The sequence below is a fragment of the Miscanthus floridulus genome, chromosome 11, assembly GCF_019320115.1.
Source record: "Miscanthus floridulus cultivar M001 chromosome 11, ASM1932011v1, whole genome shotgun sequence".
Taxonomy (NCBI): domain Eukaryota; kingdom Viridiplantae; phylum Streptophyta; class Magnoliopsida; order Poales; family Poaceae; genus Miscanthus; species Miscanthus floridulus.
Genome location: NC_089590.1, coordinates 61226814 through 61298452, shown reverse-complemented (window position 1 = coordinate 61298452; position 71639 = coordinate 61226814). Strand labels below are relative to the sequence as shown.

Genomic DNA, 71639 nt, shown 5'->3' with positions numbered 1-71639 from the left:
ATGGTCGACGCGCTCGTGGTCGGAGCTCGGCGGAGCTGCTCGGGACGTGATCGACGTGGTTGTGGTCGGAGATCGGCGGAGCTGCTCGGGATGTGGTCGGCGAGGGGGGAAATCCCCTTTTCTTTCCCGACGGTACTAGCGTCCGATTAGGGTAGGTGATAGCTTCCCCAAGCCTCGGCGAGTGCGACGGTGGGGTTGGGGCGACGGCTAGGGCTTCCTAGGGCTCTAGCCACAGTGAACGGCGGCGTGGGTTCGTCGGCGTGCATGGACAGGGCTGCGGTGGTAGCGAGAGCCTAGTTGGAGGAGTGTGTGAGCTCCACGGTGCTTCTACGGCCATGGTGGGCGTGTTGAAGGAGCTCCTAGTGCTCCTAGTGGCTCCGGCCACGTTGGTGGGGGTAAAACAGAGGCGGTGGCACTTTGACGAGGTGCGGCAACACAGGGCTCTGGTGGGCTTCTTCCTCAGCTAAGGTGAGCGCAGTGTGTCTCTCATCATGGCGGAACCAGTCGAGTGTCAACGTCGCCTTTACCGCGACGTAGAAGACGCGGTGGTCTCACCATGGTTGTGCTCTCATCCATGGTGAGCGTGCTCGTGCATGTGCGCTCCTGCTCCGATGTACAACATCATGGCTGGGGTCCTCCTTTTGGCTGATGGTAGCGCACACGGCGTGTCCTAGGTCTCGGCAAGCGTGGCCATGGCGGTCTCCCTAGCCAACCAGTTGGGCTAGGCCAGAGCTCGAAGTTTCAGCAAGGTTTCGATCATGGCGGTGCACGTTCCATTTGGCTAGGGAGGTGGTCTCAGCAAGATGGCTCACCGCGGGGTTTGTGGTGTTAGGATGGCGGTGCGGTGGCGAGGCGAGGCCGTGATGAGGCGGTGCAGTGCCGTGCCGAGCAGCTATGTCGCTGTAGCTGATCGGGGCGGCGCTCCTGGCTCCGGCGAGGTCCTCCCCGCAATGGCTTCCTTCTCCACCTTGCTTCTCCTTCCTCCCTCTCTCTCGGCTTGACGCTGTGTGGTGCTGTGCCACCAGCGGCGGCAATGAATGGGCTGATGGTTAGGGCTCACGGACGTTGGCTTTTATAGCCGAGCTCCAAGGGCTCCAATGGTGGACGACGATCGGGCGGTGGTGATGCGTGCGGCGCATCCGACGGCTCGCGTGCGGTAGCGTAAGCGCGGCGCAAGGGGGAACAAGGTCATGCGATTTGCGTGACCCTAGGCCCGCGTGAAAGGTCCTAATATGGCTAGAGAGGGGGTGAATAGCCTATTTAAAATTCTACAAATCAACTAGAGCAATTTGATTAGTATGACAAATAGCGTAATGCAAACTTGCTCTAGCTCTATAAGGGTTGCAAGCCACCTATCCAACAATCCTAGTTGCAATGATTAATTAGGCACACAACTTCCAAAGTAATTACTCACCAAGAGCTCTCAATCTTGCTACTCTAAAGAGCTCAACTAGATGAATGTAAATAATAAAGCAAGCTCTCAATTCTAATTACACTAAAGAGCTTGTATCAACTAGTTTGCAAGAATATAAATAAGTGAGTAAGGTGATTATACTGACGTGTAGGGGATGAACCAATCACAAGAAGAATATATAACCAATCACCGGGAGAATGCCAAAGACAAGAGACAATTGATTTTCTCCCGAGGTTCACGTGCTTGCCAACACGCTACGTCCCCGTTGTGTCGACCAACACTTGGTGGTTCAGCGGCTAAGAGGTGTTTCACAAACCTCGTCCACATGATAGGACACCGCAAGAACCGACCCACAAGTGAGGTAACTCAATGACACGAGCAATTTACTAGAGTTACCTTTCGGCACTCCGCCGAGGAAGGTACAACTCCCCTCACAATCACCGAAGGCGGCCACGAACAATCACCAACTCGTGTCGATCCTTCACCGCTGCTCCAACCGTCTAGGTGGTGGCAACCACCAAGAGAAACAAGCGAAATCCGCAGCGTAACACGAATACCAAGTGCCTCTAGATGCAATCACTCAAGCAATGCACTTGGATTCTCTCCCAATCTCACAAAGATGATGAATCAATGATGGAGATGAGTGGGAGGACTTTGGCTAAGCTCACAAGGTTGCTATGTCAGTGAAAATGTGCAAGAGTGATCCATTGAGCCGGCCATGGGGCTATAAATAGAGCCCCCATCAAATAGAGCCGTTATACCCCTTCACTGGGCAAAACGCGCTCTGACCGGACGCTCTGGTCATACTGACCGGACGCTGGCCCTCAGCGTCCGGTCGCCCGATGGACGCCACGCGTCACCAGCTTCAAACGTTGTTCGTCAGATTTCAACGGCTATGAAGCTGACCGGACGCTCCGGTAAAACTGACCGGACGCTGAAGCCCCATCGTCCGGTCGTTTCCAGTAAGCTCCCCGAGGCATATTTTTTCGACCGGACGCGTCTGGTCCACCTTGATCAGACACAGACCAGCGTCCGGTGCAATACCCTCGGTACTGTGCAGACCCATCAGTTTGACCGGACGCAGAAACCAGCGTCCGGTCAGTTGACCGACGCCAGCGTCTTCGCGATCAACTCGTTTTCACTTCTAACTTCTTCACCCTTGATCCAATGTGCCAACCACAAGAATTTGCATCCGGCGCAATAGAAAATAGGCATTTCATTTTCCCGAAAGCGCCGAATCCCGCCGAGCTTGCGAGGCGGGATTGAGAGAGGGACCCCAAACTCATCTCAACCCTACAAACACCACCTCCTTTGTAGATGTGCCAACACCACCAAGTGTATCACCTTGTGCACAAGTGTTAGCATATTTTCACAAATATTTTCAAGGGTGTTAGCACTCCACTAGATCCTAAATGCATATGCAATGAGTTAGAGCATCTAGTGGCACTTTGATAACCACATTCCGATATGAGTTTCACTCCTCTTAATAGTACGGCTATCTATCCTAAATGTGATCACACTCACTAAGTGTCTTGATCACTAAAACAAAATGACTCCTACATTTTATACCTTTGCCTTGAGCCTTTTGTTTTTCTCTTTCTTCTTTTCCAAGTTTAAGCATTTGACCATCACCATTGTCATGATCTTCGCCATTGCTTCATCACTTGGAGTAGTGCTACCTATCTCATAATCATCTTGATAAACTAGGTTAGCACTTAGGGTTTCATCAATTAACCAAAACCAAACTAGAGCTTTCACCGCGCCTGCCACGCTGGTCGGCCTCTGGTCACGTGGGGAGAATGCGTGGGCGTGGGGAAGAAGACGCTACTGTGCTGACAAGCGGGGTCGGGTCGTCAAGCGCTTGGCGCGATGTGGCTGCGTGCGGCACGTGATAGCTGACAAGCGGGCCCGGCTTGTCAGCGGCTGTGCGCGTGGGGCAGCGATGCTGGGCCGGCTCGCAAGGCCGAGCAGGCCTGGGCTGCTGTTGCTCCCTCTTCTTTCCTTTTCCTTTTATTTGTTGCCAATTTGGTTAGGGTTTATCTTAAATATTAAGTAAGTTAGTTGAACATCACATAAGGCAAAAGAATCCGAATCACAAGTGGGTCTAAGGATGCATGCATGATTTATTTATTTAGGAATTTAATTACACATGTGGCATAAAATCAAACTATGCTTATGATTTTAACCTAGTTGGGTCACATCCAATCCAGATTTAGGGTTTGGCTTCTACATGTGTCACTCAACATCACATAGTGCTATCACAAAAAATTTGTAGTTGTGATTTTTTTGGTGTGTGGATTTTTAGGTTGTTACAAGAGTAAATTCCCTCGTTGCCACTATAAATTATAGGAGTTCTCTGAATGCCATTCAAATTTTCAACTTCCCTTCAGTGCCATTGTATGAAATTTGTGTTTCCCTTACTGCCATTTCTGTTAAATTCTGTTAAGTTATACCCAATGACAACGGGGCCCCACAACTTCTTTGTTATGCGATCGCTTCATTGGAAAAAATTGAAACATTGGGCGACCGGGCAAAGCTTGCGGCTGCTTAGGCAAGGCTTGCGGCGCCGGGCACGCGGCTGCCCCGGTGAGCTCGCGGCTTGCTGGGGATCTTGCAACCACCCGGGCGCGCGTGGCGGCTGAGGCCGGGGCGCCGGGCTCGTAGCCGCCGGTGAGGCAAGAAGTGCAGGTGCGCGGGGTCGTCCGAGCTCGCCGGCCTCCACGACGATATTGCTCGAGCGTGTGAAGGGGGAGGACGAGGGGAGGCGTCTTCGGCGGCATGCGCAAGCAGCTGGGCAAGATCAGGGAGCCACCGGGGCGCTCGCGACCGCTAGGGGCCAGGCTGCTCACGGCCGCCAGGGCAAGGCACTCGGCTGGCCGGTGCTGCAAGAAGCGCACATGTGCTGATGTTCACAGAAGCGCACCTGCTTCTTTCATACGGATCCGCAGGAGTTGGAGGCAAAGTCGATGGCAACGACAGTTGAGAAGAGATGGTCGCTGACCGAGCCCGTGCTCGCAGAGTCGTGAGTGGGCATGCCTTCTTCCTGATTCTGCTTAGCTATTTCCCTTTCTTTCCCATGTAAAAGCGTACAAGTTTTTGCAGAGAATACGCAATAATTTCATTAACCGGATAGCCCAGTATTCATAGAGTACAGCAAGGAAACTAACTAAAGATTGCATCCGGTGGCTTCTTTCCTTGAGAGCTAATCCATTTGCCATTCTGGTGCCATTGACGAACGAGTGCACCTGTCGGCAGACCGCAGACGCGAGTCGGCGATGCCAGGATGTGCGCGCGGCTGCACCGCACCTAGCAAGCGTGTGCGGACGACGCAGGGGAGACGCGCGCCGCCTGGGCCTCTGCCTGTTCAGTCGTCCTGCGCGCGTTCTCGACCTATTCGCCCTCCTGTGCGGGTGTGCGTCAGCCGCCCTGCCCCTCCCGCATGCATGCGCGTCTGATAACTAGGCCGCTGGTGAACGAGGACCATGAGGCCATGACGGTGTCGACGAATCTCGCAGCGCGATCCGTGTCGACGTGGTTGAGGCGTAGCCGCGGAGCTGAGGGCTGAGGCAGAACAACAGCTAACAAGGCCGGAGCCAGCGCTGCACGACGCGGATGAGAAAGGCGAGCGATGAAGCAGCACATTTGCCTCGGCGAGTGCCAACTTAACGGAAAAGTTAACAGATTTTAACGGCAATGGCAATCAAGGAAATGCAAACTTAGAATAGTGGCAGTCAAGGGAACTTAACAATTTCAATGGCATTAAGGGAATGCTTATAAATTTCAGTGGCAATGAAGGAATTGACTCTTGTTACAATATGAATATTATCACGATACATATTTCCATCCACTCAATAATGAGTTTGTTTTTGAAAATAGTTATTGCTCTTCATTTCATAGACATTTCAGTTGTAGCTAAATGTTTAGTATTTGTCACGACCTAGCTTAGGTAGTTAATTTCACTATGGTCAAATCTGTTGACCCATATTCAAGTACTCAAATTGGTAAAGGTAATCCTATTTTTTATATTTATTATTAGTATTTGAACAAGACACTTATAAAAGACCTGTAAGCTTAGTCTTTTGGAAGTAGAGGTTTTCATAGTTGTAGTATGTGGGATATGCAGCGTTAGTCTTTCGGATGTGAGTAGGGTATAAATTAATAATTTTGTTAGGAAAAAAAAGCTAAGGGTCCGTTCAGATCCCTTAATTTTGAAGGAATTGGAATTACTTTATAGACTAGGCTATTTAAAATTTGACATTCCATAAGTTTTCAAAGTTTAGATATAAGCTTGCCTTAAATTTAGGGGGTGAGAGTTAGAATTTGATTCCATAGATCCTCGTGATATGTTTTTACTCGGTAGCTTATAGCACACTCTTCGAAATTGCTCGCTGCAGCACAAGTGCAACACATAATTATCTCCCTCATGTGGTCAACAAAAATATACAAATATATTCCGCATACGGCCATATTAATTGAATTGATTTATGCCTAAATTATGATTATTAGAATAGATTTCAATTCCAAGGATCCAAACATAGCCTAAAGGGATTAAGCCCGTTTGAATTAACTATACTTTTTATAATCTGCAGTATAATAGCCGGATGGAACCAGTTAATAGCTTTTTATAAATTTTGGTGGTTAAATATTTTAAATAAACTATAAGCTAGGCTCTTTGGATTAACTATATTTTTTTAACAGTTAGCAACTTATACTGGTCCAAATATGGTCTTAGCTCCTCTGCCCTTGTTTAGAACCATATACACGCAGGTAGTATTCTGTAGAAAGGAACGATTGATTGATCATTGATGTGTCGAGTGCTTACAGACAAATACGCTTTGGATTACATTTGCCGACATTATATAATTTGCGCGGCATGGATCTCACCTTTTCGTTCAATTTGTGAGGGACATCGCCTTTGATTGTGACTGCCACTAGCCTTTACATGAATCTTGAGTGCGATCTGTCTCGTGTGTAGTTCTGCGTTTCTGCCGTGTACACGCAGATGGTTGCATATCAATCACAATCAGTTCCCGAAACCATTTCCCAGTGGGACAAACGTGTCAGCTGCGTGGTAATATTCCAATTCTCGACTAAATTATTTGGACCAAAATAGACACGTTTCCTTCAAGGAACATTGAAATTTTGTGTGAAAAAAATGTGCTCCATCTGTCCCTAAATGTTTGTCGCCACGATTTACGTGCCGATAACTTTGACTCGATTTATAGAAAATACATGCAACATTTCTATTTCTAAATAAATTTATTAAAAAACTAGATTCAAATATCTATTCAATGATACTAATTATGTATCACAAATATTAATATTTTTTAATATATATTTAATCAAAGTTGTTTCTCGAAAAACGAAAACGACAGACATTTAGAGACGGATAGAGTATGCTATAATTATGCAGCCTGTTCGGCAGGCCGTAAATGATCGTATACGATGGTGGATTATAAGCTGGAACAATATTTTTCTCTCACACCAAACCAGCCAAACCAGCCAGCAGTAAATAATCCACGATCCAGCCCAGCCAGCCGAACAGGCTGATGATATATGTATGTACATATGGATAATGGGGTAACGCGATCTCGAGAGAACATACATTCTATTAGATGTTATGTTAAATGTAAACCGGTAGTGCTAGCACCCGGATATCTAGACGGATGCCAGCGTCTAGACGCCCGCACCTGCACTCTGTCGCGCCTGTGTTTCGCGTGTCCATGTGGTGCCCACGCCGTTCGGACGTCGTCCGTGCCATCTATAGATGGCCAACGGGCCGGCCTGGCCCGACACAGTACGGAAGGGCCCATCGGGCCACCAGGCCGTGCCGCACCAGTCCATCGTGCCTGGCCGACGGCCCAGGCACGGCCTATCGGGCCAGTTCCCATGCCGGGCCGCCCCGATGAGCCCGGCCTTTTTAGCAGGTCGGGCCGGCCCGAGGCCCACAAATGCAACAAAGAGGAGGGGGAGGCGAGGAGTGGAGGTGGCGGCGGCCACCAACGAGCTTCCCCCGGGTCGTTTGATGCCAGATCCGGCGAAGTAGCTGGCGGAGGAGGCGAGTCCGGCGAAGTAGCAGCCAGATCGATGGCGTAGAAGGCCGAATCGAGGTCGCTCCGCTCGAAGCCGCTGTAGGGGGACGCGGAGGAGGTGGCCAGACGCGGGGGGGTGTCGTGTAGGAGGCGGCTGTTGCCGTGCTCGACGCCGGCGCTGTGGTCGAGGGACGGGGAGGAGCCGAGGAGGAGTGGGGTTCGCGCCGTGGAGGGTGTAACACCCCTAGTGTTATTCTTGCCTAATTGCACTTGCATTTCATATTCATGAGCATATATCACTTGAAACATGGGAAACATGACTTTGAAACAAGAGTACCATTTCAAGTGTTTTTCATCGTTTCAGTACCTTTAGTGCTTGATTATTGTATGACCAAGGTGTGGTATAGCTAAATATATTGTTAAACATCTTAGCTATGCTTAGAAAGTCATTAGGAACAATGTTCATGTTGATCATTTTGCCTGATTAAGATTTCAAATCATGGTTTGACTTGTTTTGACCCTAGGACTTTTTGGTTTGACTGTTCAAAAAGTGCCACTTAGAATATTTGCATGTCTGAGCAACCTAAAACAAAGTTGTAGCAAATTATATGAGGAACAAAAAGTATTTTGTGACCAAGTCATGAAAATGTGCACAACATGCTCTAAATGGTCCCACAAGTCAGAATTTGGGTTGATTTCAACACTTAAAAATTTCTAAGTATAAATTCCAAGTTTTCAGTTTCTTGAACACGACTTTGGCATGATTTTTCTCTCTATCCTTTGCGAATTAGACAGTGATCTTTAAATGAGTTTTGTAGCCGGCATGTAGGTGTACAACTTTCGTTTTGATTTCTTTCGCTAACACTCAACGGATTAAGAGATCGAGCCTCGTCTTTTGGCGCTGTCAGTCAGCCTTTCGTTCTCTGAATCGCTGCTACAGTGCCTGACCGGTTCAGAAGATCACCACCGCGTGGATGCCGCGCGTCGCCGGTCTTCTGCTCGCGCAGGCCACGCGCCGCGGTCGTTCTGGCACCGCTGGCCTCGCCTTAAGCCCTCGCGCGCCTGCCCGACCAGTTCACCTGCTCGTTTTTCATTTCCTTCGCCGCAGCGCCCTCTCGCAGCAACAGCGCGCCGGCTCCTCCATCGACGCCGAGCAAGCGCCGTCGCCCAGCGCGCTCACCGCCGCGAAATCGCCACCTCCAGTTAGCGCTCAGCTCCGTCTTCACCTCCCCTAGCTACTCCATCTCACCGTCGAGCCGGAGAACCCAAGGTAGTGGCCCAATTGAGTTTTCGCCGCCACCGCAGCTCGCCGGAGTTGGAGCTCATCGTGGCTAGCACGGCACAGCTCCTCTCTTCCTTCCCTACCTCCCATTTTGTCTTCTCCGTCGTGCACTGTTACTCGGGTAATGATGTCACCGTCCTCGCCGGCCCCGTCTGGATGGTCAAACTTGCTCCAAATTTGTTGAAACAAATTTTGCTAGGTTCCTTATCATCAGATCTACTTGGGAAAATTTTTGCATGTCATTTTTGGGATACTTTGCTGTAGGATTTTATTTAATCATGGATATTGCTGATAACTTGAAAAATATGTAGAAAAATCTATAGTCTGCAGAAAAATATGATTTTAAGTTTGCTAATCTTCTTAGGTCATGTACTTCCTAGGAAAAATATGTTTCATGCATGTGCTGTGGAAAACTTTGGAGGTGTAGTTCAAGTGCCTTTAATGGCTGATTTTTGTTATTTTTACTAGAGAGCAAACTTTGTGTAAAACATGCATGTGGTAACTTTTGTACAGTCATTATAGGTTATGAAGAACCTAGGAAAAATATTAATTCTGTTGTTTGACACTTTTCATAGTGCAAAGTAATTTCATGCTCATTTTTATGCTATAGCTTGTCATTTTTGTGTAGGATAGTTTACTTATCCAAATGCCATGAAATTTTTATGGTAGTCTGTTTAGGTTAGTATTATGCTACTGTAATTTTCTCAGATTTTTAGGAGCATCAGAAATATATGTTGCTATTCAAACCTATTATTAATTAGGGTTTAAGCAAGTGTCGCTTTAAGTGTGATTAAGAAATTAGTAAAGCTTTGGTGTATCTTTGAAGCATTTCATAAGATAGGTTAACTTAACATATTAGTAGTAGAAGAGAATACAGTAGATGACATGTGCTTGTAGTATAATTTCTTGGATGATGTTGACTACCTTGCATTTCAACATATCTATTGCATTCATCTCTTTCGATGCACCGTTTGCAAAATCACTTACGCGCATTGCATCATACAGGATCGCAAACCGAGAACCCAGTCGTCATATCCGAGGAGCCAGAGGAGCAGCTCGAGGTGCAGCAGCAGGAAGTGCCAGAAGCCGACGAGGAGGACGTTGAGGAACTTCTGGAGTGCCCCGATCACCGTCCGAGCTCCTTCGAGAGAGGCAAGCCCCGGAGCATTTTTCTCCCGGTTTGCAATAATTTAATTAAATCCTTTACTTTAAAGTAATGCATTACGTTCATGAGTTGTTTGCAACCGTTGCTGCATTATACCTTGCTTACCTTTGTTATACTATATCCTTGTTACCCTGGTATCCGCAGTCGAGTCAATGCTTAGCTGGCTTAGACCGGTAGAAGTCAGGTGATTTCCTGTCACCTGCGAGCTATAGGTAGTTACCTGGATCTGCTTGGATGACTATGAAGTCATGGTATAACTAAGTGTTAAATGAAGTTGAGATCGGACGGAGACTTGCAGAGTTTTGGACTGTAGTGTTTCCGTCTGTGTCGATTAAGGACCGACCGTTGTTGGGCCTCGAGTCATGTTGAACGCATGCCTTACATTTAGCTGGCCGGATAAAGTACCTTCCGACCGCGAAGCTAGGAGATTTTTCGGGCCGAGTGGATTGCCCGCAACGCACTGTGCCGGAGCAGGTGTGGTAGGACACGGGGGCGGGATGATAAGGCCAAAGTGCAGTCGGTTGGCCCCCGGGTACATGTGGTTCCTGGCAAACTCGAGATTCCTGGAAAGTTGACTCGGTGATCAATATCTCACTTTAGCGGGTGAGTGAGGTTTGTGTAAGGAATAAATCACCAGCTGGTTAGGAATCGATTCGAATCGCCATCGCTCCTGGATAGTGAGCACTTGACTTGAGTTACTTCATCGTAGTAAATGTTATGGAACACTTGGACAGTTATAATGAATATGACAGTATGGAAGTTGTTTAATGATCATGGGTTATCATTATCTGCTTAATCACATGGTTACTCTAGTATAGGTGCAAATCTAGTCGACAGGTTAATAATAATTAACTTGGCAATAATGCTTTTAGAAAGGTACTTGAAATGCTAAAAATACTTCTTTTTGCAAATGAGTCAGCTACCCTACTATAAAGCCCTTCATAATCCTTGGTGTCATTTATTTACGGTTATGTCGGGTAAGTCTGGCTGAGTACATTCTCGTACTCAGGGTTTTATTCCCACTTGTTGCAGATGGGCAGATGTATTACGGCTACTGTATCAACTGCCTTTATCCTGCGATGGGTGATGCTTAGGACCATGGGCATGGTCATTCCTTACGTCTCATCTTATGCTTTTGTTGGAGATGATCATCCGCTGGCACTATATTTAAACTCCACGTGAGTGTGTGTGTGGTTTGAACAAATGACTTTCGCTACTTTTATTTGAACTGGTTTTGTAATAACTATGTTGAAACTCTGATGTATCCGTGATGTAAACTTTTATGTAATATGTGATGGTGACCGCTAAACTTATTACGATCATGGCTAGGACACGAGTTGGTTTGAAATCCTTCGTGATTTCACGGACTACCGGGTTATACGGGCTTAAGTTTGCTCAATCGTCTGCTCTGGTGGATGATTTTCTTACTTAATTTCGTATAATTGGTCGGTTCTGTTACAGCTGGTATCAGAGCATGGTTTAGCGTGTTACTGTTCACAAGTGTATTTAAAACAAAAAGGCATTTGGAAAACATGATTTTAAAACTATAAAGTGTGCCAGTGATCATATCCTTTATGCCCAGTTAAGGACTTTAGGTGGCTTAATTAAGTACTGACTGGGGTTCTTGCATCATATTTCTCTTTCGTCGCTCATACGGCGTGCTATTGTATGAGTGCCACTTGTTTGAGTGGTAATGAATGGATCATTTGCCTCTACGCCTCGGTAAATGTGAGTTGTGAGAGCATGATCGGATACACCGCCGATCTAGGGTGAATGATTATATGATGCTGGAGTAATTACGTGTTCTACGCATGTTTTACAAAGGTATCTCATGTATGGGTCTTCCGTCTGTGGAGGCGATGCCGTCAATAGGACGATGGTTCGGGTAGTTACTACCGTTGTACACGTATCTGGGGATTCATGTAGAGCGTGTAGATAAAAATTTTACTGCTTTTATGCATTCATTGGGAATTGGGCTAAAATGAATCTTCTGCAGGTACATAACAACGCTATCGTGTAGAACGTATTAGCTACGTATTGAGAGATCGTTGTATGCCACCGAATTAGTCGTTAGAAATTATTTATTTCCTAAGTTTGTGAGGACGTACGACACGTACATACATCATGTTACTTGTGCATTTCATTCATCTCATGCATTCCTCCCCTTATAAATTGATTATCTCATTTTGATAAAAGTGTATCACCTAAAATATGTTTCCCCGAAGTAATAAGAGAACTTTTGCTACAGATGGCCCACACGAAGCAGACCGCCCGTAAGTCCACCGGAGGAAGAGCACCTCGACGTCCGTTGGCCCTGAGGGAGCACCGCACCACGGACACCTTCTTGAGCGAGTTTGGCATGCCAACTTTGCTTTGGAGAGTGCTCCATGATGTGGGGTACCCAGAGGGTCAAGAGCCAGTGTACTCTTAGAATGAGAGCCAGTTAGCAGATGATGGACTTGTAGTGGTGGAGATCACGGTTCCTGCTCTCGGTGATGCTCCAGATTGGGATGGTTGGCATTTGGAGTTTGAGGGTCGCACTCCAGCTGAGGGTGCAGAGGGAGCAGCCTTCCGTGTCATCAGGGACATTATGAGCAGATTTCCCAGTGAGCTTGCAGTAGCTCTAGCTGGTACTTTTCCTAGGGATGATCCTCGCGATGCCATTTGGGTTCAGCCTCAAGGAAGTGCATTGGTCCGAGGTCCAGCTGAGGGACAGGCTAGCGACAACCAGGCGATGAGTGCTATGTTCGCCGCCATCAGAGCGTATGAGGGTCTCGAGAGTACCTACTGGACTTTGACTGGCTTGCGTAGTGAGGATAAGCTCAAAGGGAAGAAGCAGAAGAAGAGACAGGCACGAGCTATAGCTAGCTTGCAGGAGCAGTTGGCTGATATGAACTTACAATGAGATCAGGCGGTTGAGAGAGGTGATAGAGCTATGCAGCGAGTGCATACGTTGACTCAAGCCAACAACAATGCAGACCGCATGATTGGACAGTTGGTTCAGGAAAGGAATGAAGCCTGGAACGCAAGAAACCTTCTGTTGCAGAGAGTCAATGAGCTAGAGGAATACAACGGCAACCTGCACGAGGAGTTTCACGCGCTCTACAATGGGGTTGGCCCATATGCTCCACCGAACGCCGCTGGCATGGACATCGACGACGACGACCAGGATGAGCCTGTAGTTTCACCTGGAGGCGATGGTGACGTCTCCGATCCCGACGATGGCCCCGAGGACTAGGCTAGTTGCTTTACGCTAGTATCTAGGTCTTGTCGCGATGACCTTTCTTTGGTTGGCATGTAATCTATCGTATGTTGCTTCGAACGTATGAGACTTAGCATGTGGTTGGAACTTGATTTTCGAATGCGATATCTGAACGCATAAAAAGTCCAGTGTATGTATGCTGGCAATGTGATTGTATGGACGCAATGTTTGCCGTTTAAGTAATTCGATTAAGTGCTGTTGTTTTAATTGGAATGCGATTGTTGTGCCTCTGTTTTATTGTATGAATTTATTATCTCCAGTAAATTCAGTACGGCATAAGTTTTCCTTCACTCGCAATTATTACAGCTTCACTCAATAGTTACTTATTGCTGAAATATGCAGATGACAAACACTCGCCGAACCACGTATGAAGCCGCTGAGCCCGGTGCTAACGGTACGGGGACCGGTGGTGGTGGTGGTGGAAACCATGGCAACAACAATGAGCCTCCCCATGAACCGCATTTGCCACCTCCTCCCCCGTTCACCCCCGAGATGTTTCTCGCATAGCTACTCGGGAGTCAGCGCAACACGGAACAATCTCAGAAGAACATGGAAGATTTCCTTCGGACCATCGCCAACAACGTGCAACGTGGTAACAATCAAGGCGGTGGCATGGGAGTAAACTAATATAGCAGCTTCAAAGATTTCATGGACACCAGGCCACCCATATTCAAGGAAGCAACAGAGCCACTCGATGCTGAGGAATGGATCAACACGATGGAAGATAAATTCCGTGTGTTGAGGATGACTGAGGTTCTGAAAACGGAATATGCCGCACTTCAATTGCAAGGACCGGCGGGAATGTGGTGGAAGCACCATCGCACCACCTTCCCTCCAAATGCTCAGATTTCTTGGAGAGAGTTTGCTGAGGCCTTCCGTGGAGTCTATATTCCACCCGGGCTGACTGAAATGAAGTTGGAAGAGTTTCTGGCATTGAACCAGGGTACCAAAACCGTGACGGAATACCTGCATGCCTTCAACAACTTATGTCGCTATGCTCCCGACATGGTTGACACAGATGCCAAAAGGATAGCCAGTTTTAAGAGGGGTCTCAATCCAAAAATGATGAAGCATGTTGGTACCAACAACCGCGTCAGATTCAACGACTTCATCAGCGACTGTCTGAAGCAGGAGAAGAATAACAACGCCAGCACCGCAGCCAAGACACGCAAGAGAGCCTTTGAAGGTGGGCCGTCTCAAGCTAGAGCACCTATGGGAGGTCGTCCTCCATATCGCCCATCGGCACCTGGCGCTAGATTCAGGCCACCTCAGCCAAGAAGTCAGAATTTCCGTGGACCTCAAAAGCCGTACAAGATGGCAGTACAGCCCAACAAAGCAGCCGCAACTGCGGTACAAGGCAGTTCCAAGGGAGCTGTGGGATCTGCCGGGACAGTAAGAGGACCCTGCTATAACTGTGATCAACCCGGTCATTTCTCGAAGTTTTGTCCGTACCCGCCCAAGAAGAAGCAGCAGACTTATAATGCTAGAGTGCACAGTACAACAGTGGATGAAATTCCAGAGGGAGAGCCCGTCACTGCTGGTAAGTTTACTGTCAATGAAAACCCTACAGTTGTTCTATTTGATTCTGGATCATCGCATTCTTTTATGAGTCAAGCATTTGCACAGAAACATGAACAACTATGCACAGAATTGGGATATGGTTACCGTATAAGTTCAGCAGGGGCTGATGTTTTGACCAACCGGATGGTTCGAGGGGCAACCCTTGAATTAGGTAGCAGGAAGTTCCGAGTGAACTTAATAGTTATGCCTGGATTAGTCTTGGATGTCATTATAGGGATGAATTGGATGAAGGATTGGGGAGCAGTCATAGATACGGGAAGTCGAGTACTTACCCTTAAGGATCCCCTAGGTGAGGGTACTTTCCAAGTACCATTGCCTCGAAGAACAGACCTTATAAGTGTTACATGCGCTACAGCAGTCATTCCTATTCATCAGATTCCGGTAGTGTGTGAATTCCCGGACGTATTCCCGGATGAGCTACCTGGTCTTCCGCCAGATAGGGAGATTGAGTTTGGAATTGAGCTAGTCCCCGGAACAGCTCCGATTTCAAGGAGACCCTATCGGATGCCTCCAGATGAGTTAGCTGAGCTAAAGAAGCAATTAGAAGATTTGTCGAAAAAGGGGTTTATTCAGCCAAGCAAGTCTGAATGGGGATGTCCCGCCTTATTTGTGAAAAAGAAGAAAGAGGGCACGTTGAGAATGTGCGTAGATTATAGGCCACTCAATGCTGTGACCATCAAGAATAAATATCCCTTGCCACATATTGATGTTCTGTTTGACCAATTATCCAAGGCCAAGGTGTTCTCAAAAATAGATTTGAGATCCGGTTATCATCAGATTAAGATTAGGCCACAGGATATACCGAAAACTGCATTTTCCACCAGATACGGGTTGTATGAGTATCTTGTCATGTCTTTTGGCTTGACAAATGCTCCTGCATACTTTATGTTTTTGATGAATACAGTTTTCATGCCAGAATTGGATAAGTTTGTGGTAGTGTTCATCGATGACATTCTGGTGTACTCCGAGAATGAGAAAGATCACGAAGAGCATCTGAGAACTGTCTTGACCAGACTTAGAGACCATCAATTGTATGCTAAGTTTAGCAAATGCGAATTCTGGTTGAAGGAAGTTGCTTTCCTTGGTCACATTCTGTCAGAGAATGGAGTTTCAGTCGATCCAAGTAAGGTGCAAGAAGTTATGAATTGGAAAGCACCGACCACAGTTCCTGAGATTAGAAGTTTCTTAGGACTAGCGGGTTATTACCGTCGCTTTATACCAGATTTCTCTCAAGATCGCCAAACTGATGACAAGCCTCCTTCAGAAGGATCATAAGTTTGTGTGGACAGAAGAGTGTGAAGCAGCTTTCCACACTTTGCGAAAACTGTTGACCACTGCTCCTGTTCTAGCACAACTAGATATCGAGAGACCATTTGATGTGTTTTGCGACGCATCAAAGACTAGATTAGGCTGTGTACTTATGCAAGAAAGGAGAGTCATAGCTTATGCATCACGTAAATTGAGAAAGCACGAGGTCAACTATCCAACACATGATCTTGAACTTGCTGCAGTTGTGCACGCACAAAAAATTTGGAGACATTACCTACTTGGTAATGTGTGCAATATTTTCACGGATCACAAGAGTCTTAAGTATATCTTTACCCAACCAGAGCTAAACATGAGACATCGTAGATGGTTGGAATTGATCAAGGATTACAACTTGAATGTGCAGTATCATCCTGGTAAAGCCAATGTAGTGGCAGATGCTTTGAGCAGAAAGTCACATTACTTGAATGTGCAGCCATTACTTGAAGATGGATTCGATCTAATGCATCCTGCTGTGTTACATAGTATTCAGATTAGTTGCTCGTTGGAGAGTAAGATAATAGAAGGCCAGAAAACGGACAAGGGGATATTCCACATCAAAGAGAAAATAAAAGAAAAGCCGTCTCAACACTTTAAAGTGGATGAACAGGGCGTATTGTGGTTTGACGACCGTCTTGTGGTTCCCAAGGATCGAGAGCTTAGAAGTAAACTCATGGATGAAGCTCACCTTTCTAAGCTATCTATCCATCCTGGAAGTAGTAAGATGTATCAAGAACTAAGGTCTCGCTATTGGTGGACCAAAATGAAGAAAGAAATTACAGCATATGTTGTCAGATGTGACACATGTTGTCGAGTGAAAGCAATTCACATGAAACCTGCCGGTATGTTGCAACCCTTATCAGTCCCTAGTTGGAAGTGGGACGATATCAGTATGGATTTTATCACGGGTTTACCCACTACTCAAAAAGGACATGATTCGATTTGGGTAATTGTGGACCGTCTTACCAAGACCGCTCATTTCTTGCCGGTCAAAACAGATTATCGACCACCTCAATATGCCGAGAAGTATATCGCAGAAATTGTGAGGTTGCATGGTATACCAATGACCATAGTATCTGATAGAGGCTCACAGTTCACGGCTCATTTTTGGGAACATTTACACAAAGGCTTAGGAACTAGTTTGATTCGCAGTACCGCTTATCATCCTCAGACAGATGGTCAGACTGAACGAGTAAATGCTGTTTTGGAGGATATGTTGAGAGCCTGTGTATTATCTTCTAAGGGATCATGGGAGTCATGATTACCATTAGCCGAGTTTTCTTATAATAATAGTTATCAAGAAAGCATCAAGATGGCCCCATTCGAAGCTTTATATGGCAGAAAATGTAGAACACCATTGAATTGGATCGAGCCTGGTGATAGAAGGTATTATGGCATTGACTTTGTAGAAGAAGCCGAGAAGAAAGTTCATATTATTCAGCAGAATATGAAAGCTGCCCAATCATGTCAGAAAAGCTATGCAGACAAAAGAAGGAGACCCCTTGTGTTTGAAGTTGGTGACTATGTTTATCTGAAAGTCACACCAATGAAGAAGAAAAGGTTTGGAATCTGAAGAAAGCTTGCCGCAAGATTCATAGGACCATACAAGATCTTGGAACAAAGAGGTCCAGTAGCCTACAAGTTGGAGTTACCTGAGACAATGAGTACAGTTTTCCCAGTTTTCCATGTATCACACCTCAAGAAATGTTTGCGTGTTCCGGAAGAAAGAATAGAACCTCGAGGTATCCAACTCAAATCAGATTTGGTGTATCGTGAACAACCCGTCCGGGTGTTAGACACGAAGGAACGTGCTACTCGGAATAGTGTGGTGAAAACATACAAGATACAGTGGGATCATCATGACGAGGGAGATGCAACTTGGGAAACAGGAGAGTATCTACAAAAAGCTTATGAAGAATTTTATAACAAATGGTTCGTAACCCAAATCTCGGGACGAGATTTTTATAAGGGGGGAAGGCTGTAACACCCCTGGTGTTATTCTTGCCTAATTGCACTTGCATTTCATATTCATGAGCATATATCACTTGAAACATGGGAAACATGACTTTGAAACAAGAGTACCATTTCAAGTGTTTTTCATCGTTTCAGTACCTTTAGTGCTTGATTATTGTATGACCAAGGTGTGGTATAGCTAAATATATTGTTAAACATCTTAGCTATGCTTAGAAAGTCATTAGGAACAATGTTCATGTTGATCATTTTGCCTGATTAAGATTTCAAATCATGGTTTGACTTGTTTTGACCCTAGGACTTTTTGGTTTGACTGTTCAAAAAGTGCCACTTAGAATGTTTGCATGTCTGAGCAACCTAAAACAAAGTTGTAGCAAATTATATGAGGAACAAAAAGTATTTTGTGACCAAGTCATGAAAATGTGCACAACATGCTCTAAATGGTCCCACAAGTCAGAATTTGGGTTGATTTCAACACTTAAAAATTTCTAAGTATAAATTCCAAGTTTTCAGTTTCTTGAACACAACTTTGGCATGATTTTTCTCTCTATCCTTTGCGAATTAGACAGTGATCTTTAAATGAGTTTTGTAGCCGGCATGTAGGTGTACAACTTTCGTTTTGATTTCTTTCGCTAACACTCAACGGATTAAGAGATCGAGCCTCGTCTTTTGGCGCTGTCAGTCAGCCTTTCGTTCTCTGAATCGCTGCTACAGTGCCCGACCGGTTCAGAAGATCACCGCCGCGTGGATGCCGCGCGTCGCTGGTCTTCTGCTCGCGCAGGCCACGCGCCGCGGCCGTTCTGGCACCGCTGGCCTCGCCTTAAGCCCTCGCGCGCCTGCCCGACCAGTTCACCTGCTCGTTTTTCATTTCCTTCGCCGCAGCGCCCTCTCGCAGCAACAGCGCGCCGGCTCCTCCATCGACGCCGAGCAAGCGCCGTCGCCCAGCGCGCTCACCGCCGCGAAATCGCCACCTCCAGTTAGCGCTCAGCTCCGTCTTCACCTCCCCTAGCTACTCCATCTCACCGTCGAGCCGGAGAACCCAAGGTAGTGGCCCAATTGAGTTTTCGCCGCCACCGCAGCTCGTCGGAGTTGGAGCTCACCGTGGCTAGCACGGCACAGCTCCTCTCTTCCTTCCCTACCTCCCATTTTGTCTTCTCCGTCGCGCACTGTTACTCGGGTAATGATGTCACCGTCCCCGCCGGCCCCGTCTGGCCGGAACGCGGCCGCGCACCGCCGTGCGCCATGGCCGAGCCGCCGAGCTCCGTGGCTGGGGTGCTTAGGGGTCAGTAGGGAGCATGGTTAGAGTATCAATAGACGCGGTTCTTCACGTAGGGCACGTTGGTGCCGTCGGTTTCGCCGGGGAGATCACCGTCGGCGAGCTCGATCATCGCCGCGCCGACGTGTGCCGTCTCCCCTGTTTTGTGTCTATGACACGGGGGTCCCGCGCGTCAGTCGCTGAGCCGAAGTGGGAGCCAGGCTTGCGCTGCACTGTGTCGTGGGCCGTCGGGTCCCTTCGGGCCGGCCCAGTAACGCTTAAGTGAATTGATTTTCATTATTCTTTATTATTTGAAATCTGAAATGGTTTGAAAAATATTTGGATGGTCAAACTTGCTCCAAATTTGTTGAAACAAATTTTGCTAGGTTCCTTATCATCAGATCTACTTGGGAAAATTTTTGCATGTCATTTTTGGGATACTTTGCTGTAGGATTTTATTTAATCATGGATATTGCTGATAACTTGAAAAATATGTAGAAAAATCTATAGTCTGCAGAAAAATATGATTTTAAGTTTGCTAATCTTCTTAGGTCATGTACTTCCTAGGAAAAATATGTTTCATGCATGTGCTGTGGAAAACTTTGGAGGTGTAGTTCAAGTGCCTTTAATGGCTGATTTTTGTTATTTTTACTAGAGAGCAAACTTTGTGTAAAACATGCATGTGGTAACTTTTGTACAGTCATTATAGGTTATGAAGAACCTAGGAAAAATATTAATTCTGTTGTTTGACACTTTTCATAGTGCAAAGTAATTTCATGCTCATTTTTATGCTATAGCTTGTCATTTTTGTGTAGGATAGTTTACTTATCCAAATGCCATGAAATTTTTATGGTAGTCTGTTTAGGTTAGTATTATGCTACTGTAATTTTCTCAGATTTTTAGGAGCATCAGAAATATATGTTGCTATTCAAACCTATTATTAATTAGGGTTTAAGCAAGTGTCGCTTTAAGTGTGATTAAGAAATTAGTAAAGCTTTGGTGTATCTTTGAAGCATTTCATAAGATAAGTTAACTTAACATATTAGTAGTAGAAGAGAATACAGTAGATGACATGTGCTTGTAGTATAGTTTCTTGGATGATGTTGACTACCTTGCATTTCAACATATCTATTGCATTCATCTCTTTCGATGCACTGTTTGCAAAATCACTTACGCGCATTGCATCATACAGGATCGCAAACCGAGAACCCAGTCGTCATATCCGAGGAGCCAGAGGAGCAGCTCGAGGTGCAGCAGCAGGAAGTGCCAGAAGCCGACAAGGATGACGTTGAGGAACTTCCGGAGTGCCCCGATCACCGTCCGAGCTCCTTCGAGAGAGGCAAGCCCCGGAGCATTTTTCTCCCGGTTTGCAATAATTTAATTAAATCCTTTACTTTAAAGTAATGCATTACGTTCAGGAGTTGTTTGCAACCGTTGCTGCATTATACCTTGCTTACCTTTGTTATACTATATCCTTGTTACCCTGGTATCCGCAGTCGAGTCAATGCTTAGCTGGCTTAGACCGGTAGAAGTCAGGTGATTTCCTATCACCTGCGAGCTATAGGTGGTTACCTGGATCTGCTTGGATGACTATGAAGTCATGGTATAACTAAGTGTTAAATGAAGTTGAGACCGGACGGAGACTTGCAGAGTTTTGGACTGTAGTGTTTCCGTCTGTGTCGATTAAGGATCGACCGTTGTTGGGCCTCGAGTCATGTTGAACGCATGCCTTACATTTAGCTGGCCGGATAAAGTACCTTCCGACCGCGAAGCTGGGAGATTTTTCGGGCCGAGTGGATTGCCCGCAACGCACTGTGCCGGAGCAGGTGTGGTAGGACACAGGGGCGGGATGATAAGGCCAAAGTGCAGTCGGTCGGCCCCCGGGTACATGTGGTTCCTGGCAAACTCGAGATTCCTGGAAAGTTGACTCGATGATCAATATCTCGCTTTAGCGGGTGAGTGAGGTTTGTGTAAGGAATAAATCACCAGCTGGTTAGGAATCGATTTGAATCGCCATCGCTCCTGGATAGTGAGCACTTGACTTGAGTTACTTCATCGTAGTAAATGTTATGGAACACTTGGACAGTTATAATGAATATGACAGTATGGAAGTTGTTTAATGATCATGGGTTATCATTATCTGCTTAATCACATGGTTACTCTAGTATAGGTGCAAATCTAGTCGACAGGTTAATAATAATTAACTTGGCAATAATGCTTTTAGAAAGGTACTTGAAATGTTAAAAATGCTTCTTTTTGCAAATGAGTCAGCTACCCTACTATAAAGCCCTTCATAATCCTTGGTGTCATTTATTTACGGTTATGTCGGGTAAGTCTGGCTGAGTACATTCTCGTACTCAGGGTTTTATTCCCACTTGTTGTAGATGGGCAGATGTATTACGGCTACTGTATCAACTGCCTTTATCCTGCGATGGGTGATGCTTAGAACCATGGGCATGGTCATTCCTTACGTCTCATCTGATGCTTTTGTTGGAGATGATCATCCGCTGGCACTATATTTAAACTCCGCGTGAGTGTGTGTGTGGTTTGAACAAATGACTTCCGCTACTTTTATTTGAACTGGTTTTGTAATAACTATGTTGAAACTCTGATGTATCCGTGATGCAAACTTTTATGTAATATGTGATGGTGACCGCTAAACTTATTACGATCATGGCTGGGACACGAGTTGGTTTGAAATCCTTCGTGATTTCACGGACTACCGGGTTATACGGGCTTAAGTTTGCTCAATTGTCTGCTCGGGTAGATGATTTTCTTACTTAATTTCGTATAATTGGTCGGTTCTGTTACAGAGGGGATGGAGGCCGCTCCGCTCGAAGCCGTGCAGGGGGCGCGGAGGAGGCGGCCAGAGCCAGACGCCCGGGGGGCCGTGGAGGCGGGGACGGCCATCGCGTGGTGTTGGTGGAGCTCTAGAGGTGGCGGCATGGGGATGGGGGAGGCAGAGTGGAGTGGAGGTGGAGGCGGCGGCGTGGCCGGGGATGGAGCATGCGGTGCCGGGTGCCACGCGCCCACACCTGGCCGACGAACGAAGAGAGGGAGCAAGGGAGAGGAGCTGGGCACGTCGCAAATCGCAGAGGTGAGAGGAGAGGAGGAGTGAGCACTGCGGCGTGGGGACTGGGGAGGCCGGGAGGGGGATGCGCGGGGGGATGGAAAGGGTGTTAGGGTTCAGGGGGATGCGCGGGGGGATGGGAAGGGCGCACGGCCTCCTCTGCCCGCAGGCTACGGGAGCAGGGCAACAGGCCGGCACTAACGCCCAGGGCTTAGCAGGCCGTCACCGGGCCGTGCGGTCTGTAGCAGGCCAAGCCGTGCCGGCCCACGTGCCTGGGGTAAGGCCCAGGCATGGCCTGCTGCTCCGGGCCAGGCCAGCCCGGGCCCACTAGCCTCCGTGCCGAGCTGTGCTTGGGCCGGGCAAAAAAAAAAACAGGCCTTGGGCCGGGTTGACGGGCTCGGGCTGCATGGCCCAATGTACTGCCATCAGACAGCACGCGCAGGACCGTCCTCTCGGCGGCGCCCCAGCACTTGCACTAGGTGGCTGCGGCAGGTGGGTCCTATTGCAACATATGCAACACCCAATCTACTTTTGCAACATATAGATAAAACACTTGCAACATACGCTCGAAACATCTAAAACACTTGCAACATATGTCGGAAACACTTGCAAAACACAAAAAAAACTTGAAAATATGTGTGTATCCATTGCAAACATCAAGATGAAACACTTGAAAACACCTAAAACACTTGCATGTATATGCAACATCCCGATCTAGTTTTACAACATCCAAATGAAACACTTGCAACATACGTATAAAACAGATAGAACATTTGGAACATACACTTGAAACATATGTGTATAGCCATCGCAACATGTGCAACATCACGATCCACTTTTGCAACATAGATATAAAACACTTGAAACATACCTCTCAAACTTCTGAAACACTTGAAACATACTCTTGCAACATGCGCTTTCAGCGCAATGTCACCTTGCTGCTTGGACGAATGGAGGTTGGCGGCGACGCATGGAGCTCGCGGTAGCGCGGAGCTCGCCAGTGCGACAGCGGCGTGGGAACTCGCTAGCGGGGCGGCGTCACGTGAAGCTCCTCCCCTCACCTGTTTGTTGGAGCATCCGTCGTGGAGGCTCGCCAGCTCGGTGGAGCGGCCACGACGAGCAGATGGCGCGGTGCGGGGAGGAGAAGGAAGCGGGACGAGTAGGAGGAGGTGGGTGGACGCGGGCATGCGGCGGTAGACATCGTTGGTGGAGGCGGGACCGCACGGGAGGCCTCGAGTGCAAGGTCTGGACGCGGGAGACAGGGAGCCTGTGACTGTAAGGCTGTGAAGGAGAGTGGTGCACGGTAGAGACTAGGGCCCACGTGTGACAATTTGCCACAGGCATGTTGCTTGGGCCAGGTCCGCAGGCCCAGCAAGTAAGCGTCGTGACGGATGGACGTCCTGATCCCTAGCATTACCTGTACACGTTATATATTGAGCTATTGACAAACTTGAGAAAAACAAGCAGAATGTATAGAGATAACGCAGACTCAGAGTCAGCAAAGTATCTCGGAGGTGCTATAGTAGGAGATCACACAATCAACGGGACCTCTCTACGAAAAGCAGTTTGTGACAAAGCCACTAGCAAAGCTAGCGGGGTTCCAATCTGCAAATGAGCGAGACAGCTCGGTCCATCCAGCCAACCAGTTGGATTATATACACTTCTTTCACACCATGGTTTCAAAGACAGTAACATGTTTTGTTTTTTTTCATCACCGATACACAGTAGCATTTTTACAAGATAGTAACAAAAACTAATTTTATTAGGAGAAGAAAAAACAGCCTGAATTCTAAATTTAAATCGCGGATAGAAAATAGCAGGTGCACCCGTGTGTGAATAAAGGCATGTTTGAATCACATGGGTAACTATCAGCAACTAAAAATTGGCTATCCAAACAAGGGGTTAATGAGGAGGCTAGATTTTAGCCCCTAGCTGTGTCATTAGCCTATTAACTAACACAGCTAGTTAAACAAAAGCTAATAATTCATTGCTATGGATATGTACACCTATTAGGTAAGGATTCAAACATGTTATAATAGTTAGCTAGCTAATTTTTAGCTTCGACGAGTAATAGACTTAGCCGGTTCAATCGAGCCCCCAAGCGCATGACGGTGCTAGTGCCACATGAGAATAGCATTTCAATCTTGTTTAGAAGTGCGTACACACACATGTGCGTCACGTCTGTCTCGTGATGTCCTTTTTTTCTTCAAACATTTATATGCGTCCCATGAATCTTTGTTATCCCGGCGCCGCGCCCGCCCGTGACAATCAACCATCCCCCTACATTTTCAGTGGGCATTCACCAACCAAAACCCAAGAACAATCAACCATCCCATCGCCGCAGCAGCATCCCAAAAAACCCGGATCATATCGTATCGGATCAAATCACAACTCTTCAGCTCAAATCCCAAAATCGCGTCGCAAACCCGACTACCGAGTGAGTGTACTGACCCGGGTACCTAGCTACGATGCGCCCATCAATCCGCCCACCACAATCGCACGACGGCGGCGGCCAAAGTCTCCAGCCGTCGCGCTCGCCGGCCGCCACGTACGTGAACCTCCACCGCCGGAGGAGACCCAGCGCGCGCGGCCGGCTCGGCTGCCTACTATCACGTGCCAATTAGCGATCGCAGCAGCTAGCACTACGGGCAATCGGGCATGGCGCCCCGCTGGCTCACGCCCACGCACTCGCGCACGCGAAAAGGCGAGTAAACTAACGGGCAAAAGTGCCGTGCGCGTGTGCGCTGCGGCGAAAGCTGTGGGGACTCACTCAGGGGTGGCTTGGCTGGGGCGGACTGGCTGGCTGCCTCTCCCGCCGCTGGCCGCTGCCTGCCGTGAGTGCGCGCGCAACTCGGCCGGGGCCCGTCCGCGTCGATCGCCCGCTGCCTTTTGCTTGCTTGGGACTCCTAGCCTCGGTGCTGGGCGCGCGTGCCCGTGAGGTTGCTTTCGTCCGCGCTGGTGGCCAAACCCAGCCACGCCCCGAACGCCCCCCCGCGCGCGCGTCGATCGGAGACTGACCACTACATCTACGTGCCGGCCGATCGGATCGGCTCCGTGCGTGCCCGTCGCTCGCCGAGCCGTCGACGTCGCCGACGCCCGACAAGGCGCGCCAGTGATGTATCCAACCTCTGCTCTGCTCACATGCATGCCGTGTTTGATCGATCGCCGAGGAAAACCGGTTGGTTGGTTGGTCTGCCCGTTGTCTCAGCTCGCCACAGCTGCCTGCCGTCTTCCACGGTTTTTCGCCGACCGGTGCTAGTGGAGACTGAACAGAAGACGGACGGCGGGTCGACAGAGAGGGCCGGCCGGCGGCTGGTGCAATGAACTTCGCTTCGACGCTTACTAATCGAGACCGAGATTTTGGCACTGCGTTATTGAGAATTGGAGGTTTCCGAGTGCTCAGTTACTGGAGAAGTTGCTTAATGATCCTCTCTTTTTCCTGCGAATGAAAATATAATCCGCTCTTCGATCAGGAATAAACTAGATTTCGTACCGTACTTGCATCAATCAACAACTAGCTAGTACGGGCCAGCAGCTCACTCCACACTCCTTTCTCATCTACTCCCTCCGTCCCATTGAGTTTGTCGCTCGGGAACCGGGATTGTGAGGGGGGCACGGTTTTCCAACGACAAACTCAATGGGACGGAGGGAGTAGAAAAAGCATCTTGATCTACATCGCCACTTGTGCATCTAGGCGACTAGTAGGCCACATGGGACACATGATGCCGCCGTTGTTGTCAATTCATGCATCTGACACGGCAATAATACACCCGATCCTACTACAGTATCACTAGCGCTACTAGGAACCTTAATTAATTAACTTATGGCATGTGATTAGAATCTTACAATTAAGTAAAAAATATCTTGAGTAGCATTACGTAGCACTCTAAATTATATCTACATTGTTCACCCCAATAACATTATGGAAACGGTTTTAAGTAGTCCGCTAATAGGAATTATGTAAAATACCTACCGCCTCTGTCCTTATGAAAAAATAATATAATGTAATTGTGATTGTCATACAAAATTATCCACCTAAGCCATTTCTCAAAATAATGTAAAATAAATTCACATATAAGTTAACCATCCTCACCTGTCGGGTATCGATATTAGGGATACCCAAAGCAAGAAAGTTAACGGCCACGCTGACTTCCTCGGATGGCTCGAGACGTATCAAAAGGTCTCGTCCGACCTCGAAGCCACGGGCTCCGTCTCTCCTGACCCCTTGGGTGCGGGCTCCGTCTCGCCCGACTCCAATGACGCGGGTTCTGTCTCGCCCAAGGCCACGGGCTCCGTCTCACGCGACCTCGAGGCCGCGGGCTCCGTCTCACGCGACCTCGAGGCCGCGGGCTCCGTCTCGCCCGACCCCTTGGGTGTGGGCTTCGTCTCGCTCGACCCCAAGGACGCGGTTTCCGTCTCGCCTAAGGTCGCGGGCTTTGTCTCGCCCGACCTCGAGGACGCGGGTTCCGTCTCGTCTGACGGGGACCCATACCATCGTCAACCACTCTAGGTCCAAGCGTATGGGCCTAGGTCAAAACTCTGGGCCTGTTCGGCTGGTATTAAAGTCAGCTGATAAGCCGGTCTTGGCTGATTTGTTGTGAGAGAAAAATACTATAGATTCTAGCTGATAAGCCGGCTGATAAGTTCAAGCGAACAGGCCCTCTGACGCCAGAGAAGAGGCTGGCACGCCTTGATATAACCCGTGGCCATGACAGGCCATACCTGGAGATTCACATCAAGAACAGTGTCGGGCGTGCTGGTGCTGTTCTGTCTAATCCTCGTACAGATGCTGACAGACGCGCCAGTTCACCACGTCGTTCGTCGGGACGAAGTGGAACACCATGACCAGCAGACGACGCCTGCGCATGGCGCCAGTGACGAACAGGACCGCGATATGGAGCCGTCCCTGTTGACATCTACAGGATCGGCGGGACCCGCATGAAGGAGAAGAAAGATCCGACAACCCTGGAAGCCTTCTTCTCTCTCGTTCTTCTCCTTTTTCTCCTCTATAACCCGCGATTTCCCTTCGCCTATAAAAGGGAAAGCAGGGCGCCCCATGAAATGAGAGATCGGGACACAAGAGCACGACGGGAGCACACGACTGAGCGGCAAGCGAGCTCTTAGCACCCGTTCACTCCTTCCACCAGAGATTTGGGATCCTCTTCCTCTCTCGTCTGTTTGTAACCCCTACTGCAAACCAAGTGCCAGTAACACGAGCAGCAGCGAACTAGACGTAGGGATGTTCCGCTCGAACCAGTATAAACCCTTGTGTCCTCCGAGCACACCATCCGAGCTAGACACACAAAAACAAATTTACTCGTCGATGTCCGAAAACACCGACACCACCACTATTCAAAGTAACATAAAAAATCCCTTAATTTCGCATATATTCCCTTCATCTTTAGAAAAGTGCACTTATCACTTTAAGAATAATATAAAATGACCCTCTAAATTTTCATATAAATTTCCCACCTCCATTATTTTAGAAATAACACAAAGCCTCCGAATCTACATATAAATTACTTCTATATATGTTTCTTTGTAAATCACCCACTTCTATTATTGTTAATATATAGAGAGAAAACTAACTCAAGATATGCATGCATGACGCGTGTCACCATGCAGAATATCAATGGAACACATAATTCAAGTTGAGATTTCAACTACACATATATGAAAAGGACATAAGGTGTGATGCAAAGGAGAAAAACTATGGATGACAATGGAAAAACATATAAAGTAATATATATAATAAATCCTATCACAACCAACTAAAGATAAGAAAGAATCTATGCGAATATTATATTGTGTTAGAATTTGAACAAATGAAGGAGATAAAATTTAAGAAATTTTGTTGTTGGTCTCACATTTATCAATTACTTTTTAATACTTTATATCTCTTAGAATATTAACCCGTACATGAGCACAGGTTGATGCACTAATGCTTCTAATTATATATTAATATACAAATTGATCCTACCCAAAACATCTCATACGTGATACGTGGGATGTTTGGTATATACTCTCTCCATTTCAAAGTATAAATCATTCTGGCTTTTCAAGATACACCGTATTTACTATATATCTAGAAAAGTTAAATAAAATTATAATTTGAAACTGAGTAGGAGTATACCATGTATGATTGAGCCCACTTCTACTAGCACCTATGTAAAGTCATGTAACACCTAGGTCTGGCACACGGCCCAAGCCCACTCTACCGAGGAGTGGACCCTAATACGTAGCAATCCGCTTATACTTTTATACTCGCTTCGCGTAAAACAATCAACCGAAGATTATTATAGGTCCTGTCCCTCGGTTCCCAGTACTACTGAACTGCGGTTGAACAGGACTACGCGATGCTACAGTACCGCGCACAGTCCAGGCTGCAGTAGCCCCGTCTGCGACCCGGTCCAACTCGCCGCTACAGTACCTCTGTAAGCTACGGTCGCGTCTCAGCACTATTCAATTAGGCCCGTGAGCTGGGTCTCACAAGTCATCTAAAAGAGCGAGATAATCACCGTTCATTAACATGCCGGCCAAAAGAGCGGGCGGATAGGATCAAAGACAAATCGTTGCTAGTCGCTCGAATATTGCACGATAAAAGCGCGCAAAAGCTAGTGCCATGTAGGCTGGTCTCGACTACACACCTAGGAAAGGTAAATGGGGGGAGGCACGCCGCATGCACACGTCGGTTTCAATCGGTGTGGTGAGAGATCCGGGCGTCCTCTTGTTCGTAAACTGCTGCACGTAATCGCCTCCTCCTCGGCCACTTGTTTAGTAGCGATGTGCATCCCGGCGTCCTCTAGTACGTGAGATTCTTGCTTTACTTCCGCTCCTCTTTCTTTATCGCTGTTTTCGATGACCATGAACGTGATGATGGGCTATGAGGAGGAGTGTGCTAGCTGATTATTCATGTGTTCTTTTCGGATCGGAGGACAAAGGCCAGCTTATCCAAGTATAAAAGTTTTTACAATAATGTTCATCTCAAAGGTAGGAAGAGTTAGGTTTGGGCGTGCAAAGGATTTGCTGCGAATAAGACAACGGTGATGAAATGATAATGATGGCCAGTGGAATCACACACGCGCAATCGTGTGGCTAAATTTGAAAGTGCGACGTCGTCCGGGTCTTCAACACTAATTCAGCTATTTTTCTCTCACAGTAAATCAGCGTCAGCATATTTCCTGCTGCCTTCAATTATAATTTTGTCACAGCATCTGTTTCTGGTGTAGTGCTAGCTCGTGAGTATAGTGAACTAGCCAGAGCCAATGCACACTCTATCAAGTGGTATCATAGTTCATGGTCACAAAGCCTAATTTTTTTAAGCTAAAAAACCTAAAAAATCACAAGGTATATAGTGACGGAAGTGGTATCAAAGTCCATGATAAAAAAACCAAAAAAATCTTGAGGGCCATCTCAAGGTTTAGTTATATAATAGCAACGGATACTCCATCCAGGTCCATAAAAAAAGTCATTTTGGACATTGGTCTTCAAAAACAACTTTAACGGTTACTTTTTGCTATAAAATATTCATAAAACTACATTTCGAGATAAATTTACTTACATCACCGTCATATTTTTCAAACTCAACCGAAGCATCAATATGTACTTTTATTTATAGTTAAAATTTAAAATATTTAACTTAAGACAACTTTTAAACGACCTCCTTGACGAGGGAGTACAACTGTCGGTGCAGAAAGTGACCAACAAGTAAATACTTGTAGTTTTATCGTATATTGTGATCGGAGGTGGTCTAGCACTCAATGGCACATAGTTCATACTGGTTCAGACAACGTGCCCTACGTCCAGTTTTAGTCGATCGGTGACTTCATTCCTGAGCCCAGGTGCTCGAAGTTTGCAGTGGGGTTATAAACGAGAAGGAAAAAATGGGGGGTACAAGAGGTCCGGTCGGACTCCGATCGGAAGGGCCGAGAGTGACGGGAGCCCCGCTATGAGCTAAGTGTTCGAGCGTGTGTTCGTGATTTGAACCTGATGGTTCTGCTGTTGTGTAATAGTAAACTTGATCGATCTGATGAATCTGAATGAACTTGAATCGACCTATCCTATTGGGAGAGAGTGCATCTCCTTTTATAGATGAATGGGATGGCCTTACAAGTGAGAGGGAGAGAGTACGTATGCTACTGAGCCTTGTTGCCCACATCGACGGGTACAGGATGATGGTAGGCGCTCACAATACTGTTGAATGTCAGATGCACGTGGAAAGTTGTGTTGTCTTCTTTGGGCATGGCAGACGTCGGTGCCTGCCACACAGTTAATACCTGGAGGCATGCAAGGGGTTTTACCATGTTTGCCCCGTACGATAAATGTCGACACTCACAACACTGTCGATGCCTAGAGACATGTCGGAGGAGCCTTATCGTATGGGAGTTAATGACGCCTACAATACTGTGGGGGAAAATGTCGGCGTCTACAACACTGCTTGGGCTCTGTTGTGCCAGGGAGGTTGCAGAGTACTGTTTCTGCAGGTGTACAGGGTACGGTCTCTGGTATCGTGGTTTGACTTGTGCGTCCTGCCTTGCTTTCTCCGTCCGTTTCCTAGTCCTTACCGAGCGGGCGTCCCCGATCGGTTGGTCCCAGTTGGCTCTGATCGCGCCAGTCGAAGAAGAGCAGTGAGCAGGGGTTTGGCGCATCCCCGGTCAGAGACGCGGGTCGGAGTCGGAAGTAGTGCTTTGGCCAGGCCTTCCGGTCGGAGAGGCCGTCCCGAAGTGGACCGGAGACCGAAGCGAGCGTTCCGGTCGGAGAGGTGGTCCGGAGTCAGAAAAATGGGCGCTATTCCTCCTCGGTCAGACTTTCCGGTCGATGATTGGATCACCCTTCTGACCTGTCGTTTAGATACCTGGACCGGCCCATGAGTTACACGTTTGTTGCTTAGGTCGAGCCTTTGTTGGAAAGCCGGTCCGCGAGGGACGCTAGACCTATGAACGCCACAACCACTGTAATTGTGAATATCGGAGCTGTGTAGCAAATAAATTTGCATGTACGAAGTCAAGGGAGTACAACTATAGTTGTGAATATCGGAGCTGTGTAGGAAACAAATTTACATGTACGAAATGTAATCATGCAATTACTCTGGCCAAGGGGATCGCACTGGTGCGTTGGATGCCACAGAAAACTGGATATCGAAGGAGTAGCCGGATTTGCTTGCAACTGTGTGCTGCGTGTCCGTACATGCATTTTGCTACACCCCGTACTCCGTGTGCACTTCACCTCGATGTTTACAAAAAAGCATCGTTTTTCCATGCCCTCACGCTCCGTTTCCCAGTGCAAACCAGCTCGGTCGCCAGTTGGCTGTCGCCACTTTCCCCGCGTGGACCGTTGTTCAACGATGCGCCGATCCGTCCATCTCTATCCGTTCGGTTTTTCTCTCTGCGCCGCTCGCTCTCAGAGTCATTCTCTATCCATCGCGAAGAGACGAGAACGGCCGATCGGCTTCAGCTTCTCCGTTGTTCGTCTCTTGGCCACCGGATCGGATGATTTTCTCGCCGAGGCGCGGCCCCGTTAGCTCGGCTGAAATTGACTGAAAAACCCGGTTCCGACTAAATTATTGTGAGAGACAAATACTGTTTCGGTTAAAAAAGAAATCGAATAAGCCGGATTATAAGGTAAGCCGAACGGGGTTGTTAGTTTCCTACCTTGCAGAATTCCGACGGGCAAAAGCCCAAAATAAAGTGTATTGCATCTGTTCTGAATTCAGGACAAGCATCGTCGTCGACAGTGTGTATGAGATCAGCTGCAAAGTTCAATGTTGCCAAACCAAACCATTGCTTTCGTAGGTCGGGCGGGTTCTGTTCAGCCTAAACAAAAGCTAAAAGAGAGTGCTTATGTAATCGGTGACGGCTAATAACGAAGTCTCACGTCCTCTGTGCGCTGCATTTTCTGTGGAGAAGGAATACGAATACTTCTGTAGAATATACAGCATTTGAAGATAGGGATCTACTAGTGAGCATGCATGCTGTCAAAGATGCTGACATAACTTGTTAATCCTCAGAAATGAAAATACCGTTAGTCATGGTTTGATAAAGTAATTAAACCACGTCATCTGAGACAAAATATTGTGTGGTGTACAGAGTATTAGGGACTAGTAGAGGGCATGATTGAATCGATCCTAATCCTGACTAATGCAGATTACTATATTATGCTTTAAAAATCTGAACCTGTGCTGGACCATTTTTTACTGTACAAGTTCAATGTCCGTGTGCCACAAGCTCACTCGCATGCTCCGTCTGACGAAACACCCGAGTGATAAGTGGAAAGGAATTTTATTATAGAATTTTAGGTTTACCCATACTAGTTGTTAGTGGTAGAATTTATGATTCGATTATACGATTTTAGGACTTTTTAATCTTTAACTAAGGATTCCGATTCTACTATCCTAGTCAACAAAATCTATATTTCTATGACTTTTATGTGTACGACCTTAATTACCTAAAGTCCTCGATTTGACTTAGAATTTATGATTTTGACAACCGTGACTTTATCAGTACCAGCAATTGTTTCAACCCATCTTCATTTTTTTTCGTTTATACTTATACTATATATAGAAAATTGAAATCTGTTACCTGAGCGTGCGTTCTCCGCGGCGGCCTCGCGGTGACGGTCCCGCCGTCGCCGAGCAAGGCGAGCACAAAGAACAGAAGCTTCTCCTACGAGCTAGTGTCCCGGCTCCCGGACAGCGGAACAAGGACAAACCTCACCCGTCACCCACCCCCGAGTCGACGAGTCCCGTCCAGCGCACGAGCGCACTGCGCACTGCGCACTGTCCGAATTTTTTACTATTTGACTCTTTTTCGAAAGTTTCTCTCAAATAGACCCCTGGCGAAAACAATTCCAGAAATGGATCATTGGCTCGGCACCAGAGTGACTGGCGTCGAGCTCGGCGCCACGGTCACTGGCGCCGAGGTCCTGGGCACGGGAAAATGGCCTACCAGGGGCTCGGCGCCAGAGTGACTGGCGCCGAGACACCTGCATTTAACCAAGCCTGCACTTCTTCCCCGAGCTGACTTTTGGCTAAGTCCCTAAATTTACCGTGAGATGGATATATAAAATTTTTGATGTGCTTGCTAACCATCGGCCTCACCAAACGTAGGCCTCCAAAGGGCAAGGTCAACCCTTCTCTTCTGCTCGCGCATCAATCGACCCAATCGATCCTTCTGTTCTGCTTGCTAACCATACGTTTGGTAAATTTAAAGACTTAGCCAAAATTTTATATATCCATCTCACGGTAAATTTAGGGACTTAGCCAAAATTCTAAGTTGCCGGTGATTGTGAGGTAGGGTGAAGTGGCGAGAAAAAAATCCGAGACGGAGGAGAAATAAGAGGAAGAACGCTCGGAGAAGAAGTGTAGGCTGGGTTAAATGCAGGTGGCTCGGCGCCATTCAGACTGGCGCCGAGCTCGACGTCGAGCTCGGCGCCAGTCACTCTGGCGCCGAGCCCCTGGCAGGCCATTTTCCCGTGCCCAGGACCTCGGCGCTAGTCACTCTGACGCCGAGCTCGGCGCCAGTCACTCTGACGCCGAACCAAGGGTCTATTTCTGGAATTGTTTCCGTCATAGGTCTATTTGAGAGAAACTTTCGAAAAAAGGCCGAATGGTAAAAAGTTCGGGCGCACTGCGGACCTTGCAGTTGCATAGATTCTTGCTGCCGGTGAGCCTAAGCCTGGGCAAAATACCCGATACCCATTACCCGTACCCGAATTACCCGAACCTGGACCCGAATTACCCGAACCCGAGGTACCCGATCCCAAATTCGGATAGCGATTTTGATTACCCGAAATTAGTTTGGGTAATTCGGGTAATATCCCCCTGTACCCAAACTACCCGAACTACCCAAAGATTTGTTTTTGTCTTTGTATTTATCATGTGTTGTTAGCTGAACCATTTAACTTATCACTTTATTAGAATATAATTCTCTCTATTTGAATGAGTGACTGTAATATATTATTCTCTACAAATTGCTATTGAAATTCTATACAAATTGCTGCTGAAATTATGTATAGATCGCTACTGAAATTTAGTGTAGTTGGTTGTTTTCTGTAAATTTGGGTATATCGGGTAATACCCGAACCCGAACCCGAATTATCGGGTACCCGAATTTGCGGGTAGTGTTTTTTCGGGGGTAATATCGGGTAGCAATTTTTATTACCCGAATTTTGAATTACCCGAATTACCCGATCCGAAAAAATCGGGGCTTAGGTGAGCCAAGTGTGTGTGCCTCCAGCCTTGTCCCTTTCCCAGTTTCCCACCCGTACCCCTTGTCCCTTTCCCAGTTTCCCACCCGTGTCACCGTGTGACGGACTGACGGTGCCTACGGCTGCGAGTACCGAGTAGCATCACCATGGACGCTGCTTCCATAGGGCGGATGCCCGCTACTTCGGTGCTTGGCCATAGGCATTTTTCTGTGGGATCTCCGTGTCCTTTTCTTACCGTTCGCCAGCAAATCCGGAGGCGTCTGTGTTTGTTTCCCTGCTAAACTTGAGGCTAATTACGAAATTAAATACACAGATTAAGACTAATTTGCGAGACGGATTTTTAAGCCTAATTAGTCCATGATTTGACAATGTGGTGCTACAGTAAACATGTGCTAATGAAGGATTAATTATGTTTACTAAATTCGTGTCGTGGATTACCGATGACTTATGTAATTTGTTTTATTATTACTATCCAAACACTCGATGTGACACTCCCATATAACACCCGATGTGATACCCCTAAACTTTAGTCCCTTGATTTAAACGAAGCCGCTCGGTTGCCATTTTGCGAGAGCGAGACTTACGGGTCGGCGTTTCGCAGCTCCGGAGATGCCCTTCCCAGTCCCCTAGTCCACCACATACAGCCTGTTTACTGGTTGGTTTCTGGACTGATAAACCCAATTGGTGCTGGTTTATTATGAGAGAAAAATATTGTACCATGACTGATAAGCCCTGGCTGAAAATCAACAAGCGAACATGCTGGTAGTCAAATATTCCCTGAGTTCCAAAGCTTGCTTCAATTTTATCACAAATGAAACTATCTTAATCCTGAACAATTTATGAAACAATCACTAAAATATTTACGACACCAAATACATAAATTATATGAAAATAAGTTTCATGCTGAATTTAGTGATACATTTGGTTTAGTTAAAATAAAAAAATGAGAACAAAATAAAAAACAATATATTTTTCAGACATAGGTTCTAAATAATATAAAAAAATCCATCCCGTAGTAAGTACTAGCCACCATATGTCTAGAAAACGATGTAAGATCATGAGTTTTCTGTCCTATCCAAAGTTGATGTCTTTTGCTTATTTGCCAGTCTTCTTTTTTTTTTTACCTTTGATCATATACTCTCTTCGTTCAAAAAAAAAAAAAGAGTATACTTACTGTGCTAAGTCAAACATCTTGAGTTTGATCAATTGTTTTGCAAAAATATACAAATACTTATGATAAATAATCATAATTGGATTCATCATATTTGGACTTAATACCATTTTTTATACATAAGTGGACCGAATCTAGAAGTACACTCTTTTTGGGTGGAGGGAGTATGCTACAAGGTTCATATTGTTTAATTATATTTATTAGTGCTTGTGTATTGGAACAGAACATACAGCTTGAGGCGCGGTCGCTTGAACAATTTGTGGCTTTAAAATTTATTTATCGATCACGTCATCTGTTCTAACATGTGTTGAAATCATACTTACTATCGCTGTACACACTAACAGGTATGAGCAAGGGTTATACACGTCCATGTGACAACGAAACAAGAAGGTGCGCTATAGGAGATCTAGGAAGTAAAATACGATGGACGGAATACTTTGTTATGACTTTATTATCAAGGATAGATTTCAAACGTGTCAAAAACTTGTCTTATAAATCGATAAACCATGTCGATATCCTGAATGCCATGCATTTAAAATAGATGTAGTGATCGGTAGGTACCTTTGCTTCCGATGGAAACATGTCCCAGGTTCGAGAGCTCTAGACCCGTGATCGTATTTTGAAATTTGAATACTTTGTGCACTTGTCCTTGTGGTAAATCTGAATACTTTGCAGTCAAACTTGAAGGTACCGACGTGCACGCTGGACACCACGCGTTCCGTTCCGAACCGGCGCCTTGTTCGCTTTTGTCGACACTGAAACCCGTGGAGTCACGTACTGCCACCCGCGGTCTACTGGTAGGCGCTAGGCGGTAGCCCTAGCAGCACGCAATAGCTGATCTGATCTCACTCGTAAAGCCATGATGATCGACACGCCGCAAACCAATCTGCTGAACCAACGCTCACCCGTCCCAACCCGTAGAATCAGTACATTTTCACGAAGAAAAAAAATCCCTTGTACTAAACTAATAAAGAAAAAAAATAGGAAATAGGAAAATGTCGTAAAGAGGACCTAAAATCTGAATCCAGTTTCTTCGTCGTTCCAAAAATTCTGAATCCAGCCAAAAATCTGTACTACTAGTACAGTAGTACGTATATTATACGGAGTACGAAAAAAAAATGGGAGAAAATAAAGACCAAGCGACTGGGTGGAGAGAGAAGAGTAGAAGACGCAAGGGAAGCGAGGTCTCGTTTAGTTTGCAAAATTTTTGACGAAATGGTACCGTAGTACTTTCGTTGTTATTTAACAATTAGTGTCCTATCATAGTCTAATTAGGCTTAAAAGATTTGTCTTGTGAATTTCGTCTAAACTGTGTAATTAGTTTTGTTTTTTATTTATATTTAATGCTTTATGCATACGTTCAAAGATTCGATGTGATGGGAAATCTTAAAAAATTTTGTAAAATGAAGTTGAACTAAACGGTACCCAAGGGCATGGAGCTCAAAAGTGCCAGGTGGGGCCGGGCGGATTAGGGCCCAGTTTAGATCACTTCATTTTGCAAAATGAAGTACTGTAGCGTTTTCGTTGTTATTTGGCAATTAGTGTCCAATCATAGTCTAATTAGGCTTAAAAGATTCGTCTCGTGGATTTCGTCTAAACTGTGTAATTAGTTTTATTTTTTATTTATATTTAATGCTTCATGCATACGTCTAAAGATTCGATGTGACGGGGAATCTTGAAAAATTTGGCAAAATGAAGTGGAACTAAACAGGGCCTAGGACGAAAAGCAAAGGCAGGGAAAGCAAAAGAGGAGAGAGAGAGAGAGGGAGAGGGGGAAAGGAGGCTAGATCGAGGGAGAGAGGGACCCCGCCCGCGATTGCTACGGCCTCCATCGCAGCGAGAGAGAGAGAGAGAGATCTTGAAAGCGTGCTTGCCTGCCATTCCCAGCTTCCAGTTCCTTTCCTTCTTCTTCTTGCTCGTGCACCCAGTACTCCACCACTCCCGCTCCCGCCACCCCCCATCCCGCAACGGCGCGCATCGGACCCCGGCCGCGTCGTACGTGCTCGCCCATTCCCTACCTTTCAGTGGATGTGCCCGGGCTGGCTGCTGCGGCGGCGGCGGCAGCGGAGGACGACAACCCGGCGTGCGGCAGGAGTGGCAGCTGCAGCGGGTGAGTTGAGCTCCTGGCACAGTCGGGGTCCGCATTACCAGTGTGTCCCTCCCCGGTGGTGGTGCTCTGCGCTGTTCCCCTTGCTAACTTGTCGGGCGGGGTGGTGTGCCCTAGCACTGTGCGGAGCTCGCCCGCTCGCGAGGGGCGGGGAGTGAAAAAGCTCGCGCGCCTTTCGCAGATCTGCTTCGGGGACGTGCGCGGCGGTGCGCTCCTGGGTCCCCCGGACGGGCCGGGTATCCCGTGATTTGAGGGGACTTCTACTTCTCTATCTCCTTCTGGCTCCCCACTCCCCTGCCTCTGCGTGCTTCTTCTTCTTTCTGGAGACACGGTGCGATTTGTGTGTGCTCTGAGGAGGAGTTGAGCTGCGTTAGCATTTCTGCCGGAGAAATCGGCTTAGAGTTGTCTGAGTGAGTGCTTCGTCTCTGCGTGAGCTTCTCGATTTCTAGGAGGTGATTACTGGTTGAGCGATTGTTCTTTTTATACTTCGGTTTTCTGTCTTACTTGATCACCGGGTCGCTACCGATTTACTACTTGATTTGGTTGCTTGCTCTTGTCAGTTTGTCTGATAAATGCCAATGCGAAGCTACTTCCCTTGTTGTCACATGAGTACTAGTTCAGCTGCTGCCCATGAAAGTCTTTAAAATTCATAAAGCATTTATCTCCTGCAGTGTTCTTACAGCTGCTTGCGCCCTCTGCAGGAAGCCATCCAACCACGGAGATGTGGGAGCCCAGAAGGTCGTAGCGAGGGGTTTCCTTGATTTGTGAATCTTTGATCAAGGATGGAGCACCGGGCTTTGCTGCTCGGCGTGGCGCTGGCCTTTCTGCTGGCCTCTGGCTCCCAGGGCGTGAACCATGAAGGTCGGTTTCTCCTGGCGCTCAAGAGCCAGATGAACGACACTCTCCACCACCTCGACAACTGGGACGCGAGGGATCTAACACCATGCAACTGGAGGGGCGTCAACTGCTCGTCGGCGCCCATCCCGGTGGTTGTGTCTCTCGGCCTCAGCAACATGAACCTGTCAGGGACAGTAGCGCCTAGCATTGGTGGCCTGTCTGAGTTGACCCTCCTTGATCTATCCTTTAATGGGTTCGATGGTAACATCCCTCCAGAGATTGGGAACTTGTCGAAATTGGAGGTGCTTAACTTGTACAACAACAGTTTTGGTGGTACAATCCCCTCTGAGCTCGGGAAGCTAGATAAGTTGGTCACGTTTAATCTGTGCAACAACAAGCTCCATGGCCCGATACCTGATGAGATTGGAAATATGGCATCACTTCAGGAACTGGTAGGATACAGTAATAATCTCACTGGTTCACTACCTCGTTCACTTGGCAAGCTGAAGAACCTGAAGAATATTCGGTTGGGTCAGAATCTTATATCAGGCAACATTCCTGTTGAGATAGGTGAATGTGTGAACTTAACTGTGTTTGGTCTTGCACAAAACAAGTTAGAGGGTCCTTTACCTAAAGAGATTGGGAGGTTGATCTTGATGACGGACTTAATCCTATGGGGGAATCAGCTTTCTGGTGTTATTCCTCCAGAGATAGGAAACTGTACAAGCCTCAGCACAATTGCCCTCTATGACAATATTCTAGTTGGTCCCATACCTGCAACAATTGTGAAAATTACGAATCTGCAGAAGCTATACCTTTACAGGAATTCATTAAACGGTACAATTCCGTCTGACATTGGGAATCTTTCTCTTGCAAGAGAGATTGACTTTTCAGAGAATTTCTTAACTGGAGAGATACCAAAGGAGCTGGGCAACATTCCAGGCTTGAATTTACTCTACCTCTTCCAGAACCAGCTTACAGGCCCTATTCCTACAGAGTTGTGTGGGTTGAAAAACTTGAGTAAACTTGATCTATCGATCAATTCACTCACTGGCACGATTCCAGCTGGATTTCAGTACATGAGAAATCTAATCCAACTGCAACTCTTCAGCAATTTGCTTTCTGGCAACATACCTCCAAGGTTTGGCATTTATAGCCGTCTTTGGGTGGTGGATTTCTCAAACAACAGTATTACAGGGCAGATACCGAAAGATCTTTGCAGGCAATCAAACCTTATTTTGTTGAATTTGGGGTCTAACATGCTTACAGGGAACATTCCTCGTGGGATCACTAACTGTAAAACATTGGTTCAGCTTCGTCTCAGTGACAACAGTCTGACAGGAAGCTTCCCCACTGATCTCTGCAATCTGGTAAATTTGACAACAGTTGTGCTGGGTCGAAACAAATTTAGTGGGCCCATTCCTCCTCAGATAGGCAGTTGCAAGTCTCTGCAAAGGCTGGACCTTACAAATAATTATTTCACATCAGAGTTGCCTCGAGAAATTGGTAATTTGTCAAAACTCGTTGTCTTCAATATCTCATCTAATAGACTAGGAGGAAACATACCACTAGAAATTTTCAATTGTACAGTGTTGCAACGCCTTGATCTCAGCCAGAATAGCTTTGAAGGTTCGTTGCCAAATGAAGTTGGTAGGCTGCCACAGTTGGAGCTGCTATCTTTTGCTGACAATAGGCTAACTGGCCAGATACCACCCATTCTTGGTAAACTATCACATTTAACAGCACTACAGATTGGTGGCAATCAGTTATCTGGTGAAATACCTAAGGAGCTGGGTTTGCTGTCGAGCTTGCAGATCGCCCTGAATTTGAGCTACAACAACCTCTCTGGCAACATTCCTTCAGAGCTTGGTAACCTTGCACTGTTGGAAAGTTTGTTTCTTAATAACAACAAGCTGACTGGTGAAATCCCAACTACATTTGCTAATCTGTCCAGTTTGCTTGAGCTAAACGTCTCCTACAATTCTCTCTCTGGTGCCCTCCCGTCAATACCGCTTTTTGATAATATGTCTGTGACCTGTTTTATTGGAAATAAAGGATTATGTGGTGGACAACTTGGTAGATGTGGACCCCGGTCATCCTCTAGTTCCCAGTCATCCAATTCAGTCAGTCCCCCTTTAGGCAAGATCATAGCAATTGTTGCTGCTGCCATTGGAGGGATTTCACTTATTCTTATTGCAATAATTGTGCACCATATCAGAAAACCAATGGAGACAGTAGCCCCCTTGCAAGATAAGCAACTTTTTCCAGCTGGTTCTAATATGCATGTTTCTGATAAGGATGCATATACATTTCAGGAATTGCTCACCGCTACAAATAACTTTGATGAGAGTTGTGTGATCGGAAGGGGTGCTTGTGGGACAGTATACAGAGCCATCCTGAAGGCTGGACAGACAATTGCAGTCAAGAAACTTGCTTCTAACAGGGAAGGGAGCAACACAGACAACAGCTTCCGTGCAGAGATCCTGACTCTTGGAAAGATAAGACATCGTAATATTGTGAAGCTTTACGGTTTTATATACCACCAGGGTTCCAACCTTCTACTCTATGAATACATGTCGAGAGGCAGTCTTGGTGAGCTACTTCATGGACAATCATCTTCTTCACTTGATTGGGAGACACGCTTCATGATAGCCCTTGGAGCGGCTGAAGGGCTTTCATACCTGCATCATGACTGCAAGCCTCGTATCATCCACCGTGATATTAAATCTAATAACATATTACTTGATGAGAACTTTGAAGCCCATGTTGGTGATTTTGGGTTAGCAAAGGTGATCGACATGCCATACTCGAAGTCAATGTCTGCAATTGCAGGTTCATACGGCTATATAGCGCCAGGTGAGTCTCAAGTTTACTTGACATCCGGTTCTTTGAACTTCTGTTGCGTGTTCACTACTGATCTATGTCTTATGCTCTTTACTTGAAGCTATCGGTCAAACCTAGGGCAACTAGGTGCGGTGTCGCATAGATAATTTACTCAGGCCAATATCTAATTTATTGTAGTGTTTTGTTTGCTCGTAGAGTTGTTCTTCATTGGGCATTACTTTGCAAGAATTATGATCATGTCAAGGGCCTCGAACCCCTGACTGGCCGGACCTCGGCTACGTAGCTCGTAGCCGCCGTTCGTCACGCCGGCGAGGTTATACCCCTCAGCCGTCGGCTTACAGAGAAGAGAGGTAGATTAGAGATAACTTCTTGCTTGCCCTCAATTGGTTTCCCGTACAAGCATATATGGCTCTCGGCCAAACAGAAGGAGAAGGCTCTCCTTAATTGTAGGACTAATCTTAACAATGAAATAACTAACAAAGGAAACAACTAATCAGGTGGCTCGCCTGCCCTTCCTGCGTCCTGGCTGCGCGCTCGGCCTCCCGGCGCACGTCGTGGGCTCGCCTGCGCCTGGCGTACGTGCGCCCGCACATGACATCTCTCCCGTCGTCGAAGACCAGCTCGTCCTCGAGTTGAAAATCAGGGAACCGAGCACGGAAGTCGTCGTAGTCCTCCCAGCTTGCCGATGCAGCCGGCTCATCTTGCCACTGGACCAACACCTGCCGTACTCCGCGAGCCAGCCGGCCGGCTGTGACCGCCGCAGGCACTGGCACCATAGCGCCGTTGTGGGTTGGTGGCAGTGCCGGGGGTGTTGCAGGCGGCGTGCCAACGAACTTCTTGAGCACCCCAACGTGGAACACATCATGGAGGCGGGCCCCTGGTGGAAGATCGAGCCGGACAGCCACGACGTTGATGACCTCCCTGACGCGATACGGCCCGACGAACCGGGGCTTGAGCTTGCCAGTGGTGGTACGTGGCAGTGATGCCGCTGGGTGCTGCCGGAGCCGGAGGAGTGCCCAGTCACCAACTTGGAAAGCCACTGGACGATGGTGCTGGTCGTAGACATGCTTCTGGACCGCCTGGGCCTGTTCGAGGCGGTAGCGGACGTCGTCGAGGAAGGCCGCGCGGTCCTCCATCTCCTGGGCAACAGCAGCCACGCGCGTCTCGCCAGGCTCATAAGAGCGGATGGTTGGCGGATCGCGGCCATAGACCACGCGGAACGGCGTCTCCCGGAGCGACGATTGGAAGGCCGTGTTGTAGGTGTATTCGGCCCACGGGAGCTAGCGAAGCCACTGTCGAGGACGGTCGCCGGTGAAACAGCGGAGGTACATGACGATCACCCTGTTGACGGCCTCCGTCTGGCCATCCGTTTGCGGGTGAAAGGCCGACGACATGAAGAGCTTGGTGCCAGTGAGGCGCATGAGCTCGGTCCAGAACGCCGACGTGAACACCGGGTCGCGGTCCGAGACGATGGACTGCGGAACGCCATGAAGGCGGACGATGTCGCCGAAGAACGCTTGGGCGACGGATTCGGCGGTGTAGGGGTGCGCCAGCGGAATGAAGTGGCAGTACTTGCTGAAGCGGTCGACGACGGAGAGGATGACTGTCTTGCCCTGCACCCGGGGCAGCGCTTCAATGAAATCAATGCCGATGTCGGCCCAAACGCTGGACGGGATGGGCAGCGGCTGGAGCAGCCCGGCCGGCCTCAGGTGGTCCGTCTTGTACTTCTGGCACGTGGCGCACGCCTTCACAAAATCCTGCACCAAACGACGCATGTTGGGGAAATGAAAATCACGCCGTAGGCGGTGCAGCGTGCGATGAACGCCTTCATGGCCGTCGTCGTGGACCGTGGCCAGGATCTCCTGAAGGAGTGGCGACGCGGGCGGGATGTAGAGGCGGCCCGCCAGGGCGACCATGCCATCGATGATGGCCCACGGCGCGGCGCGGGTGCCCGCACGGAGTTCGTCGTGGACGGCGACCAGCGTTGGGTCGGTGGCCTGGGCATGGCGGAGGCGCTCGATGAAGTCGAACCGGGGCGCTGAAATGGCCAGCAGCTCGCCCGCATCGTTGTCGCGGCGGGATAGAGCGTCGGCGACAGTGTTCGTGGCCCCGGAGCGGTACTCCACTGTGAAGTCGAAGCCCAAGAGCTTGCCGACCCAGTGGTGCTGCGGAATCGTGGCGAGGCGCTGGTCGAGGAGGTATTTCAAGCTGTAGTGGTCCGTCTTGACGAGGAAGCGGCGCCCCCACAGGTAGGGCCTCCAATGCCGGACCGCCTGAACCAGGCCAATGAGCTCGCGCTCGTAGGCGGCCAGGGCGCGGTGGCGCGGTGCCACTGGCCGGCTGAAGTACGCCACCGGGTGTCCCGCCTGGACTAGTACCGCCCCAAAGCCGACCGTGGACGCGTCACACTCGACGACGAACAGCTTGGCGAAGTCGGGCATGGCGAGGACGGGGGCCGACGTGACCGCCGCTTTGAGCGCCGAGAACGCCGCGGCCGCTGCGTCGTTCCATGCGAAGCCGTCCTTCTTGAGCAACGCCGTCAGGGGCGCGGCCACCGTGCCATAGTTATGCACGAACTTGCGGTAGTACCCCGCGAGTCCGAGGAAGCCACGAACAGCACGGGCGGAGCGCGGCGCCGGCCAATCATGGATGGCCTGCACCTTGGCCGGATCCATGGCGACGCCCGCAGCGGAGATAACGTGGCCGAGGTAGGCGACGGCGGAGGCACCGAAGGAGCATTTGGTGCGCTTGACGAAGAGCTGGTGGCGGCTGAGCTCGTCGAGGACAGCACGCGGGTGCCGCAGGTGATCCACCCATGTCCTGCTGTAATCAAGATATCGTCAAAAAATACGAGGACGAAGCGACGGAGGAACGGCCGTAGAACGTCGTTCATCAAGGCTTGGAACGTGGCCGGTGCGTTGCAGAGTCCGAACGCCATGACCAGGAACTCGTACAGGCCGTCATGCGTGCGGAACGCCGTCTTGTGGATGTCCTTGGGCCGCATGCGGACCTGGTGGTACCCCGACCGCAGGTCGAGCTTGGAGAAGAATTTGGCGCCGTTGAGTTCATCCAACAGCTCATCCACCACCGGGATTGGGAAGGCGTCTTTGACCGTCACGGCGTTCAGGGCCCGGTAGTCGACGCAGAAGCGCCAGGAACCGTCGGGCTTCTTCACAAGGAGGACCGGCGACGAGAACGGGGAGTCGCTGCGGCGGACGATCCCTTGTGCAATCATGGCGGCACATTGCCGCTCCAACTCATCCTTGTGGGCAGCCGGGTACCGATAGGGGCGTACGGCTACCGGCTGTGCATCGGGCTTCAGCAGGATGCGGTGATCAAGGGCGCGCTTGGGGGGCAGGCCAGTCGGAGTGGCGAAGACCCCTGCAAACGCGTCGAGGAGAGTCTCCAGGAGCGGCTCGCCAGCGGACAAGGCGCGCGCCGCCGGCCCCGCCGCCGTGGCCAGTCCAGCCCAGGAGATGGTGCGGCCCCCATGCTGGAAAGACATGCGCCGGTTGGCCAGGTCCCAGACAATGGGCCCCAACGCGCCGAGCCACTTGGTGCCGAGGACGATGTCATACCCGGCCAGGGGCATGACGAAGAGATCCGCCGGGAACGCAGCACCGGCGATGAGCAGCGGCGCGTCGCGGATGACGCCGGCGCAGGTGATCTTCTCGCCATTGGCGACCATGGCCGTGAGGCGGGGACGTTGGCGGAGAGGAAGTTCCGAGCGCCGCGCGGCCTCCTCGGAGATGAAATTGTGGGTGCTGCCGGAGTCGAGGAGGGCGACGAGCGAGGCGGCCCCCAGTGTCACCGCGAGCTGCATGGTGTCCGTCATGGACACACCGGCCACCGCCTGCAGCGAGAAGCAGGGGGCGTCCTTGTCCCCGGCGTCAGCGGCGTCTTCGGTGTCATCAATCTCCACACCGTCCACGAAGAAAATCCGCTTGCAAAACCTGTTATGGCCACGAGAGTACTTTTCATCACAGTTAAAACAGAGGCCAAGGCGGCGACGTTCCGCCTGCTCCGCCGTGGAGAGGCGCCGCTGGTTGCCCTCGCGGCGTCCCTGGTCGGCACCCGCCGGCGGTGCGGGAAGTGCCAGCTGCTGGGGCGGTGCGGGAAGAGCGTGGCGAGGCGGCGGCGGCGGCAGCAGACCGCGCGCGCCAGGCCGGACCGGGGCCTGAGGTGACCTGTCGATCTCCATGAGCTCCACTTGACGCGCCAGGCTCATCGCGGCGGCGAGCGTGTCAGGATTGTGGATGCGCACCGCGTGACTCAGAGGCGGAAGGAGGCCGCCGGTGAAGAGTTGCACCCGCTGAGCCTCGTCAAGCCGACCAGCGCGGGGCAGGAGTGTCTGGAAGCGGTTGGAGTACTCCTCCACTGTTCCGGTGCGCCGGCACTCGGAAAGCTCGAACATCGGGGCGGAGCAGAGAGGAGGCCCGAACCTCTCGTTCAGGAGGTCTTTGAATCGGCCCCAGGACGGGGCGCCATCATCTTCTTTGAGCTGGTTGTACCACAGCTGCGCGACGTCGTCCAGATGGTAAGATGCCATCCGAACACGTTCCTCTCCCATGGTGCGGTGGTGGCGGAAGTACGACTCGCATTTGTTGATGAACAGCATCGGATCGACGGTGCCATCAAAGCGGGGGAAGTCCCACTTTTTGTGCTTGATGAACGGATCTTGGTCGCGCTGCCCGTCGGGGCGACGGCCCCCTCCGTTGTCCGAGGACGACGAGGACTTGTCCTTCATGGCCGCCATATCGGACTTCAGAGACGACACCTCCGTGCTGAGGGACCTCAGTTCGACGAGCACGTCGGCAAGGGTGGGCTCGGCCATGGCTGCGGTAGGGGTTGGCGGCGATGGCGGCGGCGGCGGCTGGTGGGCTGCGGTGGAAGAGTGGGTGGAGCGGGTGGGCGAGGATCGACGAGACCGTGATACCAGGTTGTCAAGGGCCTCGAACCCCTGACTGGCCGGACCTCGGCTACGTAGCTCGTAGCCGCCGTCCGTCACGCCGGCGAGGTTATACCCCTCAGCCGTCGGCTTACAGAGAAGAGAGGTAGATTAGAGATAACTTCTTGCTTGCCCTCAATTGGTTTCCCGTACAAGCATATATGGCTCTCGGCCAAACAGAAGGAGAAGGCTCTCCTTAATTGTAGGACTAATCTTAACAATGAAATAACTAACAAAGGAAACAACTAATCAGGTGGCTAACTTTCCTCCTAGCCACTCGCCTGCCCTTCCTGCGTCCTGGCTGCGCGCTCGGCCTCCCGGCGCACGTCGCGGGCTCGCCTGCGCCTGGCGTACGTGCGCCCGCACATGACAGATCATGTAGGTTTTCCCACCAAAAAGGGTAGCAAAGAAACTTTAAGCTTATGATGCCATTTAGGTTTTATATTAAAACCAACTAGGCGATTATTCCTCAAACCATAGTGATATGTTGTCGTTGGGGTTTCCATATTTTGGTGACTTTCAATGTTTATTCAAGACCTTGATATCCTGAAATGCAAGCTGAATATTATTCATATGTACTTGCTGTTCCACCCTTGTGCCACAAGCCCACAAACTTCCATTTGCTGGTCAAGTCTTTTCGGTTTTGTGCTAGTAACTAGCTACACGCTGATGTCTAATGTGAAGTACTAACCTAGTCCTCGTCTTTTTTTACAGAATATGCTTATACCATGAAGGTTACTGAAAAATGTGATATATATAGCTATGGCGTCGTGCTGCTGGAGCTGCTAACTAGGCGTGCCCCTGTGCAGCCCTTAGAACTGGGAGGCGATCTGGTAACATGGGTAAAGAACTACATCAGGGACAATTCTTTGGGTCCAGGGATCCTCGATCAAAATTTGGATTTACAAGACCAAAGTGTCGTCGATCATATGATTGAGGTCTTGAAAATTGCTTTGGTATGTACTAACTTGTCTCCGTATGAGAGACCACCAATGCGGCATGTTGTAGTTATGTTAAGCGAGTCTAAAGATAGGACGAGGGTGAGCTCTGCATCCTCACCTGCCTCTGATGATCCTTCAAAGAAGGATAACTCATGATGTATTTATAATATGTTCGATTAGTCAAAGGTAATACACATTTTTTCCTGCCCTTTCCTAGTATTGATAGTAGGGTTCTTGGAGTCTGCATTCATTATTTGTGTCAGCATTTTGTAGGGAGATAAATGATAGTGGTTCATAGTTCCATACAGCGTCATAATGTCATATTGTATGCCATTGTCTCTCAGAAAGGTTCCAGACTAACATGAAGCATTTGAGGCACGATTCACTGCTGCCGTTGTCTCTCAGAAGGTTTGCTCTTGCTCTGGACACTGGAGATGTTCATTGTTCAATTAGTTCTATGCCTCGGTGCATTCTTACTCAAGTTACAGTATGTTAGTAATAACACCAGCCAGGCAGCCATCTCTGTAATCTGCTCCAACATGAACTGCAGTGCAGAATCATATGCACATGCACTCATTGATCGTTGTCAATTGCCATCTTCTTGTGTGATGAACCACACTACTGCAGCCACTCTTTGTACGGAGTAGCTGTTAACCTGTAGCTGTAGCCTCTGTTCGTTGTTGTTGAGTCGCCTCTCTCTTCTCTTGGCGCCATTGCCATTGGACGTCATACAAAAAAATTGGGTAAGGACGAGGTCGGCCCAACCTCCAACAGATCAGCGCGTGGTCACAGCGTCAGAGCACAAAGCGACATCGCTCGCCGGCGCCCTCCGCAGTAGAACCAACTCCACCCACCCACCTGCCCAGCAGCTTCTTGTCCGCATCAATCACCATGGCGGCGGTGGAAGCGAAGGGGAGCCCACACGTCGTCCTCTTTCCCTTCCTAGCTCACGGCCACGTCCCTGCCTTCCTCCGCCTGGCTGGCCGCCTCCGCGCGCTCCGCCCAGGGCTCGACGTCACACTCGTCTCCACCCCGCGGCTCCTGGGCTCCCTCACGCTCCCACCGGCCTCCCCACCCGTGCGCCTCCACGCGCTCCCGTTCGCCCCCGCCGACCACGGCCTGCCCCCGGGCGCCGACTCCCTCGCCGACATCCAGGTCCACCAGTTCATCACCTTCTTCAGGGCCTCCGAGTCGCTCCGCCCCGCGTTCGAGAAATTCATCTCCGGCATCGGTTCCCCAGTCTGCATCGTCGCCGACGCCTTCTTCGGGTGGACGGCCGAGGTCGCGCGCGCGCGGGGCGCGCCCCACGTCGTGTTCCTCCCCGGCGGCGCGTTCGGCAACGCCGTGTTCTTCTCCGTGTGGGAGCACCTTCCGCACGCCCTCACGGACGCCGACGAGTTCCCGCTACCGGATTTCCCAGACGTCGTTCTCCACCGCACGCAGATCCCGAGGTTCATGCTCGCCGCCACGGGGGCGGACCCCTGGACGGCCTTCTTCCGGCGCGTCATCGCCTTCTGCCGAGAGACCGACGCTCTCCTCGTCAACACCGTCCAGGAACTGGAACTCACCGGCCTCGACATGCTCCGACGAAGCTTCGGCGTCCAGCCATGGCCAATCGGGCCAGTCCTCGCAGCGCCGACCCCGTCGTCGGACTCGCGGGACGACGACACCAGCATCATCCAGTGGCTGGACACGCACCCGCCGCGCTCGGTGCTGTACATATCGTTCGGATCGCAGAACAGCATCAGCGCGGATCAGATGACGGAGCTCGCGCTGGGGCTGGAGGCGAGCGGCCGCCCCTTCCTGTGGGCGCTCCGCCCGCCGCTGGGGTTCGACGCGAAGGACGTGTTCAGGCCCGAGTGGCTCCCGGCCGGCTTCGAGGAGCGAACGGCGAGGGCGAAGGCGAACACGGGACTGCTGGTGCGCGGGTGGGCGCCGCAGGTGCGGATCCTGTCGCACCCGTCCACCGGCGCGTTCCTGAGCCACTGCGGGTGGAACTCCGTCCTCGAGAGCCTGTCCCGCGGCGTGCCGCTCATCGGGTGGCCGCTGGGCGCCGAGCAGTTCTTCAACTTGTCGAAATTGGAGGTGCTTAACTTGTACAACAACAGTTTTGGTGGTACAATCCCCTCTGAGCTCGGGAAGCTAGATAAGTTGGTCACGTTTAATCTGTGCAACAACAAGCTCCGTGGCCCGATACCTGATGAGATTGGAAATATGGCATCACTTCAGGAACTGGTAGGATACAGTAATAATCTCACTGGTTCACTACCTCGTTCACTTGGCAAGCTGAAGAACCTGAAGAATATTCGGTTGGGTCAGAATCTTATATCAGGCAACATTCCTGTTGAGATAGGTGAATGTGTGAACTTAACTGTGTTTGGTCTTGCACAAAACAAGTTAGAGGGTCCTTTACCTAAAGAGATTGGGAGGTTGATCTTGATGACGGACTTAATCCTATGGGGGAATCAGCTTTCTGGTGTTATTCCTCCAGAGATAGGAAACTGTACAAGCCTCAGCACAATTGCCCTCTATGACAATATTCTAGTTGGTCCCATACCTGCAACAATTGTGAAAATTACGAATCTTCAGAAGCTATACCTTTACAGGAATTCATTAAACGGTACAATTCCGTCTGACATTGGGAATCTTTCTCTTGCAAGAGAGATTGACTTTTCAGAGAATTTCTTAACTGGAGAGATACCAAAGGAGCTGGGCAACATTCCAGGCTTGAATTTACTCTACCTCTTCCAGAACCAGCTTACAGGCCCTATTCCTACAGAGTTGTGTGGGTTGAAAAACTTGAGTAAACTTGATCTATCGATCAATTCACTCACTGGCACGATTCCAGCTGGATTTCAGTACATGAGAAATCTAATCCAACTGCAACTCTTCAGCAATTTGCTTTCTGGCAACATACCTCCAAGGTTTGGCATTTATAGCCGTCTTTGGGTGGTGGATTTCTCAAACAACAGTATTACAGGGCAGATACCGAAAGATCTTTGCAGGCAATCAAGCCTTATTTTGTTGAATTTGGGGTCTAACATGCTTACAGGGAACATTCCTCGTGGGATCACTAACTGTAAAACATTGGTTCAGCTTCGTCTCAGTGACAACAGTCTGACAGGAAGCTTCCCCACTGATCTCTGCAATCTGGTAAATTTGACAACAGTTGTGCTGGGTCGAAACAAATTTAGTGGGCCCATTCCTCCTCAGATAGGCAGTTGCAAGTCTCTGCAAAGGCTGGACCTTACAAATAATTATTTCACATCAGAGTTGCCTCGAGAAATTGGTAATTTGTCAAAACTCGTTGTCTTCAATATCTCATCTAATAGACTAAGAGGAAACATACCACTAGAAATTTTCAATTGTACAGTGTTGCAACGCCTTGATCTCAGCCAGAATAGCTTTGAAGGTTCGTTGCCAAATGAAGTTGGTAGGCTGCCACAGTTGGAGCTGCTATCTTTTGCTGACAATAGGCTAACTGGCCAGATACCATCCATTCTTGGTAAACTATCACATTTAACAGCACTACAGATTGGTGGCAATCAGTTATCTGGTGAAATACCAAAGGAGCTGGGTTTGCTGTCGAGCTTGCAGATCGCCCTGAATTTGAGCTACAACAACCTCTCTGGCAACATTCCTTCAGAGCTTGGTAACCTTGCACTGTTGGAAAGTTTGTTTCTTAATAACAACAAGCTGACTGGTGAAATCCCAACTACATTTGCTAATCTGTCCAGTTTGCTTGAGCTAAACGTCTCCTACAATTCTCTCTCTGGTGCCCTCCCGCCAATACCGCTTTTTGATAATATGTCTGTGACCTGTTTTATTGGAAATAAAGGATTATGTGGTGGACAACTTGGTAGATGTGGACCCCGATCATCCTCTAGTTCCCAGTCATCCAATTCAGTCAGTCCCCCTTTAGGCAAGATCATAGCAATTGTTGCTGCTGTCATTGGAGGGATTTCACTTATTCTTATTTCAATAATTGTGCACCATATCAGAAAACCAATGGAGACAGTAGCCCCCTTGCAAGATAAGCAACTTTTTCCAGCTGGTTCTAATATGCATGTTTCTGCTAAGGATGCATATACATTTCAGGAATTGCTCACCGCTACAAATAACTTTGATGAGAGTTGTGTGATCGGAAGGGGTGCTTGTGGGACAGTATACAGAGCCATCCTGAAGGCTGGACAGACAATTGCAGTCAAGAAACTTGCTTCTAACAGGGAAGGGAGCAACACAGACAACAGCTTCCGTGCAGAGATCCTGACTCTTGGAAAGATAAGACATCGTAATATTGTGAAGCTTTACGGTTTTATATACCACCAGGGTTCCAACCTTCTACTCTATGAATACATGTCGAGAGGCAGTCTTGGTGAGCTACTTCATGGACAATCATCTTCTTCACTTGATTGGGAGACACGCTTCATGATAGCCCTTGGAGCGGCTGAAGGGCTTTCATACCTGCATCATGACTGCAAGCCTCGTATCATCCACCGTGATATTAAATCTAATAACATATTGCTTGATGAGAACTTTGAAGCCCATGTTGGTGATTTTGGGTTAGCAAAGGTGATTGACATGCCATACTCGAAGTCAATGTCTGCAATTGCAGGTTCATACGGCTATATAGCGCCAGGTGAGTCTCAAGTTTACTTGACATCCGGTTCTTTGAACTTCTGTTGTGTGTTCACTACTGATCTATGTCTTATGCTCTTTACTTGAAGCTATCGGTCAAACCTAGGGCAACTAGGTGGGGTGTCGCATAGATAATTTACTCAGGCCAATATCTAATTTATTGTAGTGTTTTGTTTGCTCGTAGAGTTGTTCTTCATTGGGCATTACTTTGCAAGAATTATGATCATGTAGGTTTTCCCACCAAAAAGGGTAGCAAAGAAACTTTAAGCTTATGCTGCCATTTAGATTTTATATTAAAACCAACTAGGCGATTATTCCTCAAACCATAGTGATATGTTGCCGTTGGGGTTTCCATATTTTGGTGACTTTCAATGTTTATTCAAGACCTTGATATCCTGAAATGCGAGCTGAATATTATTCATATGTACTTGCTGTTCCACCCTTGTGCCACAAGCCCACAAACTTCCATTTGCTGGTCAAGTCTTTTCGGTTTTGTGCTAGTAACTAGCTACACGCTGATGTCTAATGTGAAGTACTAACCTAGTCCTCGTCTTTTTTACAGAATATGCTTATACCATGAAGGTTACTGAAAAATGTGATATATATAGCTATGGCGTCGTGCTGCTGGAGCTGCTAACTGGGCGTGCCCCTGTGCAACCCTTAGAACTGGGAGGCGATCTGGTAACATGGGTAAAGAACTACATCAGGGACAATTCTTTGGGTCCAGGGATCCTCGATCAAAATTTGGATTTACAAGACCAAAGTGTCGTCGATCATATGATTGAGGTCTTGAAAATTGCTTTGGTATGTACTAACTTGTCTCCGTATGAGAGACCACCAATGCGGCATGTTGTAGTTATGTTAAGCGAGTCTAAAGATAAGACGAGGGTGAGCTCTGCATCCTCACCTGCCTCTGATGATCCTTCAAAGAAGGATAACTCGTGATGTATTTATAATATGTTCGATTAGTCAAAGGTAATACACATTTTTTCCTGCCCTTTCCTAGTATTGATAGTAGGGTTCTTGGAGTCTGCATTCATTATTTGTGTCAGCATTTTGTAGGGAGATAAATGATAGTGGTTCATAGTTTCATACAGCGTCATAATGTCATATTGTATGCCATTGTCTCTCAGAAAGGTTCCAGACTAACATGAAGCATTTGAGGCACGATTCACTGCTGCCGTTGTCTCTCAGAAGGTTTGCTCTTGCTCTGGACACTGGAGATGTTCATTGTTCAATTAGTTCTATGCCTCGGTGCATTCTTACTCAAGTTACAGTATGTTAGTAATAACACCAGCCAGGCAGCCATCTCTGTAATCTGCTCCAACATGAACTGCGGTGCAGAATCATATGCACATGCACTCATTGATCGTTGTCAATTGCCATCTTCTTGTGTGATGAACCACACTACTGCAGCCACTCTTTGTACGGAGTAGCTGTTAACCTGTAGCTGTAGCCTCTGTTCGTTGTTGTTGAGTTGCCTCTCTCTTCTCTTGGCGCCATTGCCATTGGACGTCATACAAAAAAATTGGGAAAGGACGAGGTCGGCCCAACCTCCAACAGATCAGCGCGTGGTCACAGCGTCAGAGCACAAAGCGACATCGCTCGCCGGCGCCCTCCGCAGTAGAACCAACTCCACCCACCCACCTGCCCAGCAGCTTCTTGTCCGCATCAATCACCATGGCGGCGGTGGAAGCGAAGGGGAGCCCACACGTCGTCCTCTTTCCCTTCCTAGCTCACGGCCACGTCCCTGCCTTCCTCCGCCTGGCTGGCCGCCTCCGCGCGCTCCGCCCAGGGCTCGACGTCACACTCGTCTCCACCCCGCGGCTCCTGGGCTCCCTCACGCTCCCACCGGCCTCCCCACCCGTGCGCCTCCACGCGCTCCCGTTCGCCCCCGCCGACCACGGCCTGCCCCCGGGCGCCGACTCCCTCGCCGACATCCAGGTCCACCAGTTCATCACCTTCTTCAGGGCCTCCGAGTCGCTCCGCCCCGCGTTCGAGAAATTCATCTCCGGCATCGGTTCCCCAGTCTGCATCGTCGCCGACGCCTTCTTCGGGTGGACGGCCGAGGTCGCGCGCGCGCGGGGCGCGCCCCACGTCGTGTTCCTCCCCGGCGGCGCGTTCGGCAACGCCGTGTTCTTCTCCGTGTGGGAGCACCTCCCGCACGCCCTCACGGACGCCGACGAGTTCCCGCTACCGGATTTCCCAGACGTCGTTCTCCACCGCACGCAGATCCCGAGGTTCATGCTCGCCGCCACGGGGGCGGACCCCTGGACGGCCTTCTTCCGGCGCGTCATCGCCTTCTGCCGAGAGACCGACGCTCTCCTCGTCAACACCGTCCAGGAACTGGAACTCACCGGCCTCGACATGCTCCGACGAAGCTTCGGCGTCCAGCCATGGCCAATCGGGCCAGTCCTCGCAGCGCCGACCCCGTCGTCGGACTCGCGGGACGACGACACCAGCATCATCCAGTGGCTGGACACGCACCCGCCGCGCTCGGTGCTGTACATATCGTTCGGATCGCAGAACAGCATCAGCGCGGATCAGATGACGGAGCTCGCGCTGGGGCTGGAGGCGAGCGGCCGCCCCTTCCTGTGGGCGCTCCGCCCGCCGCTGGGGTTCGACGCGAAGGACGTGTTCAGGCCCGAGTGGCTCCCGGCCGGCTTCGAGGAGCGAACGGCGAGGGCGAAGGCGAACACGGGACTGCTGGTGCGCGGGTGGGCGCCGCAGGTGCGGATCCTGTCGCACCCGTCCACCGGCGCGTTCCTGAGCCACTGCGGGTGGAACTCCGTCCTCGAGAGCCTGTCCCGCGGCGTGCCGCTCATCGGGTGGCCGCTGGGCGCCGAGCAGTTCTTCAACGCAAAGCTCGCGGTCGAGTGGGGCGTCTGCGTGGAGGTGGCGCGCGGGAACCTGGAGAGCTCCGCGGTGGAGAGCGGGGCGGTGGCCGAGGCCGTGCGGGCGGTGATGGGGGAGACGGCGAAGGGTGGTGAGATGAGGAGGAAGGCCGCGGCGATCGCGCGCACCATGGAGGCCGCGTGGGAAGCGCCGGGCGGGTCCGCGGCGCAGAGCCTGGAAGGGTTCCTGAGATGCGTTGAGACTTCTTGAGACGTCCATGGCTGCGCGAGGAATCAAGAGTTTTGTAACACATGCAGATGTAGCCGTGGAACCTGCAATAAGTATGCGCGGGAAATCTGAAGGCAACCGATGAAACGTGTGAGAAATTCAAAAAGGGCATCAGCTGCTTACCATCCCAGTTCATGAATGTAACATTGTAACCCACTGGTGGTCTAGCTGATTTGGCACCAGTTCGTGAATATCAGCCACTTCCAATTTCAAAGGGATTTCAGAGCCGCATGTATGTGGCCATGTGGGAACTGGAATATGTTGAGCAAACGCTGATCTCTGCATCAGTCCATCTCCAAGCAGCGAAAGGTAGAAACGCAGAAGTACCTTGATGCAGTTCACTTACTGTCCATCCAATCCGGATCCGTAGCCAAAGATATGCTGCACTTAACTTTTAGCCTAAAGAAATAACACACATTCCTTGTCCACAGGCAAAGCCCGCGTGAAGGTTACACCGAAAACGGACGGAACAGGAAGGGACGACTATGCAGTTGATGCTTCAGGGTGACGCCCATTGCTCCTGTCAGTTGGACAACGACGCTGCAAGATTCACCACCACTCCATTCACTGGCCAACCTTTTCCCACTGACCCAGAGATTGAAGGGGGAGCTGTTCCCAGACAGTTCCCTATGGAAGAAAAAACATTCCATGATCGAGATCCGAGTGGAGTGGCATGTTGCGCCGCGCGTCACGATGTAGCCCACCCGCAGGCCGTAGCCCAACTGATTTGGCGTCCCACTCGTGAGAACGCTGGCCCAATCCCAAGGGGTTCCAATCCCAGCATATGACGCGGGATATCTTCACCGTCATATAGGAAATGGAGTAATCTTTGATGAAGCTCGCTGCCTATTCGTAAGCCTAGCTAAAGGTAGATTCCTCTCTCACGAGCAGAGTTTGCTTGCAGTTGCAGTCTTGCAGATCAGCTGAAATCGTGCAGAACGGGAACCTCACCGCTCCGTTGGTGTACAGCATGACTAGCAGCCCCGCCGGTAGTGGTTGCTGGATTCACCGAATTCTCCCATTTTTGTCCGGCCAGTCTTTTTCCCGGAGACCAGTGAAACCCGACAAAGTAGTGGTTGCTGGATTCACCGAATTCTCCCATTTTTGTCCGGCCAGTCTTTTTCCCGGAGACCAGTGAAACCCGACAAAATACCTAGTTTCCTACGAGAGGAGCACGCGATCATCGAGATTCGAGTGTGGTATATGATGCGCCTAGACCATCGCTGATGATAGCTTAGGTGTCTTTGATGATAGGTGGCGCATACGGCCGAAAGTAGAGCGAGAGGTTCCTCCGGAATTCCGATTCGGCGAGTGGATGGTAGGTGAGACAGAGAGCACTAGGCGCAATCTCTCATCGATCTGTCATCTGTGGACTATGGTAGTGCAGCAAATGGAGCAATGAGTGGTGCAGATCGCAGTGACTCTTCAAAAATGAAAAGTAACGTGTCTGTTTTACAGACGGATAGACTAACCAAGAGAAAAAGGGAAAAAATTAGTCACAGAAACAATCCTTGATGTGTAGTACTAGTGTCGGGTTCATAAACCTAGGGTTCCTCGGGAACCGGCTTCTGCGCCAAGGCTCGGCCCAAGAATCTAAAAACAACAGGGCAAAGGAACGGTCCAGCAGCCGACCGGAAGGCCAGGCCCAAGAAGAGCAACGCCCGCTCATCAGCTACTTCGGCCCACCTCTCCAACCGGAGCACTCAATTCGGACTTCAACCACCTCCGGACGGCCTCTCCGATCGGAAGACCTGCCCCGAGCCCTACTTCCGATTCCGACCCCGCGTCCCTCCGACCGGGGTTCGAAGGAACCATGCTCACCGCTCTTCCCTGACCGGCGCACTCAGAACCGACTGGAGCCATCCGACCGGGGACGCCCGCTCAGAAGGTACCAGAAGGCATGCGGAGAAAGGCAAGGCAAGGCTCACAAGTCAAAACCACTATACCAGTGACCATACCCTGTACGGAACAGCACTCTGCGGCCACCCTGACACAAACAGTATTGTAGGCGCCGACGTCTCCCACTACAGTATTGTAGGGGCCGCTAAAACTCTCATACAGTAAAACCCCCCGCATGTCCCTGGACATCGATAGCGGTATGGGCACCAGGATTCACCGTACCGGGTGAACATAGCGAGGCTCCTCACACACCTCTAGATATCAAACAGTTTTTTGCAGGTACTGACGTCAACCCTTCCTGAAGAAGACAACGCCATCCCCCACGTGCATCTGACATTCTACAGTGACATCAACAGCGTTGTGGGGGCCTACCATTATCCGATCCTCGTCAGCGTGTGCAACAAGGCTTAAAAACATCCGTACCCTCTCCTTCTTACCTGTAAAGCCATCTCCTTCATCTATAAAAGTGGATGGACTCCCTCCAACAGAGGGGACCGAATGATCGAAGACCGATTCCAGTAGGCCAGAGTTCCTTAGATCGATCGCTCACAACCACAAACCACCAAGTTTCGACCGCAAGCACACGCTTGAACTCCTAGCTCATAGCGAAATTCCTGTCACTCTCAGCCCTTCCGGTCGGAGCCAACCGGACCTCTTGTAAACCCCATCTTTCTCCTCGTTTGTAACCCCACTACAAACTTCGAGCACCTGGGCTCGGGAATAAAGTCACCGACAGACCCCGACTGGACGTAGGGCACGTTGCCTGAACCAGTATAAATCCTGTGTCATTGAGTGCTAGGCCACCTCCGATCACAACGTACATCAAAACTACAAATATTCACTAGTTGGTCACATTCTGCACCAACAATTGGCATCGTCCGTGGGGAAGACGTTGTACGTTCAACACTTTTTGGTCATCGGATGGCCCACCTTTCCGCTAACCTCGCCGTGGCGGGCTCGGGCGATACGATTCGCTTCGGCTCGTTTGAGTTCCCCGCACTCTCGCCCGCCGGGATGTGAGTTTCACCCGTCTTCGAGCCATCCCAGGCCTTCCTCTTCGGAAGCCTGAACTTCGTCGCCGACCGGCTCGGCGTACTACACCTCCACGAGGAGGCTCGCGACCCGACACCAGTCGGAGGCACGTCCTCCAACTCTGGGACGAGCGACTTCGACGACGCGGCATCTGCGCTTCATTCCGAGCAAACTCTCTGCTCAAACCCTGCTGTGAGTAATATACACGTTGTTATGTACTCACTATTCTCTATCTTCCGCTGATTACCCGGCGGAACCCTGTTGTCCCTAACGCAACCACCATACGGCCAGTTCCCCTACGGCCTCGCGTCTTCCGGGACGCATACGCCCGGGGCCTGCGAAGGAAGCTCGTGTCGCCCCCTCTCGCATCCGAATTCGTGGGAATGGCGAGCTATGCTCCCACCTATTTCTTCAACCTCATGGATGACGATGGCGAGAGCGACGGCTCCAGCATTGGCGACATGGCACCTAGCCACCGTCCGTCCTGGGAATGCGCCATGGCGGACCCTCTGGGACACCCATCGACGGAAGCGGAGTTCTCATGGGCTCACGCCCCTCTGGCTCCTCGTGCGGAGACCCCCGAGCTCAGACGTGAGCATGGGGAGGAACTGCGACAACGATGGTTGCATGAGCCACCGACTGCACCAGCGCGCTCAGCGCACCACACTGCGCCCTGTGCGCATAGACCGGCGAACGGCGCTCGGGGTCGCGTCCGTCAGCCCCAGCGCAACATCCCGGTTCGGGGGACTAATCCCCCGCAGTTCGCTCGGGCCAGTCAGAATGTTGCCGCCGCGGCGATGCTCCTGCGTGACCTGCCCAAGCCGAACGACCCTCGTGAACGGGTGATCCACCAGAACCTCCGGGCACTGCTGGAGACCACCGCCGTTCAACAAGCGGAGTGCTCCGTATCGCGACGCCGACTCGTGACCTCGCTCCTCGTCCGGGGAACAGGGACGCAGCAGATGGGGCACTACACCCTATCACCGCAACAACCACAGAATGCAGCACAGGAAGCTGCAATGGCACCTCACCTCGACTTGACGACCACCCCGTGCCGACCACCTATCTACGCGTGGCTCGGGCCGAACCAAGACACGCGTAGCATCGACCGGAGTCCTAGCCCCGACCGCCTGGGACCACGGACCTTTGTCCAACCGTTCTAGCAAGCATCGTTCCCACCGCGCTTCAACAGAGGCCACGACAAAGGTAAGGCTAAGCGCCAGGATCAAGACGAGGGCCCCTCCACGCAGAGGGGAAAAAAGAACAGAAAGGATCGCCGCCAACCGGCTAACTTCGCGTCGGTCACCGCGGCCGATCATGTGGGCACGCAGCCCCAGCAAGACCCTCTGGGCCACTTCCACGATCTCATGGAGAGCCCATGCACCAACCACGACTACCCCGTCAAACACCTCTACAAGGACTGCCAGCTCCTCAAGCGCCTGCTGAGGTAAGCTGGCAGGCCAAAGGAAGAAAAAGGTGAGGAAGTAGCAACCGAAGAAGGGGGCGCAGCGGGCAAGGATCCAGACGACTGAAGGATGAAGTGATCCGACCGGACGCCTACCGACTGAAGGACAACAACAACGACGCTCTCTCTGAGCAACTTGGAACAGCTATGTCATTTCTTCTTTTCCTAAGTTTCAGTCTTACCTCTACTTAGCGAACGCTCCTATAAGAGCACCCCGACCCGAACACTTTTCGGCTCGAGGTGCTCGGGGGCTCCACTAGGGGGCTCTACTACCCCTCTGTTTTTGTTTTTACTTTAAGTACTCTTTTACTTTCATATGGAGAAACTCCTTCCTACCCAAAAAAGGGCAGCTCGTTCCTTTGATTTACCTTACGTAACTTTACTTTAGAACATTTCAACTGATCACACCCCGTCTTTTCCTATGGTTATGACCGACCAAGCCTCGCGGGCCATGCCTCAGGCTCGCAAAGTTGCAGCCTACGGAACAAATGGGTAGGTACGAGAAAGAAAGAAATTAAAAAAAATTATGCTAAGGGAAAGCTAAGGAACGAAAGGGAACAAGCTTCCCCGAACGGAGCAACTCCATCACAAAAAAAACTGATTGAAGTCATTAAAACACACACGAGCATTTTACACAGGCGTTCCCCCCCCACGAACTTTAACTTCTTATGTTTACTAATTACTTATATTTATCAAGGTATTAAACTGACCCGGCGATATCAGCTGACGGTGCGACCGACGAAGGCACAGGCTGCTCACTCCCCGGCAGCACGACGCCCGGCTCGATCGGGGCCGAGGCAACGTCCCCCCCCCGAACCAGGCTCCGCGCTATCTGCAGGTTCGGAGGCATCCTCCCAACGCATGCTTCGGGCCATGTCTTAACGGTGAACATCCATCACCCACTCGGCGGAGACTTGCTCCGACACCGACCGCGCGTACGGCAGCAGGCTCTCCCCAATCATACCTGGGCATCGGGCCGGCCCGGCCCGGCACGACACGGTCACGGGCCGGCATGGCACGATGGCTATCGGGCCAAGGAGGCACGCCGTGCCCTGCGGGCCGTGCCTCATCGGCCTGCGGGCCTGGCCTTCGGCCCAGGCACGGGCCTGTGGGCCATTTTTCGTGCCGTGCTGGCCCATGAGGCACGACAAAAATAGCAGGCCGTGCCAGCCCACAGCCCGTTAAATCTAAAACACCTCCAAATAAACATCTCAATCCATTTAAATATCAAAAAGAGCTGTTTTGTGCAATGCTGCCTCATTAAAAACCTACCTAGGTAAAACTCACCCTTGTGAGAAACCCTAGGTAGGAAAAAAGAGTACAGCCAGCTTCAAATGTCTTAATCTTACATAGTTATTACAGACCATTGTTCAAATGTTCAAATGAAAACTAAGCAAGTGAGTGAGGGACACATCCACTCTCAACTCACACAAAAGTACTCCAACACTCCCAGCCAACCAATGCCACTCTCAGCCACCAGATGCATCATCTTCACCTTCTGGTTCATCCAGGAACAGATTCTCGAATGCATCTTCAATTTCCTTGGTATCAGCAGCTTCATGTTGTTCCCTCTTCTCTCCTAGCTCCCAGTCCTTCAACAAGGTTAGCATCTCAACATGTTCTGGTTTCAAGCTCCGGCGCCGTTCTTCTAGGATCCTCCCTGCTAAGCTGAAACAAGACTCTGAAGAACAAGTGGAAACAGGAACTGACATGATATCTCTGGCCATAATAGCCAGGATGGGATAGGTTAGTTTGTGGTCCTTCCACCACAGAAGAATGTCAAAACCATCCTCATAAGCAGTTATGCAATCGCTGTCCAAATAGCTTGAAAGTTCAGAAGCATTAGAGTGAGAAGAAGAACAGGCAGTGCCACTGGAAGGACCAGGCAGACCTGATCCTCCAAAAATTACCCCCCAAGCCTGTTTTCTCTTACCAGTGGGTGGGGTAGGACCAGCAACCCTTTGTGACCTGGTTGCACCAAACTTTCTCAAATATTTCTCAAACATTTTATGCAACTCAGTTTTCAAATCAGCATAGTAAGTAGTGTAATCAGTACCAGTATATTTAGTAAGTAAATGGAGGACCCTTTGCATACCTCTGAGCTTAGCTCTAGGGTCAAGAATGAATGCAAATGAGTATAAGAGAGGAATGTCCTTCCAATACTTAAGAAATTTATGCTGCATAGGGTACACAAAGGGTCTAAGATTAACATCCCTTTCACATGCATGCAAATGGGTTGCAATCTCCAGAACATGGTGCAACACAAGAGGACTGGTAGGATAATAAACACCAGACAGTGTAACAGTAGAGTCATAAAATACTTCCAGGAACTCCAATATTTTCCCAGCCACGTGCCAATGGGCTAGAGACAACAGTGCAGAACCATAATTTGAATTTATGAACACAGAAAATACTTCACTGTAAGGAACCAAATGTTTTAGCATGAGATAAGTAGCATTCCATCTAACATCCATGTCTAAGCCAAATTTTCTAGGTCTCATACCTTTAGCTTCACAGTAGTTTCTAAACATAGCAATTCTTTGATTAGAGGAGTTTAAGAAATTAATTGCAGTTCTAAAATCCTCTATATAAGGTTTGATTCTTTTTAGTCCAGATTTGACTATCAGATTAATAATGTGACAAGCACAGCGTTGATGCACAAGACTGTAACCAGGTGTAGGATCATCAGGTGCAGGATCACAACCAAGATAACTAGCAAACATGGGTGTCAAAGTTTCCATAGCCTTAGCATTAGAAGATGCATTATCTAAAGTGATAGAAAAGATTTTATCAACCAAGCCATACTCCTCAACAACAGATTCAATGGAAGCAGAAATGTTTTCACCAGAATGCTTAACTTGAATCAACCTAAGACCAACAATCTTCTTTTGCAATTCCCAATCAGCATTCACATAGTGAGCAACAACAGATATGTAATCCTCTTTAGCATTACCAGACCATATGTCAGAAGTCAAAGCAACAGATGCAGAAGCATGCACACAGTTCCTAATCATAGCACGACGTTCAGTAAATAACTTATCCAGATCTCTAGTGGTGGTTCTTCTAGATGATCTAACAAATCTTGGGTTATGAGAATTTTTAATATATTCCTCAAATGCATCAGTGTCACCAAAACCAAGAGGAAGACCAAGCCTAGTAATCAATCTACACAGTTCAGTTCTAGCAACAGCAGGATCATAGTTCCAATTATGCAAAGACCCATCAGCATTAAAAGCTAGTCGAGACTGAACCCTAGAAGCATTATCAAGTTTCTGTTTGCAAGATTTTTGGTGCCTAAGAATGTGACCAGTACCAGCAGCAGATCTAGCACTCAACACAGTTCTACACATCTTACATATAGCTCTAACACGCACATCGACACCATTAATCTTCTCATAAACCTCCTCAAAGTCACCCCAGCACTGAGACTTGCGCTTACCAAGTCCAGAAACAGCACCAGAGGAAGGAGTACGAGTACCATTACCATTAGCATTACCATTAACACCAGTGTAGTTGGAGTGGGTGTTGGAGTCCACCGTCCCTGTCCCCGTTGCCCCTGCATCGATGGCATCGACATCGATCGCCGGCTGTGTCCCGTGGGTGGCGTCATCAAACACCGCAAAGGGGTCACAGCCATCGTTGTCGTGCTCCGGGGACAGCCCAGCCATGACCAAGTCATCGTCGCCAGTCACAGGGAACATGGCACCGTCGCCCTTTGGGTCACACGCCATGGGGCCCTCGGCCGCAGACGGCTGAACTCTAGCACCATTCCTCAACGGTGCGCGGCTACGGCTTGGCCGCGGTGCCATTGCCCGTCGTCCGTCTACGCCAAGGCTAGTTGACGACGAGGCATCGGCAGCAGACCTGCAAAGAAAAAGAACACGAAAAGAAGAAAAGGATAAGAAAATGATCCCAAAAACAGAATCAAAACACTGAGAAACGTATAGATCTAGGGGCTAGGGTTAGGGTTACGAATGGGGATGGACTTGCTTGCGCAACCAGAGCCGGATGAGAAAATGATCCCAAAAACAGAATCAAAACACTGAGAAACGTATAGATCTAGGGGCTAGGGTTAGGGTTATGAATGGGGATGGACTTGCCTGCGCAACCGGAGCCCGGCGCCGGAGAAGACGAGGGCCACACAAGGGCAAGACGGGATTAAGAAGGACGGTGAGCGACGGCGGAAGAGAGACAGGGAGGCGGACTCACATGTTCATCGACAAACAGAGGAGAAGGAGTAAAAAGGAAGACGGAGAGGGACCGAGGGAGTAGGGAACTCAGGGAGAGGTGATGCAGCGGCGGCGATATCACCGGATCCAAGGACGACGGTCGCACCGGCGGCGAAGATGGATCGACGAGAGGAGGCGAGTGGCGACGAGCGAGAGCGACGAGCAACCGAGCGGGTGTCGAGTGCGGCTGTGGTTGGGAGGCGAATGGGGTTAGGGTTAGCGTGTCGAGTGCGGCTGCGGTTGGGAGGCGAATGGGGTTAAGGTTAGGGTGGGGGTGGGGGCCGGCCGGGGGGGTCGCGGTTATATGGGGAGCCGGGGAGGAGGCCAGGAGGGGAGGGGGCGTTCTTGGGCCGCCGGCCTGCTTGCCTGCTTGCGGGCCGTGCCGTGCCAGCTTGTGGGCCTAGGGTGCGGCCCAAGCACGTCCTGCACCCTCGTGCCGTGCCAGCCCGGGCCCATTGACCGCCGTGCCGGGCCGGGCTAGGGCCGGGCCTAAATAGCGGGCTCCGTGCTAGGCTCACGGGCTCGGGCTTTGTGCCCAGATATATCCCCGATCGACTGGATGTCCTCCATGCTCAGGCCTTCAGTATACCCACCGCAGATAGTGGCAAAGTCCAGATTCGGGTGGTACGTTGCCACCGAGGTCAGCACCCCCGACGCCCCGTAAAATAGCCAGCTCCTGACAAGGTCCTTGACTGCGTCCGGGACCTTCGCCAGCTGGATAGCAGGCGAGCTAGTGCTTGGCACCGACCCAAAGACTTCCGAGACGATGAGCTGGGCAATGTTATAGATCTAGTCAAGGTCTCCCTCAAGAGCACATCGCTCTTCATGGGACTTGGCCAGCTCCTCTGCATTCCGGCTGAGGGTCGCCTTGGTCGTGTCTAGGTCCCACTCCAGCGCCTTTACCTTTCCATCCAGCTCTGAGAGAGGGGCGACAAGCTCAGGAACAGGCTGAAGAAAGAAACCAACGCAACAAAAAAAGAAAGGGAACATACCAGCACGAGAATTCTCAAGGGCGGAGAACTCCTCCGCCTGTCAAGTCACCTGAGCGCACAGCCGGGTGTCCACCTCCTCCGTCTCCATCATTCGGCATTGGAGCGCGAGCACCCCCTGGCCTGCCTCCGACCGGGCCCTCTGCTCTGCCTCCAGGGCCTTCCTTGCCGACTCTAAGGCGACCCGCTCCGATGCCAGAGCACTCCGCTCCGGCTCAAGGGCCGCTAAGGCCTCTTGAAGCGCCGTCTCGGTGCTCGCTAGGAACGCCTGTAGCTCCGCCTTAGTCTTCGCTTGGCGGGCTTTCATCGCCTCGAGCCCTTGCTCAGCGGCTGTCGCCACTCCGCTGCACGCTGTCCCTCCGCCCGTGCCACGGCCGCCTCGGCCGCCCAGTCCTAGGACTCACGGCGAGCAAACTCTACCCGACGCTCGAGCTCAGCCATCCGGGCGTGTTCCACCCGAAGGAAGGAAGACTTACGAGACGACATCTTCCTTATATCCTACGAAAAACAAGCAAGCTAAAGACAACCAATGAAAGATTCAAAGGTTGAGGACAAGTACCAGAAACTCACCTCTGTGGCGAGCTGCAGGTCACCCTCAACCAGCTACCGAGCAAACTGAGCCTGTTTCCAGGCACTTTCAAGCTTCGCGGATAGCTTGGTGAGCTCGAACACCGCGGCATGCCCTAGCCCCCCAAAAATGTCCCAGAGCTGACGCTCCCGGGAATCTCGGAGGACGAACCTCACCTTCGATGGGTCCTCAAGGCAAGGCCACTCTAGGTCACCCTCCGGCGAACCGCCGGAGGTCCCAGCCTCCAACTGGACCACCACCAGCTCCCACGGCAACGCTACCAGCTCTCGCGGCACCATCGCCAGCTCCTGCGGTGACACCGGTGGCTCCACCACGATGTCCACCTCATCATCGGACGGGATCTCCACCACCTCATCCACGTGGAACGCCGCCGGGCGTCCCAACTCCATCCCGATCGTCCTTCCCTCCAGTGCCTCTGGCTCCGATGGCAAGGATAAGCCGTGCGGCCCTCCACCCGATGAGATAGGGAGCTCGCCATCCCTCGTCTTTTCCACCATGACTGGCGGAGGAGGGGCCACAAGGGTTACCTCAGACACATCCTCGCCATCGGCACCGGGATCGCTGCCAACACCGCTGCCGCCGCGGCCTTATCAGCAACCATCCCAGGGGGCACCACCCCCGGGAGGGAACACTGCAGGGTAGGCCTCCAAGTCTCCTGCATGGGGGTCGGAGCGGTGCTCAACCCCGGCATCCCCCGGCCACTGACAGAAATTACAGATGGGTCACACTCCAAAAGGACTCAACCGGCAAAAGATCGAAGGGCAGCAAAAGGGAAACATACCGGGAGGTGAGCGGCATGACCCAGAAGGTAGGCCCCGATAGCAATGGACCTACGGGATGAGGGTCGCTCCTAGACTATGACCCACGCCACCTCACTTCGGACGGAGGCGGAGTCATCCCGATTGGCTTCTGCCCGACCTATGGGTCACTACGACCATCGGCTCGGGACTCCCCGACCGAAGCAGTAGACGGAGCATCCTCCGACAGCAAGTCACGCGTCGCTTGGGCACTAGTCTGCTCCTCAGACCGCCTGAACTGCTCGATCGCACCCACAACAGGCAGGGCCTCCTCCGGCTGCGAACCAGGCGTTGGCACCGGTCCCACCGGCACACAAGTGCCAGTCCGCTCCTCGGACCGCCCGGTTCGCTCGGCCGTGTCCGCCACAGGCGATGACAGAACTGGCGACGCCACCGAGGGGCGTGGTGACCGCGTCCGCTTCGTCTCCCGCTCGTTGATGACGTCCGCACTCGCAGCGCGCTTCCTCGACGTAGGAACCTCCGCACGCCGTGCGGCCTCCTGCTCCTCGCCAGCGGCCGCCGCCGTAGGGTCGCAATGCTCCACCGAGGTCATGGCGACCTCCCGACTCTCCTCCTCATCGGAGAAGACCATGTCATCCAAGTCCATAGGATCGTCCGATGCGAGTTCCGACTCGGCATCGCTCCTACGTTCCCCGGCCCTCACGCATCGGGCGACCTCCTTTTTCTTCTCTTCCTTCCGCCGAACCTCCCTGGTTCTCTTCTTCTTCCAAGCGTCTGCTGCCTCCTTCTGGGTGGCTTGTCGAGCCCTTCCCTCCGGTCCCCTAGGAAGGTGCGGTAGGGACTTGTACCTTTCAAGCCCCTACAGAACGGATGCCCCAGGATCAAGAAACAGCAAAAGCAGAGGAAGAAACACGAACAAAATAAAGGATCATACCGGGTTAGACACGACCGAGGCATTAAATGGTATGGGTTTCCCCGCAACCGTATCCCTAGGCCTTAGCTGTAGCACCTGGCCAAGGCCACTCCAGACCTCATCGTCTGGTTGGTCCTTCGACAACACACGGTCCGGGTCTGACCGGCCACCGTACATCCACATTGGTCGTATCCTCTCCATCAACGGCGTAACCCAGCGGTAGAAGAGGGTGTGGAACACCCGCACCCTGTCGAGGCCAAGCCTTACGAGCTTCCGTAGCTCCTCCTCGATGACATCCACCTTGTGCCTCTCCGTGCGGGCGCAACCCCACGACCAACTCTTCTGCTTCGCCGGCCTCCCACCGGTGAACGCTAGAAACGGCGCCTCCGCCGGATTTCGGATGTAAAACCACTCCCCATGCCATCCCCAGTTGGAGTCGCATGGGGAGTACGCGGGATACACACCTCCCGCACTCGGCTTCCTCTACAGGGCGAACCCTCCCACCGGTGCGGTCTCCGCCAAATTCCCCACCGTCATAGCCCTCCCGGAGAAGAAGAGCCGGAAGAGATCCACGTGCGGCTCCATCCCGAGGAAAGCCTCGCAGACGGTGACGAAACCAGCGATGTGCAGCACTCCCATTGGATTGAGGTGCTGCAACTCCAGACCCCACTTGTTGAGGAGCCCGCATAGGAACCAGTACATGAGGTATCCTAATCCGCGCTCATGGAAGGTAAGGAAAGAAACCACCTCGTTCAGATGAGGTTGCGGAAACTCCTCCTTCCCAGGGACCCTCCAGTGCGCCACTTCCTGCGGCGCCAGAAACCCCTTCATGACGAAAGCTTCCAACACCGACAACCTCATGCTGGACGACCTCCAGTCCGACATTTCGGTGACTTCCTCTCTTCTCCCCCGCTCTCTCCCCTTCCTAGAAACCTCCGAGGCTCTTAGGAACGCTCACGGCAAAAAGGAAGAGAGAAGGTGGCGGCAGATGAAGAACAGGCAAAAGAACGAAACAAAAACCCTCTCCCCTCTCCTACTTAAGGAAAAGGGAGCAGCGGTTACGGAAGGATGCGCCGATCGGGGAAGCCAGAACGACGGGGCGAGAATTTCTCTCTTTTTCATTTAATGCAGATAGGACGTGCCCTGACCGATGAGACGTGCTCAGCCCGACGGAACAGCTCCTGATCAGAAGGGACGTGGCTTGGCCATGGCCCACCACTACCGCACGATCAACCACTACCACACGATGGGCATAGGAACCGAAGCGCCACCGCACGCAGGCAGCTCCCTATTTCCCTAGGCCGGGCCTAGAAGAACCCAAATGACAGGTAAGGATAAACACCGAATGACAGGAAAGGAAGCGAAGGGCGCCCCCCTATAGGCCATGCCGACTCCGTCATGAACAACGAACATAGGTCCCGGTCGGACGTTTCCGACTGAAGCTCTCCGAACCCCGTCACTCAGGTCGTCGAGGTTCCGGTCGGACATTTCCGACTAAAGCCCTCTGAACCCCGTCGCGTTAGACATCAAGGTGAGCAGTACTGAACCCCTCTATTTCCTTATAAATCATTTCATACATCCATACGTGCACTTCATTCCATACACCCGTGCCTCCCGGACGATTCGGGCCCAGAATCGCCCGGGGGCTCGGAAACTAAGGATCGTACGTGCAGCGAAATGCACCAGAACGCTCCGTGTTGCGTCATAAAGCGGTGGTTGCCTCATTCGACATGAGCAAACAACAGAGGCAGGGGAGAAAACCATAGATGAGCATCGTGCGGCCTTCGCTCGGTCTGGCAAACCGGGTCATCTCAACCTTCTCGTTCGTTCCTGAACCTCTCGCCAAGCCCACATAATCTCCATCGAGGGGAGGCCATTAGGCCACCCGAGTCGGTCTCTAGAACGACCTAGGCATCTGCCGGGCTGTAGATAAAGGAGTAGTGGAATGTCACAAGAGGGCTATACCGACCCCATCACGAACGACAGATCTGGATTCCACTCGATCACACCCGTTAGCGAGCTCACCGAGCTAGTCTTCGAGCCCGAGTGATCGGGATAGGCGACAAAACTCAGCCCCTCCGGTTGTGAGGAACCAGATGGGGTAACGCAAAAACAACTCACACCGACCCCCACGAAGGCCCGACAAGGCTCGGGGGCTCAAATGCCAAAAACCTTGGGACCACGACTCCGAACTCGCGTAACGTCTTCATTTCCGACTGCACTCCAAAGAAATCGAGGGACCGCGACCCTAAACTCGCGTCGACAGGATCTATGACATCCGGCTACGGCTTGGGACCGCGACTCCGAACTCGCGTATGCTCCAAAAATCAAGGGACCATGACTCCGAACTCAATGAAAACTAACTAAACTAACTACCTCGGCTATCCAGGCTGCACCGAGGCCAGGGATCCGCGACACCAGGACCCACGGGCACAGTCACATCCGTCTCCTGAACTAACCATTTTAAAACCATGATGCACGCCAGCACCAGGATCAGTGAGCTCTCTGACTACCGAACTAACTCCCTCACCCGACCCACGGCGTGCATCAACGCCGGGATCAGGAAGTTGAAAAATGCCTCGGCTGCACAACGACGCCTTGGTTAAATTTTGTCTCAAACAAAAAATATGCGCACACGCACGCTGAAACAAACACCCCCAGACGATTCTACCCGAATCACCCGAGGGCTCGGGGGCTACACCCGCGGGTGCGCTCGCGCGCACCCACCAACAAGACAAAAATCCCCCAGACGATTCTACCCGAATCACCCAGGGGCTCGGGGGCTCCTGTCGGGTTCATAAACCTAGGGTCCCTCGGGGACCGGCTTCTGCGCCAAGGCTCGGCCTAAGAATCTAAAAACAACATGGCAAAGGAACGGTCCAACAGTCGACCGGAAGGCCAGGCCCAAGAAGAGCAACGCCCGCTCATCAGCTACTTCGGCCCACCTCTCCGATCAGAGCACTCAATTCGGGCTTCAGCCACCTCCGGACGGCCTCTCCGATCGGAAGGCCTGCCCCAAGCCCTACTTCCGACTCCGACCCCGTGTCCCTCTGACCGGGGCTCGAAGGAACCATGCTCACCGCTCTTCTCCGACCGGCGCACTCAGAACCGACTGGAGCCATCCGACCGGGGACGCCCGCTCAGAAGGTACCAGAAGGCATGCGGAGAAAGGCAAGGCAAGGCTCACAAGTCAAAACCACTATACCAGTGACCATACCCTGTACGGAACAGCACTCTGCGGCCACCCTGACACAAACAGTATTGTAGGCGCCGACGTCTCCCACTACAGTATTGTAGGGGCCGCTAAAACTCTCATACAGTAACCCCCCCTCCCCCCGCGTGTCTCTGGACATCAATAGCGGTATGGGCACCAGGATTCACCGTACCGGGTGAACATAACGAGGCTCCTCACACCTCTAGGTATCAAACATTTTTTTGCAGGTACTGACGTCAACCTTTTCTGAAGGAGACAGCGTCATCCCCCACGTGCACCTGACATTCTACAGTGACATCAACAGCGTTATGGGGGTCTATCATTATCCGATCCTCGTCAGCGTGGGCAACAATGCTTAAAAACATCCGTACCCTCTCCTTCTTACCTGTAAAGCCATCCCCTTCATCTATAAAAGTGGATAGACTCCCTCCAACAGAGGGGACCGAATGATCGAAGACCGATTCCAGTAGGCTAGAGTTCCTTAGATCGATAACTCACAACCACAGAACCACCAAGTTCCGACCGCAAGCACACGCTTGAACTCCTAGCTCATAGCGAAATTCCTGTCACTCTCGGCCCTTCCGGTCGGAGCCAGCCGGACCTCATGTAAACCCCATCTTTCTCCTTCTCGTTTGTAACCCCACTACAAACTTCGAGCACCTGGGCTCGGGAATAAAGTTACCGACCGACCCCGACTGGACGTAGGGCACGTTGCCTGAACCAGTATAAATCATGTGTCATTGAGTGCTAGGTCACCTCCGATCACAACATACAACAAAACTATAAATATCCACTAGTTGGTCACATTCTGCACCGACAACTAGATAGCAGAGTGTTAATCTCAATGAAGCGAAATGCCGAAATGGTTCGGTGACGCAGACGCGTCACCGCCCAGGTATCATCAACTGGGTGGTTGGTTCAGTGACGCAGCGACGCAACACTTACTAGTCACTAAACTGCTTTGGTTTCGTCACGGGCGAGACACTTGAGATTGGTCTTCTTAGTTTACGAGTGAATGATTGCTCGAGAGCAGGTGGTAACTGTTCGTTGATTGGATAAGCTGACGAGAATCGTGTAGTAGTTGTATTATTATTCTGCTGAAAGCAGCCAAGGGGCTGCCAGCTAATTTTCTTATCCGGACCGTCGGGCCGGAGACGTCTCCTTTTCGGTGCAGTTGACTTTGTCTTGCAGAATTTCTATTCATCTACCTATATACTAACAATACGATTACGATATTCTTTTCATATCCCACCGTATCTTATAGTACTATCATTGCTCTTGACATTCATGCATATTTCGTTTATGGACGACCAGAAGCTCTTCTTTTCAGCAAAGCTGCAGCATGGAGTACGTAGTTAACCGTTGAAAAAGATCTATAGTGCATGGGATCTTTCTTGGAAA

The 71639-nt window shown here is 50.4% G+C and overlaps 2 protein-coding genes across 4 annotated transcripts; both read left to right on the top strand.

Annotated features, from left to right (window-relative positions):
- The first annotated feature begins 37498 nt into the window (after positions 1–37498).
- Positions 37499–48015, top strand: LOC136490920 (probable leucine-rich repeat receptor-like protein kinase At2g33170). 3 transcript variants are annotated; one of them, XM_066487119.1, is made up of 3 exons: positions 37499–37822; positions 38521–41512; positions 47163–48015. In XM_066487119.1, exons 2-3 carry the CDS (start codon positions 38602–38604, stop codon positions 47543–47545), a joined length of 3294 nt encoding a protein of 1097 aa, XP_066343216.1. In that variant the 5' UTR covers positions 37499–37822; positions 38521–38601; the 3' UTR covers positions 47546–48015. The 3 variants fall into 3 exon arrangements, with proteins under 3 accessions (XP_066343216.1, XP_066343218.1, XP_066343217.1); XM_066487121.1 differs by lacking the exon at positions 37499–37822 and adding an exon at positions 37857–38229; XM_066487120.1 differs by lacking the exon at positions 37499–37822 and adding an exon at positions 37857–38271.
- Positions 48016–48142: 127 nt separating this feature from the next.
- LOC136492050 (probable leucine-rich repeat receptor-like protein kinase At2g33170) lies at positions 48143–56097 on the top strand. Its single transcript, XM_066488201.1, has 5 exons — positions 48143–52028; positions 52590–52968; positions 53090–53106; positions 53505–55459; positions 55582–56097. Exons 1-4 carry the CDS (start codon positions 48281–48283, stop codon positions 55130–55132), a joined length of 5772 nt encoding a protein of 1923 aa, XP_066344298.1. The 5' UTR covers positions 48143–48280; the 3' UTR covers positions 55133–55459; positions 55582–56097.
- Positions 56098–71639: the final 15542 nt, after the last annotated feature.

Bases quoted from the DNA above. Each gene is read 5' to 3' on its own strand.
- LOC136490920 (XM_066487119.1), top strand. From the start codon at position 38,602: ATGGAGCACCGGGCTTTGCTGCTCGGCGTGGCGCTGGCCTTTCTGCTG. The intron at 41,513-47,162 runs GTGAGTCTCAAG...CTTTTTTTACAG, and splicing joins ATACGGCTATATAGCGCCAG to AATATGCTTATACCATGAAG.
- LOC136492050 (XM_066488201.1), top strand. From the start codon at position 48,281: ATGGCGGCGGTGGAAGCGAAGGGGAGCCCACACGTCGTCCTCTTTCCC. The intron at 52,029-52,589 runs GTGAGTCTCAAG...TCTTTTTTACAG, and splicing joins ATACGGCTATATAGCGCCAG to AATATGCTTATACCATGAAG.